At 40.6% G+C, this 72,089-nt stretch overlaps 1 long non-coding RNA gene across 2 annotated transcripts; it reads right to left on the bottom strand.

Moving 5' to 3' along the window:
* Positions 1-33,102: 33,102 nt before the first annotated feature.
* LOC138755716 (uncharacterized) lies at positions 33,103-64,941 on the bottom strand. Of its 2 annotated transcripts, none has more exons than XR_011352486.1 (3): positions 64,874-64,941; positions 59,710-59,931; positions 33,103-33,419 (listed from the first exon to the last, which is right to left on the bottom strand). It is a non-coding gene; the product is annotated as an uncharacterized lncRNA (long non-coding RNA). The 2 variants fall into 2 exon arrangements; XR_011352485.1 differs by having other exon boundaries at positions 63,168-64,934.
* Positions 64,942-72,089: the final 7,148 nt, after the last annotated feature.

Below are 72,089 nucleotides of genomic sequence, written 5' to 3'. Positions count from 1 at the left end.
AGAAAACATGCAGATGTTGTTGAAAATTTTCAATAAATATTTAGTTTGGCCCTCGACTTAGTCCAAGTTTTTAATTTTGGCCCTCTGTGAATTTGAGTTTGACACCCCGGAAATAGAGGAAACACAGCAATCTTTTACAACTAAAACTAAACAGACTCCCCCTGAAGATGGAGTTAGACACAGGTGCAGAGGTGTAAAGGAATGCTTGCTACCACGTGTCCTGGTAAAAACAATTGAAATAACCCGAATTCCCCATGCCCAAGGCAGAAGAATTGTTCCAAGCTCTAAAAGGAGGGCAAAAATTCACAAAACTAGATTTGTCACAAGCATATCAACAGATAGAATTGGACAAAAAAAATCAAGGGAATATGTGACAATCAATACCCATCTGGGACTATTCACCTACACACGGGCCTTACGGAACTTCAGCACCACCTGCGATTTTTCAAGCAACAATGGACAAATTACTACATGAACTCTCAGTTGGGTGTTACCTAGATGATATCATCAACACAGGCTGAAACAACAGTGAACACTTAAAAAACCTCGAAAACAACAGGCTAAAATATGATAATGAAAGGACAAATGTGTCTTTATGTGCCCCTCAGAAACATATCTTTTGTTTACAATCAACAACGAGGGGGTGCGAATGAATCCAGCAGGAACAGAAGCCGTTCGCAAGGCCCCTGTGGTGCACTGTTAGCTAGAATCAGACACACACAAAGTAAAGATTGTACAACAGGCTTTAGTCCACAAAGACATCCAAAGAGACAGGCTGGCTGTAGCTGCAGTAACTCTGAGTGATCTTCGGGAGGCCGGCGCAGGCTTATACCCCGGAGGGTGATTGGCACCCGACCGGGTGGGGTTTGATTCCTTCAGGCCGACTGATTGACAGCCGGTCAAGTGTTGTCCTGTCCCCTTACACTCCTGCAGGTACAAAGGTTGCCCCCTGTAGTAGGCCGGCGGTACACTCCTGCAGGTACAGATTTTGCCCCCTGCAGTAGGCCGGTGGTGTACCACCACATTCACCCCCTTCTTTAAAATCATCCCAGGTTGGGGGGGGGGTGACAGTAACAAGGAATCGTACCGACTATACAACATACAATATTTACAGGTTGAGACGATCTGGCGGCTGCCGGAGTCTCTATGACCGTTGTAGGACTGGCTCCTGGTCACCGGTCAGAGGGGAAGTGTGGGGGCTGATGGCAGGGGTCTGTGTGACTGGTGTGGTGCCGCGCGGAGGGGTGGCCGTGGGGGCCAGGGTGTTATTGGATGGGTGGGGGGCAGGTTTGTCTCCCAGGGCTGAAGCGGGCCCCTGGTTGTCAAGGAGGTCCTGCGCGCCCAAAAGCTGTCTGGGGACGGGGATGTATGCCCGGTTGGCGTCATCCTGGGCTGAAGGATGGCGTGGTGTGGTGGGTGCTCCTGCTGGTCCCAGGTCCCTGGTTGAGACGGTGTTCTCCCTGCCACTGCTGAACCTAACAGGAGTAGTTGTGGTTAGCATGTAGGAGGAAGACCTGCTCAACCAGGGCTTCGGCCTTGTGTGTCCGTATATGCCTATGCAGGAGCACCGGTCTCGAGGATGTGAGCCATGCTGGGAGGGACATCCCAGTCACCGACTTCCTGGGGAATGAGAACAGACGTTCATGAGGGGTCTCGTTGATAACCGTGCACAGCAGCGACCGAATGGCATGGAGCGCCTCGGGCAGGGCATCCTGCTAGTACTCAACGGCCCACCCTTTCGACTTGAGAGCCAGGAGGACTGCCTTCCAGACCACCCCGTTTTCGCGTTCCACTTGCCCATTGCTTCTCGGGTTATAGCTCGTCGTGCGACTGGTCACGATGCCTCTCATCATCAGGTACTGGCGCAGCTCGTCCCTCATGAAACCAGACCCCCGTCACTGTGGATGAAAGCGGGGTAGCCAAACATCATGAAGATCTGCCTCAGGGCCCTGATGATGGTGGCCGTGGAGGTGTCCGGGCAAGGGTGAAAGGGAAGCGTGAGTACTCAGCCACTTACATGAGGAAGTAGGCGTTTCGGTTCATGGAAAGCAAGGGCCCTTTGAAGTCCATGCCGAGACGCTTGAAGGGCCGAGTAGCCTTTAAAACATGGGCCTGGGATGGGCAGAAGAAACGGGGTTTACACTCTGCGCAGACCCGGCAGGCCTCAGTCATGTCCTTGACGTCCCTGATGGTATACGGCAGGTTCCAGGACTTAATGATGTGGTACAACCTGGTGGCACCCGGATGGCAGAGGGACTCATGAAATGCCTGCAGCCTGTCATCATGCATAGATGGGCAGGTACGAGAGAGGGCCTTGGGGGAGTCATTAAACATCCCGGGGCGGTACTGGATGTTGTAGCTGTAGGTTGCCAGCTCGACTCTCCAGCGCAGGATCTTGTCGTTCTTGATCTTGCTGTTGTGGGAAGTGTTAAACATGAACGCCACGGCCCACTAGTCCGTGAGGAGGGTGAATCTCCTGCTGGCCAGTTAATGGCGCCAGTGGTGGACCGCTTCCACAATTGCCTAGGCCTCCTTTTCAATGGCGAATGCCCTAGCTCGGAGCCATGGAGGGTCCTAGAGAAGAAAGCAACGGGGCGCCCCTCTTGGTTGAAGGTAGTGGCGAGGGCTACCTCAGAGGCATCGCTCTCCACCTGGAAGGGGGAGTCCTCATCCACAGCCTGCATCGTGGCATCCATGATGTTTTGCCTGATGTGGATGAAGACAGCCTGCGCCTCAGGTGGGAGGGGAAAAGTTCTAGCTTTGGACAATGGGCGGACATTGTCCGAGAAGTGAGGGACCCACTGCGAGTAATAAGAGAATAGGCCAAGGCACCTGCGGAGGGCCTTTAGCATGGGGGGAGAGGTAACTCCATTAATGGACGCATCCTTTCTGGATCTGGGCTGATGACCCCATGGGCCACGATGTACCCCAGAATGGTGAGGCGGGTGGTGCTAAATACACACTTCTTGTTGTAAGTGAGGTTCAACTCCCCGGCATTGGAATTTCTCCAGGTTAGCATCGTGGTCCTGCTGGTCATGGCCGCAGATAGTGACGTTATCCAGATATGGGAAAGTCGCCTTCAACTTCTGCCGACAGTCTACTATGCGATCTATCTCCTGGTGAAAGACAGAGACCCCGTTCGTGACCCCAAATGGAACCCGGTGGAACTGGTACAGGCGCCGGTCTGCTTCAAAGGCGGTGTCGGGCTTTTCCTTCGGGTGGATGGGGATTTGGTGATATGCCAACTTCAGGTCAATTGTGGAGAAAACTTGGTAGTGGCTGTTTAATTGACCATGTCGGCGATCCTCAGCAGGGGGTAGGCGTCCAGTTGGGTGTACTGGTTAATGGTCTGGCTGTAATCCACAATCATCCTCGGCTTACTTCCCCCTTTGACCACCAGGACTTGGGCTCTCCAAGGGCTGTTACTGGGTTTTATGACACCTTCCGCCAGGAGTCGCCGCATCTCTGTGTTGATGAAGTCTCTGTCTGCGGCGCAATAGCACCTACTTCTGGCGGCGATCAGCTTGCAGCCTAGCATAAGATGTGGGAAGAGCACCGGTGGGGTGATGCATAGTGTGGAGAGGCCGTAGGTGGCCAGGGCTGGTAGGTTGGCGTGCTGTGTAACGTGAGTCATGGTTGGGGCCCCCCGAAGGCAAGGGTGACACTCTGCAGGTGTCACTGGAAATCTAGGCCTAGGAGGACTGGGGCGCAGAGTTTAGGCATGACCAGGAGCCTGAACCCTGTGTAAGTCTCCTCCCCCACAGTTCTATCGGCTGAGCAGCGTCCGAGGGTACCAACAGTCTTATCCTTGGCGGCAAGGGTGATCGAGCAGATGGTGGGGTGGACTTTTAATTTCAGGGAGTGGGCCACGCTCGGGTGAATGAAGTTCTCGGTGCTGCCACTGTCGAACAGGCACTTTGTTACTTGCCTGTTGACTTGCACGTCTATCATAGAAAGCCCAAGGTCGTGAGGGATGTCCCTGGTCACCGTGTTGGCGGTCAGGACCATCTCAGAATCCGAGTCGGAGTCGTCGTTCTCCGGTTGTGCGCAGCGATTTATGGTGTTTGGAGGGGTGGGGAGCATCGGTAGGGTGGCCTGGTCATTGCCCGTGTTGACCACATCGATATCGGTCGTGGGGTGCGGCGTGCAGCAGCCGTTGGCAACCAGAGGCATGGGAAGCATCAGTAGAGCGGCCTGGTCATCGCCTGTGTTGACCACGTTGTTCTCATTGTCATCGGGGGTCCACTGTTTCAGCCGTTGCCTGGCCTAAGATGGCGGCAGCACGTGGGGCCCTGCTGCGTAGCTGGCCTCCTTCCCCAGCTGTGTTTGTTGCGCCGGGGGTGTGACGTCATCGCGGCCAGCGGTAGTGACGTCATCATGTCAGCCAGAAGTGACGTCACGCCGTGAGCTGGAAGTGACGTTGCTGTAGTTCTCGGCGAGTGGCGCTGGCTAGGGCGGGGGATAGTCCGGGTGCTCGGGGCACACGCTGCGACTGTCGCTGGTGGGGCCGGATGCTACACCATCGAAATCGGGGAAGGCAGAATTTGTAGCGGGGACAATGGCGCCGCTCGGCACATGCACGTGGAGGGGTCCATGGGGGTGGTGGGGAGGTCACAGTGGCCTGCTGAGGTGCCGGCTGGTTTGGAGAGGCACACTTTAGCGAAGTAGCCTTTCTTGCCCCAATGGGAACTGTACTGGTTTCTAGCCGGGCAGTTTTGGCGTGATCGTTGGTCTGACCCACACCAGGACCCACAAGACCTACAGGGGCGCTGGGCGCCTGCCGCAGTGACGGGCGCCTGCCGCAGCGACGTTCTCCTCCTCAGCTCGGTCTGGGGCTGCAGCTGCAGTGTGAGAGGGTCACGAGGGAGTCTGGGTGAACCTGGAATCGAAGGCTTCGATGTGCAGGGCTGCCGCTTCCAGGGTTTTCCACTGTCTTGATTAGGGTGTAGTATTGTCTTCCAGCAGCTTCTGCCTGATGGCCCTTGAGTGTAGCCCTCAGACGAATGCATCCTGAATCAGCCTCTCAACCTCCTCTGTGCCTACCCCGGGTTCAGCCGGACACAGTCAGGCCAACTCTCACAGGTGTCCCAGGTAAGACTCAGACGTCTCCTTGGGTTGCCTGGCTTGGGTGTTGAGGAGGTACCTTGCACAGACCACATTCATGGGAGGCTTGTACAAGTTGTCGAGACTGTCCATTGCCCTCTTGTACGTGGAGCAGCCTTTAGTAGCCCGGAAAGCGAGGGGACCCAGCTTTGACCAGAGTAGGACGAGCCGCTTCCGATCTGAGTCCAGGATGCTGTTTTTATGCGCCTCAATGATTGCCTCGATCACGTGCTGCCAGATCTCAAAGTGTGTCTGGGCTTCTGGGTGGTGTGGGTCGACTTCGAGGGTCCCTGCACTCAGGAGGTTTTCCATGGCAGCCATGGGAAAATTTTGTGGATTAAATTGTCCTGTGCTGTTAGCCAGAATCAGACACGCACAAAGTAACAGAGGTTGCTCCCTGCAGTAGGCTGGCAGTACACTCCTGCAGGTATAGAGGTTGCCCCCTGCAGTAGGCTGGTGGCACACTCCTGCAGATACAGAGGTTTCTCCCTGCATTAGGCCGGCAGTACACTCCTGCAGGTACAGATGTTGCCCCCTGCAGTGTACCACTACAGCCCCATCCCATCCAAATAATCAGAGTTAAAGTCCTTCCTAAGACTTGTTAATCACTGCCGAAAACATATCCCTAATCTGTCTACACTATGCAGCCCGCTGAACCAATTACTCAAGAAAGATCAAACATGGTATTGGAACACTGAAACTAAAAACACAGTCAGTCAACTAAAGCAAATACTAATGTCAACAAATAATGTGCTGATCCACTATGATCGAAGTAAAGAAGTTACACTAGCCGAGGATGCTTCATCAGTGGGACTAGGAGTGGTACTATCCCAAATCACAGAAAAAGGTGAGCAACCAGTAGCGTATGTTTTGCGAACATTAACCACAAGCGAACACAATTATGCCTCACTAGAAAAATAAGGATTGGCAATAATTTTTGGTGTAAAAAAATTCCACCAATATCTTTACGGAAAAAAATTCACCCTGATTACAGACAACAAACCTCTTAGTTTAATCCTGGGGCCACACAAAGGTATACCAGTATTAGTTGCAGCTGGAATTCAAAGATGGGCCATCCTACTAGCGACATATAACTATGATATTAAACATAAACCAGGAACACTCAACAGCCATTCAGATGCCTTATCACACATGCTGGTACCCGAGACAGAACGAGAAAAAATTATTAAATGGAGAGCAGAGGTAGCAGCCATCAACCGAGAACAACAACAACAACTGCCCATTACAGCTCAGATGATCACAAAGGAAACCAGAAAAGAAGCAACATTAAGCAAGATCCTATACTTCACCCTTAATGGGTGACCCGAATCTGAAGTCATTCCAGAAGATCTAAAACCTTACCACACATGTCGCCATGAACTATCAGTTGAAGAAGGATGTGGGGTACCCACACAATTGTTCCAGCCAAATGGGAATCTACAATGTTATCAGAACTACACCTCAACCATCTGGGAATGGTACGAATGAAGGCACTGTCCCAGATGCATGTCTGGTGGCCCTCCATAGACAGAGACATTGAAACAACAGTAAGAGAATGCAAAGTATGTCAATCAATGCAGCCAAACCTGCTGCAAGCTGAAGATAACCCATAGAAATGGCCATCCAAACCCTGGCATCGGATTCATGTAGACTTTGCTGGATAATTCATGGGTGAGACTTACCTAATAGCTGTGAATGCACACTCCAAATGGCCAGTAGTTTCACAGCTGAAAAACACCAAAGCAGATCCACGATTGACTGTCTACGTGCTATCTTTGCCACTTACAGATTGCCTAATTAATTAGTTATGGACAATGGGCCTCAATTTACGTCAGAATATCTTTTTAAATTTATGTGCGACAAAAATATCAAACATATTTTGTTGGCACCCAATCATCCATGTACTAATGGGGAGACAGAATTTTTTGTACAAACATTCAAAACAGCAATGAAAACCGTGACATTTCTAAATGCCTCCTGGACACACAAGATCACAGATTTCCTATTGGGATAAAGAAACACACTGCATTCTACGACAAAATGCACCCCAGCAGAACTAATGTTTGGCCACAACCTGCAGACCAGGCTGTCCACAGTTCATCCAGATCTGAGTCTCCAATTGGAAAAAACAGCATCGCAACAAACCTCATCTAGAATATTAGAAGTGGGCGAGAGAGTTCTGGTACAAGATTATAGATAATATAAAGACCCATGGGTGGTAGGAGTAATCTTACAAAAATTGAGCCCAGGCTAATACTCTATTCTAGTGGGGAGCAGATTGTGGAAACGACACTTTGACCAATTACAAGCATTGACTGGCACTAAGGTCCATGAACTACCTCATGTACTGAAGGAGGTGGAAGAAAGCCTGCCATGGCTGCCCTGACCATCCCACCCCTCAAGCTGAGTGGGGGAGGGGTGGGCAGAGACAGTTGCGGAGCCGAGCAGTCCAGTGAGGAGTTCAGTGAATGAGAAACGCAGATAGGAGGCAGTTAAGACAGGCAGTCACCACTGAAGATCAGTGAAGGCAGGCAGTTGTGCTGCATCAACCGCCAACCGGACTATCTACAGGTCCTGAATAAAGACCGGCATAGCAAACCACCCTGAGGCAGTCTAAAAGAGAAAGAAGATTACCTGAATGCTTTAAGCCCTATTTGCCCTTATTATTATTAAATACTTTCCCTTTTATAATTATAATTACTCATGAGACGTTTTCTAATTCTCACGTAGTCCTGGGTCCAGTGTAATCTTATTAGTTCAAAGGGGCCCAGTCAGCATGGGGGTGGGGGTATAAGCCCGCCCACTGCTGGACATTATGACCACCACGTCATGATGTCACCCTTCCATATCTATAACCCTGGGTGTCAGTAGCCAGGTTAGTTTAATAGAAGTAAAGGATGAGAAAGTATCACGTCTCCGAGTCTTAATTGTGTGAGTGCATATACAACAGCCTTGTTATTAATATGGCCAGACCAGTTTAATTTCTGTGACAGGATATTGATGATGGGAGACTTAGTGATAGGACTGCCATCAAATATCAAGGATAGATGATGAGAGTCTTTCTTCCTGGAAATTATCGTTGTTTAGAACTTTTGTTGCATGAATGCAACTTGCTACATACCAGCCCATGACTGAATGCTGTCCAGTTGGTGGCACATGTAAGCATGACCTGCTTCATTTTCAGAGGAGCAGTAAATGGAAATGAGTATTGGATAATTATTGGTTAACAACCTAGATCAGAGTTTATGATGGTAGAAAGCTCATTGAATTATCTGAAGAGAGTTGCACCTGGAACACTGCTTGAATGAACTTTTCCTAAGAGGCCCTGGGGCAAGATAATTGACCTCTGACCATGACATCGTTATCGTTTGAGTGAGGTATGACTCCAACCATCAACCTAACCTGGCCATCAGTGATTACCGTATAAAAGTTGATCTCATGAAAAAGTCGACCCCCTATTTTTGTCCAAAAAATCTGGAATTTTTAATATATCTCATGTAAAGGTCGATCTTAGTTCTTCTCAGATAGCAAACCAACAGTTGCAAGTACCTGTACATAAATGTTTTGATAAGGAAATGATTTTTTTATGTGTTTTGCTGTACAATTCAAATAAACATTAGGCTACAAATTACTTGTTCATTATCGACCAAGCACTCTAATTACCGGTAGTATGACTCTTATCAATTTCTTAGATAAGCTAGAGCAGGGGTGTCAAACTCAAATTCACAGAGGGCCAAAATTAAAAACTTGGACTAAGTAGTGGGCCAAACTAAATATTTATTGAAAATTTTCAACAACATCTGCATGTTTTCTCTTCTTTCAACATATGTAATGTTAAACTTTTTCTTATTAAAATAAATGTTTAATAAAGAGTTTTGGTTAAACTCTTTCCAGAAGAAGCATTAACAAATGAGAAATAAAATATTCAATAAATAATATTTCTCTATAGCCTTTAAGCTCCTTTTAAATGTATTTTTTTTCACAAGCCAACAAGTCAAAAAATAACAACTTGCTTCAATGAAAATCCAATCTTTCAACTATGAACAGTCCAAAGTGAACCAAAGAAAATATTAATCCAAGCTTAGCTTGCTACACTGTGATTTACTCTGATGCACCTGAGTCTAAACCAGATACTTGGCATCTCTTCTTAGATGCAAGTTCATCAAACTCTGGGGTCAGAGTTTGCCTCCCACCTGTCTTGAAAGGTCCTGTTTTCTGTCTTTCATTTGGCCATTTTTCATAAGGGGTTTATTACATGTGAGTTAGGCGACAGGTCACAGATGCTAATGAATATAAAGAGAGGAGGTGGGGGCGATTAGCGGGCTGACGGGCCAGCGCCAACGCATTTTGCAAAGCATTCTGGGATTTGTAGTATTAGCTGTGCATGCGCTATACTGGCGCGGCGGCCAGCGGGCCAGCTCTAATACATATTTGATATGATCTGGTGGGCCAAATTTAATTATATCACAGGCCAAATTTGGCCTGTGGGGCTGAGTTTGACATGTGTGAGCTAGACCATATGAATTTACTTCACAACAATTACTATATTCCTGAATAGGTAATAATACTATAAAATTATGCAAATCTTAACACAACACTTCATCTGCCTGCTGTTCGCCGATGTAAATGGTCATGGTAGGAATGCGGCTAGGCTGAAATTCATTAACATTATATTGCCCTATTACTGAGGTGGTACTGAGATCATTTGACCTTCTGTTACTGATGCAGTATTTTAGATTCTTGTGTGAATTTTAGCCCCTCAAAAGTAGAATCCAGGTAATAATCACTCCCATAAATTTAACATTAAAAAATGGTCTCGAAAATTCAACTTTTACATGAGTATATGCAGTACGCGATTAGTAAGTAAATGCCATTTGATAAAACTGTAGATGACAGATTCCTTCACTTTGCTGATCCACAGTAATTATTTGGATTGCAACAATCCTACTTATTTAGGCAGGGCATACCTGGACAAACCTCCACATTGTTAGCTGCATGCCAACTTGGCAAAAGATTTGACTATCTATTTGTTGGAGTTGTAAGAGGGAACTGACAGCTGTAGACAAAATGGACCCCAAAGAAGGCTGAAAGAACAGTAAAGGGGAAGATATATCTGTTGGTGGTGTTACGAGCCCAGAGGTTCCCAAAACCCAGCAGCAATATTCACCAAAACAAATGGTTACTTAAACAAAAGTTGCTTTTAATTATCTTTAAACATGAAAATAGATTCAAATTTTAACTTAACTCTAATTACCCACTTAACCTAACTTAACCCCCTTCTAATTCTAAGCACGTTCTTTAGTTCACAGTCCAATCTCACTTCTCATTCCTCCAAGTTCACAAATTTAACATGTATAAAGTTCACCAGGCTTTGGTGCTCGAAAGGTAAATGGTTACCACTCAGGAAGGTTCTTGTTGATTTTCAGAGAGAGATGTGTTGTTCCAGGACATCCACAACTGATATATTTCCTCAGTGTCTTGCTGACGAAACTTGCCCCATTAGGGTTCTTCAGATGATAACCTCTTTCTTTCAGGTCACCACAGAGTTCCTTTTTGTTTCTCATATTCCAAGTGAAACATTAGACAGCCAGACCTCTCCTCTTGCATGAACCACAAGGGCTGTGACTAGGCCATCTTCCAAACTGGGCTTCTCGCCAGCTTGTCCTGTTCACTACTGTACAAGTGATATCTGTGTGTGATATCTGTGTGTGTGTCTCTCTCTCTCTCTCTCTCTCTCTCTCACACACACTGAGATTGAGAGAAAGCCTGTTTGAATCTCTCTGCTTGCAAAACCACATGATCCTCTTACAACAGCTCCTGCAGACAATAGCAGAGCCAGCATTCTCTTTAATCTGTTGCTTTTGGGTAAACATGAATCCATTAGTGACATCTTTTGAGCACTCTTCAAAGCTCTTGCAAAAAGGTGTGAGAAGCCACAATGTTTCCAGTATTTCAAATAAGATCTGTTTTAAAGTGTTTGTATGTGACCTACTCTAACAAACCTTTCCCAATTTTTCTCTCCAAAACATTTCTATATACTCTGTCACAGTGGTGTCTCACTGAAGTTGTCAATTAACAGAAGATGATCTTGAATTCTGATGGGATGGAGGGTGAGGATAAGAAGAACACATTCCTTGCTCTATGTAAGAGGAGAGTAAGTGAGAGCAGAAATACATGTAATTGAACAGACATTGTTAAGAAGAACTCATGAGCTACTGAGGAACTCAGCAGAAATCAATTGATTTCATTTACCAAATCATGTGAATATCAATGAATACATTTGTATCTGACCATGCTCTAATTTGTCTTTGAATTTTCCTGTTTTTTCTTTTAAAAAGAGGCATTGGTGTTTTAACATAACATAACATAACATATCATAACATAACAATTACAGCACGGAAACAGGCCATTAGGCCCTTCTAGTCCGCACCGAACCAAACACCCCTCTCTAGTCCCACCTCCCTGCACAATGCCCTTAACCCTCCACCACTATTTCTCCCGGAAGCTCATTCCACATGGCTACCACTCTCTGAGTAAAGAAGTTCCCCCTCATGTTACCTCTAAACCTCTGGCCCTTAATTCTTAACTCATGTCCTCTTGTTTTAATCTTTCCTCCTCTTAACGGAAATAGTCTATCCACATCCACTCTGTCTATCCCTTTCATAATCTTAAATACTTCTATCAAATCCCCTCTCAACCTTCTACGCTCCAAAGAATAAAGACCTAATCTGTCCAATCTCTCCCTATACTCTAGATGCTTAAACCCAGGTACCTTACTCTCAATAATGATTTTTTTAAATTTTATGGAAGAGCAAATTAAGTTTTCTTTATAACAAATTCTTCCCCAATAGTTTCTAACCTAAATGTGTGGACACCATGAAAACATATTTTAGAGTGCAAATTATTTCTTATACAGCAAATATAAAGAAGAGGACTAATTAGATTTAATTAATCAGATTAAACAAGTTGATTTACAGTATGCACAAATTAAAAATCTTGATTTATATAAAAGGAGATTGAACTTAAAACTAAATTTAACATCCTTTCTATTTATCCCATTGAACAGCAACTTTTAAGGAGTAAGAGGCAGTTCTACATGCATGGTGAGAAATCTGGTAAGCTTTTAGCCAACCAATTGAAAGGAGTGGTTGCTAAGAGATTCGGGTGAAAGATGGTACTGATCATTTAAAAATAAATGATTCCTTTAGAGAATTCTATTCCAGATTATATACTTCTGAATTTAATGATGTTAATAGTTCAATAATGGACTTTTTGGACTGCCTTAATTTTCCCACATTTTCTCAGGAGTAATGTACAAATTTGAGGGACTTTTTTCAATTTCTTCTTTACAGTCTGGTAAATCTCCAGGACCTGATGGATACCCTGTGCAATTTTATAAATTCATTACTAAATTCCTTGTGCCCCAATTAAGTTCTGTGATTAATGACTGATTCAAACAAGGGAATCCTCCATCATCTTTTAATGAAGCTTGTATTTCTCATCCTGAAAATGGGAAAGGATCCACTTGAATGTGCTTCTTATAGGCCTATTTCTTTCCTTAATGTAGATATGAAGATTTTGTCTAAAGTATTGGCCCATAGACTAGAGAATATTTTACAATCAATCATTTCTGAAGATCAACTGGTTTTGTTAAAAACCATTATTCTTATTTTAATTAACATCAGTTTTATATTTACCTCCCACCTGAATGTATTCTTTCTTTAAATGCAGATAAAGCTTTCGATCAGATGGAATCTATTTGCAACCTTGGAAAAATTTAATTTTTACCATATTTTATTAAATGGATCAAATTATTATATTTATGTTTACTTCCTCAATTCTTACTCATTTACAGCAATCAAAACCTTTTAATCTTCAAAGGGGTACTCGTCAATTAAGTCCATTGCTTTTTGATTTGGTATTAGAACCTCTTGCTATTGCTCTTTTGAATGTAGAGTCTTTACATGGATTCATAGGAATGGCATTGAACACAAGGTTCTTGTTCATGTATATGCAGATGATTTTTTGCTTTTTGTATCTAATCCAGATGTTTCTTTTCCAAACATATTAGTTTTTCTATCTCATATTAATCAATTTTCAGGGTGTAAGTTACATCTGCATAAAAGAGAACATTGACCTTTGAATGGTTCTATACGAAGATATTCTAATTTTTCTTTAAAATTGTGAAGGAACAATTTACTTATCTGGGTATTATAATTACGAGGAGTTATAAAAATCTTTTTAAGGTCTCTACTTTATTTAATCAGGTTAAATTATTGTTATTGAGATGGCCCACTTTATCTATTTCCATGATTGGTCATATCAATTCTAGTAAAAATGAACATTTTACCTACATTTTTGTATCTTTTCCAATCCTGATTCACTTATATCTTCCTAGATATAACAATGAAAACACCCTGTTTCATTAATCTTCAAAGGATAAAAGGAATGGCAGATGTTTCCTAATATTAGATTGTACAATTGGGCGGTCAATATACAACATTTGATTCTTTTGTTACATTTTTATAATTGAATTGACCGCCATTTTTATGGAACTGAATTTTACTAAGAATACTTCCATGTTGGCAATTTTAGGGCCTTTTTATTCTCTTCTTCATATAAATTAATTGATAATCTGATAATTAAACATAGTTTGGGTAAATGGGCAAAATTTTGAAGTTTATTTTTGGATTTCAGAGTTTCTCTCTTGCTTGTTCTGTTATTTCTAATCACCTCTTTCAACAAGTTACTGTCTTTAAAGACTAATACGGATGGGGTATTAAATGTTTCAAAGACCTTTTTATTCATAATAATCCAGCTTCTTTTGAACAATTAGTGGTAAAATTTAATTTACTAATACTCATTTTTAACATATTTACAAATTAGACATTTTGTTCAGTCACAGAACCATGACTTTCCAGCAATCCCCAAGACGAACATCCTTGATACACTTTTTGATATACAGTTTTCTCATAGAGGTTTATTATATCTTATTTACAATAATTTGCTTGATTTAAGAAAAGCCTCATTAGTTAAAATTAAGAATGACAGAGCAGGACTTGAATCTTTCACTCTCTAATGAGGTTTGGGACTCCATTTGTAATTTGATTGATACTACCTCCCTGTTGCATGACACTGTTGTAATTTAAAGTGGTCCATAGAGTACATATCTCTAAAGTTAAATTGTCTCATTTTTATTCTGATATAAATCCTCTATGTGACAAATGTAAAATTGCTGATGCCTCTTTGATTCACATGTTCTGGATATCCCCTAGTTTAGAAAAATTTTGAAAGGTGCTTTTCAAATATTATCAGTGATTCTTATTTTCATATTCGAGTCTTGCCTTTTAATTACTCTATTCAAATTATTTCAAGATGGTGATGTTTTACTGACTCCACCTCAAAACTGAATTTTATCTTTTACTTAATGGATAGCCAGATGTGCAATTTTGATTAAATGGAAAGACACTTCCATTTACACATACTCAATGGTTAAATTATATTATATCTGTTTAAGTTTAGAAAAAAAAAGATATGCCATCAAAGATTAAAATATTAACTTCCAAAAGACATGGGGCCCATTTATGGACTATTATCATAATCTTAAGAATTAGGTTTGATTTGAACCATTGGGGCTGTGCTGTCCATTTCCAAGTAGCTGCCACTTGATTCCTTGCTTAGCGGTAGGTGGTTTCGATTAAAAAACAATTTTTGTTTGTTTTTTTTTATTTTGGGTTTTATTTTGTGTGGTTAATTCTATTCTTCAATATAATTGTGCTCTAGATTTTTTTTATCATGAAAAGCTTTTTTTGTAATAATTTATTTTTAAGTATTTACAATGTATAATATAAACACCAATAAAAATATTTTACAGGGAGAAACAGTTCCAATAAACTGAAGGGCAAGGTGGAAGTTGGCAGCAGAGTTCTACACAGGTCCAAGTGGTAGAACAAATGAAGTGGGACATGTAGAGGAGGAAGAGCTGGTTCCTGAGTAAAACATGAAAGTCTGCAGGCACCGTGATTGAAGTAAAAACACAATGCTGGAGAAACCCAGTAGGTCAAACCATGTTCTTTATGTAGCAAAGATAAAGATACTTAACAAATGATTTGAGCTTGAGCCCTTCATCAAGGTATGAGCAAAATGTGGGCAGGCACCAGAACAAAATGGTGGGGTGGGGAGGATCAGGGGAGGAACACAGTCACACAGCCAGGAGGTAACAGGTGGATAAGGGAGGGAGGGAACACCAGCAAACAAGGGGAGAGGGGGATGGCTTTGTGAATGGAGAGGGTGGAGATCTGGAGGGAAAACAGAGGGATGAGGAAGAGAGGGAGAATGAGGAGTAGGCTGTTGTTTTTGAGGATTGGAACAGAAACTTTCACGTAGCTGACAAAAAAAGATAGCCTAACGGGGGTCCATGTGTGCACCCATGACTATACTGTGGATTTGGACGAAAGGAGGAATCGAAGGAAAAGTTGTGCAGTGAACTGTCCGTGTATTGTTCAGATGGCTGGCTCCACCCTCACCTACCCCAATATAAACCCTGGTTTTCCGTCCTTGCCTCAGATTCACCTGAGGACTATTCTTTCCACTGGCCATTGATTATAACCTATTAAAAGCGTGTTTGTACTCCTCACTTGTCTCTGAGTTCATACAGTCGCGTTACAATTTTAATAGCTTAACTTTGAAACGGGATGGAAGACCTGTTGAAGCCAGGCATATTCCTGATCGACCCTCTGCCCTCTGAGGCCCCGGAGGAATTCACCTACTGGCTGGAGTGCTTCCAGTCCTACCTGATGGCCACACAGGACGTCTTCAACTTAGATGATCTCTGGAGATTGGCATTTCTCTCTCGAGTCAGCCCCAAAGGGTACGCCATCATCAGAGACTGCGCTACCTATGAGTCAGCCATAGAAGGCTTGAAGACCCACTACATGAGGCCCAGAATGACGTGCTGGCGAGGCACATCATCGTCAGCATTGTAAGGTAAAAACATCATGAGATGGGACCGGAGAAGGAGTCACCCAGTACTAAGGAGTAACAGGATGCAGGTGTGACTTTGTACGCTCAAGATAAGTTTGGCACTAACAAGCTGATGAGCAGCAGACTAACAGTGAAGGGTAGCAACAGCTTATTCATTGGTCAGTGTAATGGTATGATAATTTACTAAGTGTGTGTCCTGAGGTATAAAAAAACACCACTTGCTGATATCAGGAGAATGCGCCTTCTCCAACTAACACTGTTAGTTGCAAGTGTTACAATCCGGTAATAAAGAACCTTGATTTCGACTCAGTCTGGTGTCTGACTCACTCATTCTCGAACAAAGCAGACCTAACAATTTGGTGACCCCGACGTGATGGGTGAGTGGACACTAGACGACGGTTTCTGTTTTTCTTGACAATCATCTCAGCCGGCTGACAAAAAGGTCCAGAGAAGCCTGTTTTAACAAAATTCCCTCTCTTAAAATCTTTATGATTGTCAGTAAGAACTGGAGATCGGACAAATTAGACGATCATAATTGAAGGTCGTCACCTGCCAGGATTGTAACGTGTAAGTGTTTACAGACAAAACTATAAAAGTCCTTAAGGTGTTTTAGTGACATTTGATAAGTGCTTCGCCGACAAACTACTAGAGTTTAAAAATTCTTTATTGTGACGTTGCAAAGTTCAATAGAGTGAGAAAGTGGTCTAAGAACAATTGTGGACCTGAGTTTTCTGCCATAAACCAGTTATTAAGAGGAGAAATCTCCCACGTGAAGGTTGGGCTTTGAAAGAAAATGAAGGTTCAGGCTTATTGGTCTCAATTGTATAAGACTCGCTTATAAATGTCCGATAGGTATGATAATGTCTGTTCACTTGAAAACTTAAGAATTTATTTCCAAAATTTGCCGTGGTGGAATACCACAGCGGACATTAGAGACCTTGAGACGACAAAAAGAATACTCAGAGATGCCTGCCTGGTGAACAACGGTGATGGCCAAAGACTGCAAAAGCTGTGTCCGGATCAGGTAGGAGATATCAATGAAAAAGTTGACAGAATCTTAAGAGACACACGGTTTATTCGAAATATTTTTGACAAGTTAAATGAAGGTATTCCCAGCATCACCAAGGGGATAAAGTTACGTAAATTCATAGATTGGTACAGGGAAACTGGACAAAAATATAGCCCAAAAACTTGGTTTCCTAGTTGTAACCTAACTTTCAGACCTCTTTGGGAAAACAGAGAGTGGAAGACGAGCAATCAGAGTATACAGGACAGTCTGAGGTCCACCGGAGGACCAGACTTGGAGACTGTTTCACTAAAAAACTTTTGTCATCCGGCCTGCAAGGAGACATTTTTAAAGGCGATTTTTGTTAACATAGATCCTCTAAACGGACAAGAATCTAAATTAAGAGAGGCATTAGGAAGCGACCCCGCAGCAATGGCTGCACAGTTGCCTGCTAAGACCTTTGACCAGGTTATTAGGGAAATTAATCAGGAATTAGAGAAGCTAAATACCAGTAAAGAGGCATTGGAGAAACAAAGAATTCTCTGAAAACGTGTAGATCGCTGGAGGAAGATGGGGTGGTTACCCGGGAGCGCCGAGATGTTCCTGACAGGTGAGGGAAACAAAATTCTAAAGCATAGGGTCTTAGATAAGCTGGAAGAAACAAAACACAGAAGGGAAAGGAAAAGTGCCTGTTTCCGGTTTCCAGCCACAAAGTGTCCAGGTTTGCTCTCTCCCTCCCTCCTTTCCCCCTCCCCCCTCTCTCTTCTCTCCCCCTCTCTCTCTTCTTCCCCCCACTTCTCTCTCACCCACTCCCCCTCCCAATCCCAATCTGTGACGGTGCTGCCCTGAAATCCCTAGGTGGGGCAGGGCAGAGAAATACAATTTGGTTTTAATTTTGTGCCCACAATTCCAGCTCCGCATCAAATGGGATCCTGTTTTATCCTCTCTCCCTCCCTCTTTCCCGCACCCCCACCATTGTGGGATCAAGGCAGACGTCGTGGGCTGACGTATAGCTCACTCGAGGTGGGAGGGAAGGAAGGAGTGGTGGTTCCCAGTGGTGGGAGACCCAATCTGATCCAGACCAGTGATCACAGGATGAGAACCTTTTAAAGATGTAACCATGAAACGGAAGTGTTAATCTGAAGACTTTTCTCCCAGTGGGGCCAGTGCAAGGCATTTTCTCTCTCTATCTCTCGTGCTCTGTGTATCTGCCTCTCTATCTCTTTCTCTCGCTATGCTCTCTCTCTCTCTCTCTCTCTCTCGCTCTCTCTCACAGTCTCTGGATGTATGTGATGTCATATATGTACTCTGACAATAAATCTCTCCGACATGATCTGGTTTTACGGAGACTTGTCAGGGCAGTCATGCTTCCCCGGGCTCTAAGCCTAATTAAGGTGGCAGGCCATTCCCTACAAAACACAAAGGAAGAGAAAGGAAACACGGCAGCTGACAGAGCAACCAAACAGGTTACTGGATATCAAGAACCTATACAGGGGATGATTCTGAGGTCCCATGGCAAAAAAGAGGAATTAGAGAGAAGAGAAAATAGTAGTAAGTTGAGTGACCAAAAAGAGAAGGAGGGAGAGGGACCCCCACCAAATATTGAACACCTGATAGAAATACAGGAAAAAGCTAGCCCAAGTGAGAAAGAGGAATGGATGAAACGTGGTGCTACATGACAGGAGATCATCTATGACAATCGGACAGTACATGTCTGGCGCTCCCCAATAGGTACAATAGTGGCCCCCCGCCAATTACTTCCGCTATTATTTGAAGAAGCACATGAGCCGACTCACATTAGCGTCACCAAAACTTATAATACGCTTAAACAACATTGGTGGAATCCCCACTTACGCGAGCACATTGACAACTTTAGAGCTGAATGTACTATCTGCAATGGGCATAACCAAAGGATCACCTTACCCCACCCGCTTTTATGATTTCCAGTACTGACAGCCCCATGGAAAGAGATCTATATTGACTATACAGATATGGGTACTGACCTTAGGACAAAGGAAGGATATCGATATCTCTTAGTGGCGGTAGATAGGTTCTCACGGTGGGTGGAGGCTTTCCCAACGAAGAGGGAGGATGCGGATAGTGTAATAGGCTAGCTGACGCGAGAGTTGATACCCCGCTATGGGGTCCCCAGCAGAATATGCTCTGATAATGGGTCCCACTTTAAGAATGAGCTGATCCGACAGGTTGAAAAATACTTAGGGATCAAATACCGTTTCAGTAGTGTCTATAGGCCTGAGAGCCAGGGGCTAGTAGAAAGGGCAAACAGGATGATAAAATCCAAATTAGGAAAGGTTTTGGGTGGGACCAGGTTGAATTGGGTCGAGGCATTACCATTAGTACTGATGTCTATGCGACAAGAGAAGGCCAAAGATACCTTCCTGTCACCACACGGGATTCTAACGGGTCGACCCATGCCCGGTCCAAAGACTGATCCAGCCTGGGTAAAGAATTGGGAAGAAAGGGAAGTGGAACTAGACCATTATATGCAGATGCTGGGTAATAGGGTTGCTTTAGTTTCACAACAGGTGGCGAATGCAAATAAGGAGAACCCGGACACTGAAGGAGTTCCAGTGAAGGAGGGAGACCTGGTGTATATCCGTAAACCAGGGAAGGTACATTGGACTGAAATTAGATGGACTGGACCATACACTGTTACCGCCGTGACAGATAGGTCGGTAAGAATTGACAAACCAGGGGACAATAATTGGCATCATTTTGCCTTTTGCTCCAAGGCAAAACAACAAGTAGCGAGTATTGGAAAATATGATGAGACTCATGTGGACAATGCCGAGGGCTCTATGGGCATTCCTGCTGATGGGTTGCCAAACAAGCCAACAGAGTAGTTCGGATCCATGCTGGGCCAAAGTTATTCTGAAGATAGATAAAGACAAGGATAGCACCTTCCAGTTCGATCTATGCTGCACTTCTATCTCTAATAACACAGGGCCAGATGGGTCACTCACTAAGGGGCTGACAAAACTTAAGGCATTGGCGAAGGAATTAAAAGCCCAATCTGGAGCCTCTAACCCTGTTTTGTCCTGGTTACATGGAGTGTTTGGGAAATGGGGCACAATGTTGGGACAACTTTTCCTAGGATTGTTCATTTCTGTATCCATTTTTATCACTTGTGGCTGTTGTATTCCATGCATTCGAATGCTGGTCACGAGGACCATTGAGAGAGCCTTTTCCAACCGTGATGAGCTGCCTCCAAAATATCAAACTCTACAAGCTACGGAGCGGGACTATCTCACATCACAGGAGGCGTCAAAAAATGCTGAGATCGATCCGGAGTCTGATGGAGAATGTGACGGGGAGGAGGGATTATAAAATAGATTGTAGCACAAATGTTATCTTTTATCTTAACTAATTACAAATGCTTAGAAGGGATAGCCAGTTATTTGCTTGGGGGCAAACGGGGAGGAAACTTGTAAACGGGCAATGGGATCGGGGAAACGGATGGGGGGTATTCGCTAAAGAGGGTTGGGCGGAGCCCTCACCCACCAGCCGAAAAATCCCGTGAACAGAACCTGTAAAGAGCTTGGCAATAATAGGCAAACTAATGTAACGCGGTGGTAGCATAGTCAGAGCAAGATTGTCCTCTAAAGAGGACAAAGGAGGGATTGTAAGGTAAAAACATCATGAGATGGGACCGGAGAAGGAGTCACCCAGTACTAAGGAGTAACAGGATGCAGGTGTGACCTTGTACGCTCAAGATAAGTTTGGCACTAACAAGCTGATGAGCAGCAGACTAACAGTGAAGGGTAGCAACAGCTTATTCATTGGACAGTGTAATGGTATGATAATTTACTAAGTGTGTGTCCTGAGGTATAAAAAAAACACCACTTGCTGATATCAGGAGAATGCGCCTTCTCCAACTAACACTGTTAATTGCAAGGGTTACAATCTGGTAATAAAGAACCTTGATTTCGACTCAGTCTGGTGTCTGACTCACTCATTCTCGAACCATGCAGACCTAACAGCATCTGGGTGAGATGCTGGATGACTATATTCTAGAACAGAAAATGCCACTATGAAGTGGCCACGACCCAGGTGAGAGAGGAAGAACAACTCTGGAACACCCTTGTGGCAGGAGTGAGGTCAAGGTATGTGAGGCAGCGACTGCTGGAGCTGGGGAAGAAAGACCTGGCCAGCACCCTGGAGCTGGCGAAAGCACTTAAGCAGGACCAATTGGGAGCTACGACCTAAAGGATAAAAGAGGCACCCTTTCAGAGGACCAGGTCATTGGGGCCCCTGCACCGACTGCTGCGGCCACACGTGACCAGGGACGCTACTTCTGTGAACAGGCACAGCACCCACGAAAGTTTCTGTGTGCGCTGGATGCAGTAAGCGAGGCCACTGGGTGAAGGTATGCCAGGCTGAAGGGAACCCAAAGAGGGTGACCGTGTGTTCAACCCCCGAATCATCGCTCGACCTGTGCATGAGTCCCAAAGGACTGGCTCCCGCCTCTCCATGCTGTTTCTCGCCAGCACCTTATTGCTGCACCTTGTGGCGGGACCTGCCACTGGAAGTGAAACATTATAGGAAGCCACAGGGGCCATCTTGCCGCACCTTGAGGTTGGCGCCATCTAGTCCATCGTCAGATCAAGATGGAGGGCAGCCATCTTGCTGCACCTCGTGGTCAACAAGATCTTGTTGTCCATGGGCCAAGAGGAGAGAGTCGACATCAGCATGGGGAGCAATGGGGTTTCAGGAGTACTGGCCTCAGTCGTCCTGGATTAGCCATTACCTCACCAATTGAATAATTCGATGATAGAGGTGAGAGTAAATGGACATTTGACTGATTGCTTAGTAGACACTGTGTTTATCTGCAACAGATCTGCGATACAACTTAAGAGTGTATCTGATGGACTATCATATTTTCCTAGTTTTGCACTTTCACTCTGCAATGGTCCAGGGGTATTATATAGTACATCTAACTGTAAAGGGGGGGGGGGGAGATTTTGTAAGTTCCGATTGTATGTACTAAAGGATTTGTGTGCTCCTGTTTTGCTGGGCTTGGATTCCAATGTCACCTTAAAAGTGTGACCATGGAGTATTCCGGTCCACTCCCTCCAATCATAGTGCAGAATAGAAGATCCCAAAAGCCGGACACCACACATGGTCTTGGCACCTGTAAAACTGATCCCCTCCCCCATTGTTTCCAAACCTGACTCCCAATTGCAAACCAATAGCTACAAAGAGCAGGCGATACAGTGTGGGGGACTGGGAATTTATCAGAGCCGAGATACAGCATCTACTCAAAGAAAACATAATTGAACCTAGCTACAGCCCATGGAGAGCCCAGGTGGTAGTCATAAAAGGGGAAGAAAAGTCCAGGTTAGTGATTGACTATAGCCAGATCATTAATCGTTTCACACTCCTTAAACACCACACTTTCCAAGTTCTAGTATTTCCCAATTTCAAAACATGTCATCTTCAAGGAAACATGAGAGACGATATTCTGAATTACTATCTTATTAATTCAATTAATCAAACTTTGTAGTTGCAGCTTTAAGTAGCTTTAATTCATTGATAAAATGGATAAACATTTTGGTGAACTTCACATTAAGAATTTCATAATGATGAATAAAAAGTGTACTGTACAATGATATAACGATATTCAACATTAAACAGATATAATAAACAGACAAAAGAGGATGAATTAAGATGAATTTGAAGAAAAGTATCTTGAGCTTAGGTCCCGTTCATGGTTCTTTTATCAATCAGATGCAATGCAAGCTCTCGGTCCGCTCGGATATTACGACATAGGATGTGGTAACACTGTGGTAACACTACAAACAATAATTTTTCTTAAAGGGATAGGCACAAAATTAATTACAAATCAAAAACACAAGGTTTTAACCTTTACATTCCGGCCCCTAATTAGTATAATAGACATTAATAACTAATATATAATAATTACTATTATAGATACAAAAGTAAGAATGGTAAGTATAAGATTAGAAATCAAAACTTCCTGCTTCTTGTAAAGGACAGATTTTAGTAATAGGTCAATTTAAATAACCAGTCTTGGTTTTAATCCACACTTGCTGAACAAAACTGCTTTTGACCAGAACTGTTTCCATGATTTTCCCCAGCAACCAAGAATTTCTTGGTGCAGAATTGTCCATGATAATTACAATGTCTCCACATACAAAATTGCATTTAGCTTTAGACCACTTTTGTTTTTCTTGTAATAATGAAAGATATTCTTTAATCCATCTTTTCCAAAATAAATCCACAATAAACTGCACTTGTCTCCATCTGCGTCTTGCATAAATATCTTCTTTCTGAAATTTACCCAGAGGCATTAAAGGTTTAGATTTAAGAAGTAAGAGATGATTCGGTGTAAGTGCCTCGATGTCATTTGAATTAACAGAATTTTTTGTTATTGGATGACTATTTAAAATAGCTTTGATCTTGCATAATACTGTCAGAAGATTGTCATTCAGTATTTGACTATTCAAAATAGAATTAAAAATTTTCTTGATTGATTTAATCATTCTTTCCCACAAACCTCCATGATGTGATCCTGTGGGTGGGTTAAATATCCAATTAATTTCTTGATTTTAGCATCAATCTTGGGTAAGCAAATGTCTTTTAGATGATCCCACTGTTTGACATTATCCTGATAGGGAATATTCTCTTTATTCACAGGTATAGTCTGCTGAATATATACACTTGGAAGATCACAAAATTCATTGCTATTCAATCCAGCAATCTGTAAATGTGAAACTATATTAGTTTCAATGTTCCTTTCATCATTCATTGTCTTCAACAAGATCTGTGATCTTTTACCATGAAGATTAAGTTAATTCATTAATTAAACAGTACAAAATGATGCAGTACTTCCTGGATCAGGAAATGTGTAGGACTTCAGTATGAAGCTTCCATTTTTAGCTTTAACCTGCACAGGAACTAGAAAGACTTTGTTGAACTGAAGCTGAGGCATTCTCTTTGACTGTGTCTTTAGTTTTGAATTCAGATTGTTTGACTTCCTTCTCTACTTCGTTGAGTATGTAGTAAGCTGGGATGCTTTAACCGCATATATCACAATTAGGTCACTTATTACAAGTTTTACTGATGTGTTCTTTACACAGGCAACCAAAACATATTTTATTCTTCTTTAAAGAGGTTAATTTTTCATCATATGACTTTTCTCCAATCGTGAACATTTTTCTAAAGCATGCTTATTTTTTCAATACAGCTTTCCTGAATAATTTGATCTTCTTTTTCCTTTGTTTCCTTGTTCTTTCTTGTGCATGTATCTGACACAACAGTAACAAAGGTACTTCCCTTTGGTTTCTGTTGAGATGATGATTTAGACTTATTTACATCTTTGGGAACTATTGAAGTATCCTTAATATTTCCAAATACTGGTAAAGTATTAACATGTACATGCCATTCCAAAAATTGTACAAAGTCCACAAAAATGGTGTCCCTTTCTGGAAGAATCTTAATCTCTGCAACCTTGGTTCTCCATAAGTCCCTCTGCCTATTTATTGGCAATAATCGATAAATTAGCAAGCAAATTCAGCTCTTTCAAATATACACTACTTCCCATTGTGTTATCCTCTCAGAAAGAGTGCATCTGCTTGTAAAGCCTTTGCATCCTCTGATTTTATTACTATCCAAGAAAGAATCTTGTCTATGTAGGCCCTTGCGATTTTATGTTCATTGTCATAATTCATTTGTCCTTTTAAAACCTTGTTCTGGATTCATATATTGGCTGCTTTTGACTAATTCCTTCTCCTGTATACTGTTCCAGGTAATATAGACGATCTTTAGCATTTTTAATATTACTTTCAATGTGATGTTCAAAGGATTTCATGAACATCAGATATTGTAACGGATCTCCATTAAAAACTGGAATTTCCTTCTTAGGTAAACCATATGAACCTTGTTGTTGTGTTAACATAGCAGAAATTTCATTTTGTTTTGCCATGAGTGATAATATATTGTCTTGTCCACCATGGCTTGCAACTGGTTATCTTGTTGTGAATGGAGCATACGGAACTTTAACTGGTGCCGTAGGTGTAGGAACTTCAGTTGTAAGTGATGGTATTGATGGGGATCCTTGGTATGTAAGTGATGGCATTGTTGGAGATCCTTGACTTGTCAATAGTTCTTCAGCAACACAAAGAGACATCAATGGCTGAGTATGATCAACTCACATGGTTGAATGATTTTGAAATGCTCTCCTTTCTGGAAGATTCATATATTATGCACTCAGAAGAGATTGAATGTCTCTAGCTCTTTCCACAGGGTTGGTGATTGCCATTTGAACATTAGCACTACCACCTGTGGCTCCTTGCTTGAGTATACTCATTTCCTGTGGCTGCGGTACCCATTGATCTGCTGGAATGTTAGGTATTTCACTTTGAGAGATAGGTCTTGGAGAAGCTTGAGCTAATGTTTTACTTTGGTCATATTCGTACATATTGTTCCTCAAGCTCTAGTCTTTTCTCTCTTCAATAATCTTTTATGTTCTTTTTGCTAATTCTTCATTTAAGCTTCTTGCCTTAGTTGCTGATTCTTCATTTCAGCTTCCATATTTTCTAAAGCACATCTTTTCTCCAACCACTCACATTGTATATAGATAGTAGCCTGAGCATCCATAGCTGATATGCTTGAAGCATGTGAAATTGTACTTGCTCTAAATACCTTTGAAGACATTGAAGATCTTCCTGTGCTCATAATCTTGGAAATACTATCATTAGGATTCACATCTCGATTCAGATACTGCTGATTGAGTCTCTCTTCAGCATTTCGGACGATACAGCACCAGTGGAGCTTTGCAACGTATATTCATCTGTTTCAGTTCCACTTACCTTTAAGTCAGCTAGTGAGGCCTACAATGCCTTGCTTGGTAGTTGAAGCAGCTTCTTCAGTGATGGCTGGCTCCAATCTCCTGCCAAGCATTGTTGGTCTGCCTTGCTGGCTCAACTCACGACCAAACAATTCTTTGAGAGGAGGTGTTTGTTTGAGGTCTTTAGCCCGACGAGACTTCTTCTTCTCCGTTTTGGATTCTTCACACTGCAGCCTGCCTTTTCCTGGCTTAACCTATTTTATGGGAACTGTAAACAAATTTGTATTTTGTGTGGTCCCTTTAACAGGATTTCTCTGGCTGAATTGTCTTGGATGTGTGGTAATTCACACAAGCTGGCGAATCAAGTATTTATAGAACACATACTTCTGGGCTTCCTGCCAAATTCTAGCTGCTAGCATTGGCTTATCTTTTTCAAGGTCACAGGTGTTTGGCCAGGCCTTGTTCAATTTTAAACTGCGCAATTGGCAGACATATTCTAACAGAAAACTGCACTTCTTGTTAAAGCTTAAATACTTTTAACAAGTTGAGTTCTTTCAGACAAATTTTATGAGCCTTTCTCCCAAACAAAGTTCACACTTAAACTTTTCTTTGAATCTAAGTATAGACGACACTTTCCAAGTTCTAGTATTTCCCAATCTTTAAGGAAATGTGAGTGACAATATTCTGAATAACTATCTAATCAATCTAATAAATGAAACTTTGTAGTTGCAGCTTTAAGTAGCTTTAATTCATTGATAAAATGGATAAACATTTTGCACAATTTCACATTGAGATTTTCATAATGATGAATAAACAAAGCATACTGTATAATGATATAACAATATTCAACTTTAAACATATAAGAAGTAAAAGACAAAATAAGATGAATTCGAAGAAAAGTATCTTGAGCTTACATTCTGTTCATAATTCTTCAAAGAATGAGATGCAAGCTCTCGGTCTGCTCAGATATTACGACATTTGATGTCATAGTCACTATGGCAACACTACAAGCAATATTTTTTTTCTTAAAGGGATAGGCAAAAAAATTAATTACAAATCAAAAACACAAGGTTTTATCCTTTACACCTTCCCTCAAACTTTGGACATGGGAAATGAAGTTGCTCAGTATCAGGCTTATTCGACCATTGACCTGAAAGCTGTATACCATCAACTGATCCATTCTGATGACCACCCCTACACAGCATTTGAGGCAGACGGATGGCTCTATCAGTTCCAGAGGGTCACTTTGGTATCACCAACGGGGTCTTAGTCTTCCAGACAGATGTACAAAAATGATCGACGAGTACAGATTGAAGACGACCTTCCCTTATCTCGACAACATCACTATTTGTGGACACTCTCTGGAAGACCATGACACCAACCTCCAGAGGTTGCTCCATACGGCCAAGGCCCTGAACCTCACATACAACTCCAGTAAGTGCATGTTCCAGACAAAACATCTGGTGATCCTGGGCTATGTGGTGGAGAATGGCATCATTGTCCCTGACCCCAATTGAATGCGCCCTCTGTTAGACCTCCCGATCCTGAGGACCTTGAAAGCCTTAAGGAGGTGCCTAGGCTTCTTCTCCTACTATGCCCAGTGGGTCCCTCACTACATGGATAAGGTCCATCTCCTCTTAAAGTCCACCTCTTTCCCATTTTCAGCCTAAGGCCAGGTGGCTCTCGACTACGTTGGGAGCTTCATCATAAAGCCACCATGTATGCGGCGGACAAGAATGCACCCTTCCAGGTGGAAAGCAATGCCTCTGACATAGCTCTGGCCGCTACCCTTAACCATGTGGGCAGGCCGGTTGCCTTTTTCTCCCTCAGCCTACAAGGCTACGAGCTTCAGAACCCACCTGTGGAGAAAGAGGCTCAAGCCATTGTAGGGGCCATCAGGCACTGGAGGCATTACCTGACCAGCAGAAAAATTACACTGCTCATTGACTAGTGATCGGTGGCATTTATGCTTAATAATGCAAAAAGGGGCAAAATAAAGAATGATAAGATCGCTAGGTGAAGGATCAAACTCTCCACCTATAATTACAACATAGCATACAGGGCAGGTGCTCTCAGTAAATGTCCAGATGCCCTGTCAAGAGGAAGCTGTGATTCTGCACACACTGGCAAGTTACAGTCACACACGATGAGCTTTGCCACCCAGGCATCACCCGCTTGGCTCATTTCATCAAGACATACAACCTACCCTACCCTGTAGAGGACATCAGGGAGATGACCAGGTCCTGCCAGGTCTGCACGGAGTGCAAGCCACACTTCTACCGCCTCAACAAAGTGCACCTGATAACTCAGTGTTGATTTCAAGGGTCCCCTCCCTTCCACCAATGGAAACGTGTACTTTCTCAATGTTATCGACGAGTATCCATGTTTTCCATTTGCCATCCCCTGCCCATACATGACCACCACCAGGTCATCAGGGCCTTGCACTCTTTTTATGCCCTATTTGGGTCTCCTAGCTATATCCATAGTGACCGGGGTTTATCATTTATGAGCGAAGATCTATGCCAGTACCTGCTCATAAAGAACATCACCTCAAGCACGACGACTTGCTACAATCCCCAGGGAACAGACAAGTTGAAAAAGAGAACGTGACTGTATGGAAGGCCATGAAATTGCCTCTCCGGTCTAAAGGCCTTCCAGATTCACGTGGGAAGAAGTCCTATCCACAGCGCTCTATTCCATAAGGTTGCTCCTCTGCACGGCACCAACGCCACTCCTCATGAGCTTATGTTTACGTTCCAGAGGAAATCTATATCTGGGACTACTCTCCCAGCTTGACTGATGGCACTAGGGCCAGTCCTGGTATTATTAGCTGAGACCCTGCCAGCAGTAAACTGTTCTCCAGGGATATGTCGTCCCTTACAGACCAATACCAATGTATTATAAGCCTGACCTGTTTTATCCTTTCTAGCCATCTCTGTATCACCTGTTGTGAGAGCAGCTGCAGTACCTTGTCCTTTGAGGTTTCTTCTTTAATCAGGTTTAGTTTGTTACTGGTCACATTGACGAGGTGACGTTCCTTGATCCCCGTGTCTTTCATTTCGTGTTTTTCATTTGGAGAAAGATGTGACAAGGCATTGGCAAGCACTAATTCCTTTCCTAGCCTGTACTTCAAGGTGAAATCATAACAATAGAGCCTGAGGAGTAGCCTCTGTAATCACGCTGGTGCCTTGCTGTGGTTCTTCTGGATGTGTTCCAGCGGGCTATGATCATTCTCTTCCACAAACTGTCTCCCATAGAGGAATTTGTGGAACTTTTTGCATCCATATACGACTGCCAACAGCCCTCTTTCGATATTGGCATATCGAGTCTCTGCTGTTGTCAGGGCTTTTGAGACAATGGCTATCGGTTTTTCTTCCTGCACCAATGGTGCCCAAAGGCCTCTGATGGAAGCATCTATTTGTAATGGGACAGCTTTTTTTCTGTCTTAGTAGCTCAGTTCTACTTCCTTAAGCTTGTTGAAATTTAATTGATGCGATGGTGACCACTGAGATTCCACATCCTCTATCAGCAGCTCTCTGAGGTTGGCTGTGTGGTCTGACATACGTGGGTGAAGGAACTCATACTGGACCAGGCCAAGGAAGCTTCCTAATTCCTTTATGTCCTTTGGGTGTTCCATTTTAGCAATGGCTGCAACCTTCTCTGGGCTTGGCCTGACCCTATCAGGTGTGTACACCATTCCAAAAAATTAGCACTCCTTCTCCTTAAAGATGCATTTGTCTGCATTGAGTTTGATGCAGGCCCCTCTTGTTCTCTCCATAGCTTCATGTAGGTGAAGATCATGGGTTTTCCCATTTCCATCAAAGACCTGGATGTCATCTGTGATGTCAACAGCACCCTTGCATCCCTTGTAGATCTCATCTATCTTTTGCTGAAGACGTCTTGGCTCATCTTTAGGCCAAAAGATAGTTGCAGGAACTTGTACCAGCTGAATGAAGAATTGAATGTCATAAGTAGTGTTGATTCTTCATCCAGCTTCACGTTCCAATATCCATTCTTTGCATCTAGCTTGCTAAAGATTTTGCATCCCACTTGTTCAGAAGTGAAGTCTTCCAGCATTGGTGTTGGATAGTGACCTCTTCTGATTGCTTGGTTTAAATCTTTGGGATCCAGGTGGCCATTTGATTTTTCCTTTATTACAATGGAATTCAGCCAGTCGGTAGGCTCAACCACTTTCACTATCTCTCGTTTTTCTTCTATTCCTTTGAGTTTCTGCTCTAGCCTTTGCTTCAGCTCTATTGGCACCTTCCATGGAGTATGGATTACTGGTTTGCATTCTGCGTCTCTGGTTATGTGGTATTCTAAATTTCCAAAGCACCCGACTGTGACATCATAGCATTCAGGGTACATGCCCATGAGCCCAGCCTTGTTTGTGATCGGAGGGCATTGGTCAAGTAGGATGTCACTATTGATCCTTTTGGACATTTTCTTCTCCCTGATCTCATTGTTTACAGAGATTAGCTGTAATTCCTGACAACTATTCAGGCCTAGGATTGCTGATTCGTCGGCGTCAACCATGTGCATATGATGCTCTTTCCATTATGTCTGCGTTTCCTAATTGTTTAATCAAGGGGCCACCATAGACTGTAAGCGTGCCATTTATGGCTTCTAGTATGCCTTCCTCCAGGTACCCATTCACCATTTCTCAGGGAACATCTGACAGTAATGAGCGGGAGGCCATTGCTTTGTGATCCAGTGTCCAATTTTATTTTCAAGTTGAATATTGTCGGTTTGTTTCTGATCTTTCTTTTCACTTGGATCGTGGTGTGCAATTCACTTTTTGCTCCCTTCCCTTTCTTGGATGTCTCATGAAGGAGTATTGTTTCGATATCGAGAGGCAGTATGTAAGCGTCACTGCTGTTGCTTCCCTCGATGTGGTGTACTTTTCTTCTGTATTCTTGTTTTCTCTCTCTTTTCGTCCAGACCTACACATCTTTTCCCAGTGATTGACCTTCCCACAGGTCCTGCACTTTGAACCATATGTGGGGTATTTCTTGTTGTCACCAAACTAATACAGTTCTCAGGTGTCTGTGGCTTTCTCTGTGTGCACTTATGGTATTGACCCTTCTATCACTGTGCTGCGTGTTGGCCTGCACGGAGAGGGATTGCATTTGCCTCTTAGTGGCCTCAAAGGCCCTAGTGGCGTCTACTGCAGCTGCTAGTTTCAAACTATCTTTTCCCATGAGAGCTTTCTGCACTTCAGAATGAGCGCTTCCCTAAATTAGTTGGTCGACTATTTTCTCTTCTATTTCTTTGAGCTTGCATTTCGCAGCAATATTCTTTAGCCTTATGAGGAAATTATCTACCGACTCGTCAGGCTCTTGTTTCAATCCCTGGAACTCGTATTGCTTTATTCTATGGTTGGATCGTGATTTCAAATGAGAGGAAAATATTTCAAATATCCTTTCTGGGTTATTTTCTTCCTCTTCAGCCAACTCCTAGCTATTAAACAGACCTAGTCCTCGGTCCCGCATCCAAAGAAGGATGTAACTAACCTTTTCCTCTGGTGTAGCTCCCTTGAGGAAACTTTTGAATGCCAGGTTGCACTTCTGCTTGAACTTTTTGAAAGCCTCCATGATGTCATCGGCTTCCCAGTGCATTACTGGGAGCAATGCTGCTGCTGCCACGGCCTTTTTCTTCTCCAGCTCTGGTCATCAGATAATGGTGGTTTTCCATCTCTCCGTGTTTATTTCATTTTTTTTCTATATGGTGTGGGTTTCGATCCATCCCACCGCTGCCACCATGTTGTGTCCGGGTTGTACCATTAGAGGTCTTAATATTAACACTAGAAAGGATTGTAAATTTAACAGCAGATTTCTTTACTCACATCAGGCTACTGGATCATGCATTGATATAATGTACCTCAAGGCGCATGCACCACCCTCAAGTGTGATGTGATACTTACAGTGTTAGTGTTCATGCTCCATCTTAAAATAGCCCCAAATTTCCTCAGTATAACCATCTGAGACCATCATACTCATGGAACAATATTTATTTATGTAGACCAGGGGTTCCCAACCTTTTTGTTCCTCTGTACCCCCTTTGGCATTTTTAATCGGTTCCTGTGTACCCCTAAAAATTAAGGATTAAAAAAAACGACATTGTGCAATCTGACCGCAGATTATTGTACAGTAGTGGTTATTCTCTCAGACCCAATGCACCCCCTAAAAGGTGCAAATGTACCACTGGGGGTACATGTACCCCAGGTTGGGAACCCCTGATGCAGACTATATACCTGTCCTGCATATGTATTGCTTGTCTGTAGGTGTGTTATGTCTGGTTGTGTGTCTGCATGTTTTGCACCAAGAATCAGAGGACAGAGTTTGGCGCTGCTCTGGTCGAATCAGCTGACAATAAACTTGATTTGATGTGTCATTGAAGCTATATGGTGAAGCCTGAGAAACTGGGAGACGTGGGAGCGCACGGCTCTCTCTCTCCCGCCCGCCCGTGACTCATCGCACGCAAGGCAACCGCTCGACGTCGCCTGGCGCACCGCCCGCGGGCTGAGGTCATCGCCTCGCAGCCGTGACATTGATGGGCGTCCAACAGTCCAATGGAAGCCGGGGAAGGGAAGGGGCGGGAGCAGCCGGCGTCAAATGAGCGCCGGGAGAAGGCGGTGGCACCTTTGCGTCTGGTCGGGAGGCATGGTAACTGGGCTGCTGCAAAGTTTGGGGATTGGGAGGACTTGAGTCGGCGATCGAAGGGAGAGAAGTGGGAGCGCCAGGCCTGCGGCCTTTTCTTCAGCCCGGAGAGGAAGGGAAATAGAGGCCGGGCCGCGTATTTAGGGTAAACATAAATAGACGGTGTGCGGGGAAGCTCAGACGCTGTCGGGCCCTTCACCGCGACCATGTCCGAGGACCCCAGCTCCCTGCCCTGGTCAATCCAGAGGGAGGATTATGAGCTCAAGGAGGTCATTGGTAAGTTATTTTATTAGGTGGCTTGCTTTTTATTTGTCCATTTAAATGTGACGACTTTGACTGGGCGGGCTGTCTGAATGGGTGTAGTTGGAGACACCGAGAGCAGGCCTGCAGAAATAATGGACTCGATTCATGGGCAGGTTGGAAGTTCCAGCAGGTTTTCCTATTGTATGACTTGATGTTGAGGTGTTTTTGAAACCGCAAGCTGGATGAAATTAATAGGTGCTCAGGGCGAGGGCCTACTCTAGCTGCCCTCTTTCTCATTGTTTAATTATTCACTTGTTCGAAGGAAGGGAGACTGTTGGGAACGTGATTTTGCTTTCGTGGTTCAGTGTGCAGTGCATGCACCGTCCGTGGAATAAGCCTGTCAAGACTCCAGCGTGACAAAGGAAGAATGAAGTTCATCGTCTTCAAATCTGTAACTCGTCTTTCACCAGGCGCTTGATAATGCCACGTTTTTAAATCAGCTGACTAACCCTGAACAGCAAATATCTGCAAGTGAAGGACCAGGCCATTTTGTGAAGGAATGACGTACATATTCGGTTGCAATCATTCAGCTGACCTGTAAAAAAAATGTTCAAAATGTCACTTGCATCATTTTTTAAACCCGTGTAACAAAGTTACTCTCCCTAAGATTGCAGCCTTTTTAAAAAAAAAATGAATGCATGGAGTAATTGGAGTGACTTCCATCTTTGAATCGAGAATGAAAGTAATTTATAGCACTACAAGTTGAGGAGGTAGGGTGTGCATTCTGGACACAGACTTCATTCCCCAAAGTTAATTTGACAATAACGAGGAAGGGATGAATCCTGAAATGATCCCTGAATGGCCTGAAGTCATTTGGGGTCACGTTTGGCACTTTGTGTTGGTCCTGTCTCGTCCATAGGATAGTAGATTGGGCTGAATTCGTGTCTGACTTGAAGACCCCAGTTTGGGGGCCATGGAAGTGTATCAAGAAACATTTGTTTTTGTTTACCATTTTGGGATCTTTGGTTTTGATCCTCAGTTGTGATGCAAGTGCCTGGAGACTTGTGCAGCTCCATGTTTATAAATGAAATAACAAGGTGATCAATAGTGGAGAGAAAGGTCACATGGTTACTCTTGACAGAACTGGTCATCGAGCTGGGTATTTGCTCGTTCTGAAATCATTTACATCTAAAATTGCAATTCCTCTACGTGACCTAAAAGTAATTGGTAAAAATATTTTGCTCAATGTAGTAACAATTCTGTTTATATACTTATTTTTATCATTATTAAAGTGGTTGACAAAGTTAATTGTATATTAATTTTAACATCATATGCCTTTGTTTACATTTTCTTCCACCATGACCTTGCACCAAAATACAACTCTCTCCCATTTTATCATGAATCATTTTTGGATCCTGAAGGTGACAAAATTCAATGTGCAAGGAAAAGAATTGGAGGAGAAAGTTTCTCATTCCTATGAAAAGTGGGGATACACGACTGTACTTTTGACTTTTTGAATATTGAGTTCCTGTGCCCTAAAGTTATTCAACGAAATCACCTTTGCTGACGAGATTTAAATGATAAATATTCAACGTAATTGGTGGGTCCCTGTGGCTTGTGGGGTTACTAATATTGCAGACGTATACGTGTCAAAACTGTTTGCATCACTCGCTGCTTTGTCCGATGACTGCACAATTTAACATATCAATTTATGTTAATGCTAATTAAGGTCTATCATTTTTTAATATAAATTACTGAAAAATGAGTCATTTCAAGGCAATAGCCTCATTTTGAGCTTCAATTTGTATTGTTACAGAGAAAATTAATACTGAATTTATGGCTATAATTTCAAGCAAGACCAACTTGTCATTCAGAAATCAAACCAGTTCATATTACAATTAATTGTATTTTAAGTGTAGTGACTGTTATGTAATACCATGCAATGACATTTCATTTGATATGTTAAATAGAGGCTACTTTTATCTATTCCAACCCTAAAGGTGGATTGTGAATGCATTGGCATTATTTGAAGATGAGCAATGAAATCTACAGATTTAATAGCCAACTATCTCCTGCTCTTAGAAGATTTATCCGATCATTCATTTTTATTTTTGCAGATTTCACTTTGATATATCCTTCATCATTTTTCCTTCCTCTGTCTGACAAAATTGGCTGCACAATTCTCCTTTTAACACCTCTATTGTAGTCCACCTGTTTCTTCTTGGAACATTACAGCACAGTGCAGGTTCTTCAGCCCACAATGTTATGCTGACATATACAAAACTAATCCTCAACAATTGAATCCTTCCTTACCTCACACCCATAACCCTTTCATTTTTCTTGCAACCATGTGCCTTTTTAAATGTCCCTGTTGTACCAGACTCCACCACCACCCCTGGTAATGTATTCCAGGCACCCACTACTCTGTACACAAAAAAAAGCCTCTGACATCTTCCCTAAAATTTCCTCCACTTGCCTTGAGCAGATGTTCTCTTATATTTGGTTTGTTACACTTGGAAAAAGGTGCAGGGGTCCACCCTATCTTTGCCTATCATTATTATGCATATATTTTTAAGTAATCTCTCATCCTTTTTCACTCGAAAGAGAAAAGCTTCAGCTCAGTCAATCATGATACTTAAGACAAGTTTTCCAATCCAGACAACTTCCTAGTAAATCTATGCATCTTTTGTAAAACTTCTGCATCCTTCCTGTAATAAGGCAACTAGAATTGAATGCAATATTCTAAGTGGCCTAATCAGAGTTTTGGAGAGCTGCCACAGTACCTCATGGCTCTTGAATTCAATCCCCTGATGAAGGCCAGCACAGTATATACTTTTTTCACTGCTCTATCAACTTGTGTGGCAATCTTGAAGGATCGCTGGTCAAGGACCCCCTCCCCCCCCAAAAAAAAATGCATCACTTCTCCACCCAACTCTGCACCCTGCCTATAGCCTGTTGTAACCTAAGACAACCATCTGCACTGTCCACAACACAACCAAACTTTGAGGCATTTGCAAACTTACTGATGTACCACTCCACCTCTTCATCCAAGTTATTTATATTTTAAAAAAATCGCAAAGAGCAGGGTTCCCTGAATGGATCCCTGCAGAACACCACTAGTCACTGATCTCCATGCAGAATGTGTTCCATCTACCACGCCCTCTGCCTTCTGTAGACAAGTCAATTCCAAATTCACACAGCCAAGGATCCATGGGTCTCTTTACTTTCTGAATGAGCCTCCCAGAGGGGACCTTGTCAGATGCCTTGCCTAAAATCCAAATATACCAAATCCACTCTCCTACCTTCAATTTCTTTTTTTCACCTCCTCGTAAAATTTAAGCTGACTGTCACTGAGAAGTCTATGCTTCTCTAAATGCTCATGAATCCTTGCTGATAGTTTGCAAACCATTGATGTCTAGGATTCTCCCTCTTGCCTCCATTTACCATTCTCCAATCCTCTGGTGCCCCTCCTGTTGCCTGGGAGGATGCAAAGATCATTTCCAACACCTTAAAAATCTCTTTCTTTGCTTCGTATCACAACCTTTGATAATTTGTGTCTGGTCCCAGGAACCTGTCGATCCAAATCTTTTAAATCTTTTTAATAAGATCCAGCACTTCATTGTTCTTAACCCTGTCACGCCCAATGCAGTGCGTGTTGTACATAGATTCTCCAAGGCCCCACTCCCTGTCATTTAGAACTCCCCTACCTCCTCTGCCTTGAGCATGTTTTCCCCTTTTGTTCCTAAGTAGCCCTCTCCTCACTTTAGTCATTCTTAAGTTGTTCACATGCATGTAGAACATCCTAGGGTTTTCTTTAATCCTACTTTCCAAGGCCTTCTCATGTCCCATTCTAGCTCCCCATTGCCCTTTCTGAAGTTCCGTCCTGACTATCGTATAATTCTCATGAGGCCTTCCTAACTTTCTTCCTCAATCTTGTGTATTCTTTTTCCTCTTCACTAGCTCTTGCACTATGGTTTCTTTGCCTTACCATCTTTTCCCTGTCTCTGTGGGACAAACCTCTCCAAAACCCTGCACAAGTGGTGCATTTCCCTGACAACATTTATTCCCAATTTGCTCCCCCTGGATCTTGCTTAATCCCATCATAATTATCTCTGTCTGTCATAATCTTTTCCATTTTGTCTACTATCACTGCTCGTATATATGCTTAACATCTGGGAGTTAAGGTCACTGACAAGCTTGTGTCCTTATCCATCTAGTCACTGCTAGATCAGGATCCTACATAGGCTTTGATTCCTGCTCCAGAATTGTTGCATTTAAAGATTGTATTCTTTCACTTCTCCATTCTATTTACTATCCACCTGCTGCTCCAAAGATGTATGATGCTATGTTGGTTCCTAGCTCTCACTTGTGTGTCATTCTCTTGGTCCTTGTAACTAATTCTAAAATTCTTGATATGCTTGTCTGCCATGCAGACTAATTGTACGCAACTTTCATCCTATTGAATTATGTGAAGACTCAAGCCATTATCTTTGTTTCTTCCAATATCAGAAACAGTCACGTTGCTCATAAATAAATCCGTCATATTTGACCCCAAGTTGAGCTTCAGGCAACATATCCATGCAGTTACTCAGTCTGCTTCTTTCCATCACTGTTACATCACCAAATCTGTGTGTTTTTTCTAGATTAACTGGTCTGCAATCCTGAATCGTAACTTTGTTACCTCCTAGATTTGGCCAATTCAGTGTTTTACTGAGTGCCTTTTCTATTCTACCTTGCATAACCTTGAGAAACCAAAATCAACTAAAGGTATCCTGACTTGGACCAGATTCTGTTCACTTAATGATGGCTGTTTTTAGGGAAAGTACTTCCTTTTAATGTATGCACTTCTTTAAAAAATGTCTTGATGCCCCAATCTCTTCCTGGCTCTGTAATCTCCAGCCTCAAGTCTGAGATAGCTTCCACCAACTCCCAGTTCTAATTTTTAACATTCTTAATTTTGTTTGCTCTGGTATTGCATTCAGTCTTTTCCAGACTTGGAGTTGCTTCCCTACTTTAGTTTACTGTTATCCAAAACCTTGGTTAGGTATTATCAATCCAACATCTCGTGGCTTGTTGACAAAACTTTATGCATCGTCCTGTTTACTGCAATTTTCTACTTTTAATATTGTTGGTGCAGAATTTCTGCTGTCTGCCTACTGACAATTATTACATTTCAAAAGCAATATGAATACCTTTGAGGTATTGCAATATAGCAGGCTTTTAATTGTCTTGTAATTCCTTTTGTTAATCTTTGTTAAAAGTAATGATTGTTCCCGATTTGCTTGTTGGTGTACATTAATGATTCCATTTATGTTGTTCTGTTTTGCCCTAATGAAGTGTTCCAAAAGCTTTTTTTTAAATCTAAATTATCCTCTTGAGAAACTAACAGTTTCATCTTTCCATTGAACCAAGAATTGACCTTCATCTTCTTTCCAATTCTATTGAAAGTTAAAACTAAACATGTATATCTGTTTTTTTTTAAATTGTCATAGAACAATTGAGGCAGAAACCACTGCAGCTTAAAGAAACGGTTCAAGTTGTGAGTAGGTGAACTTTGGATTGTAGCAATAATCTCTTATGAATAGTCCAAGCAGGAATCTGATGTCTTCTAAACTTCATTGTTTCCACCTACAATAATGAGATAGTGATTTGACCATTCATCTGCACTTACCAATTGAATCATACACTGTTGTCCACTGCTTGCTGCCCACCAAATGATTGAATATCTCATTGTGGAAATATTTATAAATTCTCTGCAGCCCAAGTATATACATGGCTTGCCTCTGAGCCATCCTTGGGTTTCACTGAGTAATATTAGTCTCATGATTGCATTCCTTGTCAATACTGAATGCCCTTTTGAAGCTCTGATGTAGGCCTGCATTTCCTGAGTACTATTTCCGAACAACTTACAATGCTGAACATTTATTTGGTGTTAGTGATGTATGCAGCTATTGTTCAGATTTTAAACTACAGGTTTTACTGTTGGGATTTGGACTTTCTGTATTAGATTAAGAGATCAAATGAGAAGGATTTTACAATTTGCTGCAGGTACTTTACCTGTTTTTGTTTCTAACCAAAAGGACTGTGGTAGTGGGCCACTAATGATTGCTTATCTGAATAATTAAGTATCTGTTTTGGATAGTTCTAGTCATAAGTTTGTACAGTATGGAAACCAACTCATCCATTCTGATCAAGATGCTTGCCCGCTCTATTCCTGTTAAGTGTGCATTTGGCCCATATACCTATCCAGATGCATTTTAAATGCTGTAGTTATACCTGCCTCTACCAGTTCACCTGGTAGCTCATTCCACATACCCAATACTCTCTGTATGGGGTGGGGGGGGGGGGGGGAATTTTGTGTAGTTGGTTCTTCTCAGAGCTCTGAGTATGGAGGGAGGTGGGTCAGGTATGGGGAGCAGTTTTGTTCCCTTAAAGTCCTCCCTCTTACTCCTACCTGGGGGGGGGGGGGGGGAAAGGACTGTGACCATTCATCTTATCAATGCCCCTCATTTTATGGTTCTCTATAAGGACTCCCTCCATCTATTCTAATTTTATTGCTAAATTAGTTAAGAGTACTGCAGTGTGGCTTAATTTATTGAAGCAGTGGACTCGAAGACATGCAGAAAATCTTGTTCCTTGGCACTATTCAATAATGTAATACTGTGTCCACCGAACTTGCTGCAGTGGCCTATCATCACCTCGTTTTAAAAATATTTTTATTGATTTTTTTTACAATATAAACAATTGAAAAGTACAATTGTACAATACACTACAAGATTCAAGAAATTAATAAATTAAAACATGATACAATATTATCATAATAAGGAAATCCAGAGCTCAATCATAACAATTAAAAATTTAACATAAAGGTTTACAATTGTCTTTCCTTCTCCTATAATAATTTTATCAAATGTTTACATTATTTGCAATGAAACAAAACTGTTATCTAATCTAATAACAAAATCAAAAGTGTAAAAAAAACCTACCACTAAGTGAAGTTTAAAAAAAAAAAATTACATGGGAATCCAGTGACATCAACTAGGAACCAGACAGCACAGCACCAAAAGCATCTAAAAATAATATTCTATAAATGGGCCCCACATCTTTTGGAAGTTGCTATTTGAATCTTTAATAGCTATCTAATTTTTTTCTAGTCTTAGATAAGACATGATATCACCTAACCATTTTGTGTGTGTGTGTAGGTGGATATTGTATTTCCATTTAATCAAAATACTGGATATCAATGAAATGAAAGATAAAATTCAGTTTTGAGGTGAAATAATCCGAATAAGGTAATTAAAGGGCAAAGTTCTAATTTGACCTTGTGAATCACTGATAACATTTGAAATATGTCTTTTCAAATTTTTTCTAGATTAGGAAGTTTAGAACACTTGAATCAATGAAGCATTAAAAAATTTGCATTTGTCACATTTATATTTGAATAAAAATGAGATTTAATTTTAGACATCTATACTCTGGACCATTTTAAATTGCAACAAACAATGTCGTGCACAAAAGGAGGTAGTATTAATCAGATTACAAATAGAGTCCCAAATCTCATCTGAAAATGATAAATTTAAATCCTTGATCTTAATTTATGAGGCTATACTTTAGTCCAGCAAATTGTTATAAATAATTGATATTGAATCTTTATGAGAAAGCTGTAAATCTAAAATGTATGCATCAGGATTTTGCAGCAAGTCAGGGGTCTTTGAACAAAATGTCTAATTCGTAAATATTTTTTATATATAAAAAAAAGAAGATTGGTAATTTAAAATTTTTACCACCAGTTGTTCTAAGGCAGCAAATTTTTTTTTTTAATAAGAAGCACTTTAAAACATTTGATACCTAATCTATGCCACTCTGAATACAGTATCTCGTAAAGATGGTTGAAAAAGTTGGTTGGATGTAATCTGGCAAGACAAAATACTCTGAAATAAAAAAAAACTTTCTAAATTGTGCCCATATTCTCAAACTATGTCTCATTATTGGATTTTCAATTAGTTTATATAAAGAAGATGATAAAAAAAAACCTAGAATTGCTAATGTAGATGTGCGTTTAATAAAATTCAGTTCCATTTCTATTTATTGAAAGGCAGTCAACTAATTTATTGAAAGGTAACAAAAGAAGCAAATTATGTATATTGACTGCCCAATAATAACAACTAAAATTAAGAAATGCCAATCTACCATTCCTTTTAGCTTTTGAAAATGAGCTTTATTTAAGCGAGCGTGTTTTTCTTGCCATATATAGGAGGATTTGGGGATTAAAAATTGGTATTGATTGAAAGAGATAAAATGTTCATTTTAATATAATTAATATGTCCAATCATGGGAATAGATAAAGGTGACTATTTCATTAACAATAATTTAACCTGATTAGGTTAAAAAAAATTGTATTATTTAAAAAGGTGTTTATAAACTCCTAGTAATTGTAATATCAAGATATATAAATTGATCTTTCACAATATTATAAGGGAAATTAGAATATTTTGATTATAGAACCATTTAAAGGAATAAGATTTTCTGCATGTCTTTTAGTCCACTGCTTCAATAAATTAAGCCACACTGCAGTACTCTTAACTTAACTAATTTATGCAGATTCAATTTATACCCAGGGAATTGACTAATATGAGAAAATAAAGCTAATAGATTTGGTAAAGAAACATCTGGATTCGATATAAAAAAAACATAAGATCCTCTGTATATAAGGAAACCTTGTGTTTGATACTATTCCTGTGTATCCCTATGAAATGTTTACTTTCACGAAAAGTAATTGCTAGAGGTTCTAATTCCAAGTCAAAAAGCAAAGGACTTGAAGGACAACCTTGGCGAGTACCCTGGTGAAGATTGAAAGGTTTTGATTGCTGTGAATTAGTAAGAATTGTGGCAGTAGGACATAAGTATAATAATTTAATCCATTTAATAAAACATGGTCCAAAATTAAATTTTTCCAAAGTGTCAAATAAATAACCCCATTCCACCTGATCAAAAGCCTTCTCTGCATCCAAAGAAAGAACAAATTCAGTGGGAGGAGTAGAAGGTAAATATAAAATATTCAATAAGCAGTGTATATTAAAAGAAGAATAATGATTCTTAATAAAACCAATTTGATCTTCAGAAATGATGAATGGTAAAATATTCTCCAATCTATGGACCAATATTTTGGACAAAATCTTCATATCTAGATTGTAACAAAATAGACCTATCAGAAGCAAGTAAGAGAGAGAGTAAGCTTCATTAATAGATAATGGAAGATTCCAATGTTTAAATGATTCACTAAACACAGTTAAAATGAGGCACAAACAATTTGGAAAAAGGATTTATAAAATTCCAGGACCTGATGGATACTCCATTGCCAGACTGTAAATAGGAAATTGCAGAGTATTTCCTCTTGAGAAATGGATGCCTCCAGACTTGTACATTTATTCTGAGAGAGTGTAGACAGATTAAAGCGGTCCAGAAAAACCAACATTGGTGTACAATCGTTAGATTCAGAAGTGTACAATCTAGAATAGAATTCTCTAAAGCAGTGGTTCTCAACATTTTTTTTCCCCTTCACACACCATCTTACGTAATCTCTGTGCCGTAGGCGCTCTGTGATTAGTAAGGAATTGCTTAAGGTGGTATGTGGGTGCAAAGAAAAAGGATGAAAACCACTGTTTTAATTGTACCTAATTGACTTGTTTGGTGCACAGTTTCATAAGTCCAAAGAAAATGGGCCAATAATAATTTTTCTCAAGTAAGATACTTCAGTAACAATTGGGTCTCAAGCAGTGATTCACAACCTTCCTTTTCCACTCACATATAACCTTAAACAATCTTCCATCCGAATCTTATTAGTCTTTTAGCAGCCATTCCTTTCAGTTGGCTAGCCAAAGGTTTATTGTACTTTTCACCATGCATGTAGAACTACCTCTTGCTTTTCAAGAGTTGCTGTTCAATGGGATAAATAGAAAGAAGATCAAATTTAGTTTTAAGTTTAACTCTCCTTTTGTATAAATCAGAATTTTTTTCTTTTTTCATTCTTTTTACTGTTTTTTTTTTAAAAATAGATACACTGATAACATAATTTATAATGTTCAGGTAATAGTAAATTAAAATTACATATAGTAAGCAGCGGTAAACACGATGCGTATGATCCATGTTATTGATTTTTTTAAAAGAAAAGAAGAAAAATGTCTAACGGATCTAATTTCTAACCCCAACCTATAATAGGATTTTATTAGTCTTTATATGAGTTGTATAAGAAAATAATTTGCCCCTTCAGATATGCTTTCATAGTATCCCAGACTAATCAGATTAGAAATAGTTGAAAAATTTGTAGTGAAGAAAAACTATATTTGTTCTTCCATAAATTAAAAAAAATTATGAGAGCAAGGTAGAATTAAAACGCATATGCCATTTTGTAAAAGAAATATCGGGAAAATTCAAAGACAAGATAACAGGAGCGTGATCACATATTACTCTATTCCTTGATATTCACATGATTTGGTCAATTAAATCAATTGTCTATCTATTAGAAAATAATCAACCCTAGAATAGGAATGATGCACATAAGAAAACAAAAAGAATATTCTCTGTAATTAGGATATTAAAACAATGCCAAACATCTGAAATACTCAAATTTGGTTTTTTTTTTAAAGAATGGATTGCAACTGCAGATTTACTTAGAATAGGCGATGTAGAGGAAGAATCATTTAGATCAATATGTAGCCAACAATTAAAGTCCCCTCCCAAAATCAGTGAGTATTTAAATCAGGTAGGGCTAGAAAAATATCTTTCAAAAATTCTGGCTTGTCAGTGTTTGGAGAATGTACATTGGCATTTGTTTGGCCTGGAAGTCAGCCTGAAGAAAACTGAGGTCCTCCATCAGCCAGCTCCCCACCATGACTACCAGCCCCCCCACATCTCCATCGGGCACACAAAACTCAAAACAGTCCACCAGTTTACCTATCTCGGCTGCACCATTTCATCAGATGCAAGGATCGACAATGAGATAGACAACAGACTCGCCAAGGCAAATAGCGCCTTTGGAAGACTACACAAAAGAGTCTGGAAAAACAACCAACTGAAAAACCTCACAAAGATAAGCGTATACCGAGCCGTTGTCATACCCACACTCCTGTTCGGCTCCGAATCATGGGTCCTCTACCGGCACCACCTACGGCTCCTAGAACGCTTCCACCAGCGTTGTCTCCGCTCCATCCTCAACATCCATTGGAGCGCTTTCATCCCTAATGTCGAAGTACTCGAGATGGCAGAGGTCGACAGCATCGAGTCCACGCTGCTGAAGATCCAGCTACGCTGGATGGGTCACGTCTCCAGAATGGAGGACCATCGCCTTCCCAAGATCGTGTTATATGACGAGCTCTCCACTGGCCACCGTGACAGAGGTGCACCAAAGAAAAGGTACAAGGACTGCCTAAAGAAATCTCTTGGTGCCTGCCACATTGACCACCGCCAGTGGGCTGATATCGCCTCAAACCGTGCATCTTGGCACCTCACAGTTTGGCGGGCAGCAACCTCCTTTGAAGAAGACCGCAGAGCCCACCTCACTGACAAAAGACAAAGGAGGAAAAACCCAACACCCAACCCCAACCAACCAATTTTCCTCTGCAACCGCTGCAACCGTGTCTGCCTGTCCCGCATCGGACTTGTCAGCCACAAACGAGCCTGCAGCTGACGTGGACTTTTTACCCCCTCCATAAATCTTCGTCCGCGAAGCCAAGCCAAAGAATAGAATAATATAACTACCTTGTTTGTCTTGAATAGGAAACTTCCCTGATTTTAGCATCATTACGAATGAAAACATTGTCCCTTCCATTTGAACATGATCAAAATTCTTAATGAGTTTCTTGAAGAAAAACAATATCAGCCTTTAAATACCTAATATGGGCATTTAATAATAATTAAATTATTGTTATTGAAATGGTCACCTCATGTTATTCTCCCACATTCTCAATAGCCCTCAGATTTTTACTATTCAACAGCACACTAGCATAGAGAAATATTATTTATTGAATATTTTATTTCTCATTTGTTAATGCTTCTGGAAAGAGTTTATCCAAAACTATTATTAAACACTTATTTTAATAAGAAAAAGTTTAACATTACATATGTTGAAAGAAGAGAAAACGTGCAGATGTTGTTGAAAATTTTCAATAAATATTTAGTTCGGCCCTTGACTTAGTCCAAGTTTTTAATTTTGGCCCTCCGTGAATTTGAGTTTGACACCCCTGCCCTACGACGTTTAATTTCCCATTTATACCTTTAATACTCCACGATTTAAACCTAATGGGGTTAATCATGAATCTTTTATTAAAGTTGTGAAAATGGAGTCGTGTCTCCTTTCATGAAAAGAACATGTGCATTAAACCTTAAACTTTTGTAATAATCTTTTCATTAATAATTAAAAAGAAGGCTCCTTAAACTATAAAAATCCACATTTAATTTTCCAAACTCCGTAACTTAAACACTAAACCTTGTATTTGATTATTTCATCACCTTCTCAAGGGCAATTAGGGATGGGCAATAAATGGTGTTTTGCTGCATCTACTCAGATCCTGAAAAAAAAGCATCTACTTTCTGAACTGAGCTTTAACCTGAGTATTATATTGCAAAACCCTACTCTAATGTTTTAATGGTCTCATTTCCTTTCGAGAGCAGAATGCTCAGAGGATTAGGATGGAAGCTTAACCAAATGCTTTTAAATATTCACTGAGAATTTGTTGGTTATTTGGTCAATAATGGGGGTTATAAAGATGAGATTCAGATGCTTTCTTCTTGGGCTATTAAATTAGCCTCTCTTTTGAAAATTTTGAGCTGTACCCTCAGACCTTTGCTCTTGCAACCAATCAAAAATGTCATTTTGATTGAACTATTGGTGCATTAATTACATCTCTCAATTCTGCCCACTTTGGTGTATTATGTTGGTGTTCTCTTGAATTTGGTAACTATGCTCCATATTATTCTCTATATAGATAGTAAATATTTAAATTGAACTACAATACCTGCCTAGGCTATCTCTTAAATAAGCCACAGAATTACAAATAATGCTAGATTTTGGGTAAATTTCACAACACCTATGTCTCCACTCTCAAAACCTCTATCACCAGGATGGATCTTTTCTTTAATCTCATCTGTTGTATGCTGCTTTATTCAATGTCATTTTAAACCCTTTGCGTCCAATTACGCAACCTTGATCAACCTTTGTTTCATCAAGGAATTCAGTTAAATTGGTGGGTCATTTCCAGAGGCAGGTATTGGGGCAAAAGTGAGTGAGAGCAGGGAATTAAAAAAAAATACACTAGCAAGGTGAGTGCTGAGCTTGACTAATTAACCAGAGCCAATAAAAGGAAGGGAAGCTCAAGAAGACCCACCACTGTGGAGTGTGACTTGGAGGCCTTGTCTCGAGGCTTCAGAGGGAATTAGGTAAGACACTTTACTCTCTTTATTCACTTTGACAAACTATTTGTCAAGAGGGCTTGTCTGCCTGGGTAGGCAGCAATACCTCAAGCCCTATCACACTGAGCCCTGGAACACCTCAGGGCTGTGTGCTCAGTCAACTATTGTTCACTCTGCTGACTCATTACTATCCTGCCAGTTTCATTTCCAAAAGAAACATCAAATTTGTGGATGATACGATAGTAGTTGGGGCTCATCAGCAAAAATGACAAGTCACATTACAGAGAGAATGTTGAAAGGCTTGTAAAATGCTGAAAGAGCAACAACCTGAGTCTCAACGTTGTTAAGACAAAGGAGATGATTGTGGACTTCGAGGACAATGGGCGACTATTCTCCAAAACACATCAATGGTTAAGTTGTGAAGGGCATAAAGATCCTTGGCATGCATACAAGGGACGGTCTATCCAGGAGTCGCAACACCACCTCATTAGACAGGAAAGCACAGTAGCACCTACACTTCCTGAGGAGGGGAAGACCACAAGCCCCCATCTTGACAACCTTTTACAGGAGCACAATTGAGAATATCCTGTCTGGCTGCAAAGTATCAGATTGGAAGTTTATACAGGATCATTAAAGCAGCTGAGAGGATCACTGGAGTTTCCCTTTCCTCTATTGACTATATTTACTGAGTGTTCTGTAAATAGGGCTCAAGGAAATGTAAAGACCTTACAATAGAAGGCACAATATCTTCAACCCATGACAATTAAGAAGGTGGTACAGGAGCATCAAAATGAGGATTACCAGGCTGGGGAATAGCTTCTTCCCATAGGCTGTGAAACTGATGAACAGTACCTTGTAACTGTGAAAGTAATCCCAATATTTTGATTACACTGGTCAATGAAGAATTTGTTTGCTGAACACCTTTGGGTATATTTTACAGATTTGGGGCTGCTGATCATGAAAAAACACCTTAAAAGTTTTCAATCATGTACAGTTTTTTTAGATATTACCTAATTTTGTGATTTAAAAAAAAAAAAAAAAAAAAAAAAATTTCCCCCCGCCCTTTCATATTTTCAGTCTACAAAGAAAGTGTTTTGGTTAGCCCAAGCATACTTGCATATATCCAGGTGCTGTGCAAATGTCTTGACTCTGTGCATGCTTAGTCAGGATAAAGGCAGTCGGCTATAGAAGCTGCTCACATATACAGATGGTGTGCATTGCACTGATACTGATATAGATTGAATGCATGTTGATGCACATGTTCTTCAAGCAATAGCATGGTGAGTTTACTTAACAATAGCATTTATTGTCTTCAGGAATATTCGATGCAGCAGAAATGTCTCAACAGTTGTGATACATTGATACGTGTATGACGAGTATACACTTAAGGCTCAAAGATGCAGCATGACTGCACTTATTAAGAAAGCCTATGAGCTCTATTTTGGTTGTAAAATTGGTGACCAAAATGAACTCTAGGCTCTCTACATTTATTGTGCAACAAGTGCAGTCACCCTGAAAGCTTGGCTCAGAGGTACTCTGAAATTGATGCCACTTTGCAGTAACCAATGATGTAGTAAGAGCAGAAGGATTGTGTTACGGACTGCTACTTCTGTTTGATCGATGCATTTTGCTTCTCTGCTAAAAATAAGAAATCTATTGAATACCCCAATCTGCCTTCAACCATGAGCGCTGCATGACAACAATTTGCCAGTTCCAAAGCCTCCAGAGAAGCTAATGGATTTTGCTATTTGAGACAGGTGTTTCTAAGAATAATTGATGCCAAGATTAAAAGAAGTAATTTTTGTTGGACCACAAATCACACATTATCAATAACAGTTCGATGATCTGCCAGTCAGGCAGGAGAAAATAGCATGGAAGGCATTTAAAGATGCTGTTGAGAATTTGGCAAATACAGAGCACCAAATTAATCCATCTGACTGACAACATGCTTCAAGCTACAAAACCATTAAGTGCAACATGTCATTGAAAATTCATTTCCTGCATTCACACTTGATCTTCCCTGCTGATCTTGGTGCAGTCAGTGATGAAAGGTTTCACCAGGACATTGTGACCATGGAAGATCGGTATCAGTGAATTCATCAATGCCAGCTGACTATATTGTTGGACACTGACGTGAGAGGTATCAGATGTTGAGTACAAATGACAATCGGCGCAAAATGTTTTTAGGTCAGTTGATCTAACGCATCGTGTCATCGTCACGATGTGATCAAACATGCTAAATTCAACAAAGGTTACAGGTAATTTAATGTTTCTCCAACTTCCTATTTGATACAGCAAATCTGAAATTATCTTTGTGTTCATCTTGAAGTTGTCTATCATAGACCCATTTATTTTCAGGGAGCAAACCTATTGAAAAATGTATTTTCTAGTTTATGACGTGATCTTTATTATTTTTAATGTGATTTATCAGGTTGAATATGTAAAATCAGATGATAAACTAAATGAGGTTTCTGGCAACATAGCAATTAAATAAACAACACCAGATTAAAACTAAATGGGGATGCATGGTCAGGAGATATGCTGTAGCTACATGAAATGGGCTGGTGGCCTTGGTGGAGAGGTGGTGGTTAAAACATGAAAGTGCAGACACTATGCTTGAAATAAAAGCACAATGTTGGAGAAACTCAGCAGGTCAAACAGTGTCCTTTATGCAGCAAAACGATACATAACCAGCATTTTGGGCTTGAGTCCTTCATCAAGGGATGAAAAATGTTGGGGAAGGGAAGGAGGAGCACAGTCCCAAATACAGGAGGTAATAGATGGATAAGGGAAGGAGGGCACATCAGAAAGCAAAGGAGGGATGGCTCTGAATGGAGAGGGAAGGGGTCTGAGAACTGGAGGAAAGAGGAGTAAGGATGAGGTATGGGAGTTACAACAGAGTAGACTAGCAGAAACTGGAGAAGTTGATGGCTTGCAGTTGGTGAGTGCCCAGATGGAAAATCAGGTTTTGCTCCTTCAATTTACAATAGTCTTGGTGAGACAGACATCTCAGAATGAGAGTGGGGTGCGGAATTGAAGTGGTTGGCCACAGGGAGATCCCTTTCACTGGTGCGGACAGAGAAGGTGTTCAGTGAGGCACTCTCCCAGTCTGTGTCCAGTCTCTTCAATGTAGAGAAGGCTACAGTGGGACTACTGGATGCAGGAGATAACTCCTACGTGTTGCTATACTTGAAAGGACTGTTTGATGCCCCAAATGGTGGTGAGAGGAGTGTGGGTGCAGGTATGGCATTTTTTGCAGTCACAGGAGAAGGTGCCAAATGGGGTGATTGGAGGGAAGGGATGAGTGGACAAGGGAGTTATGGAGGGAGGCAGAGAGAGAAAGATTTGTCTGGTGGTGGGATACAGTACGTGGAAGAAATTACAGGGATAATATGTTGGATGCAGAGGCTAATAGGCACTGTTGCAGTTCCAGGTAACACATCTTCAGTACCATGTGTTGAGGAACTCGGGGTCACATTTGATGATCTGGAAACTGAGCTTCAAATGCACATCAGCAAGGGGGAAGAGTTCTGGACACTGTTTCAGGAGGTAGTTAAGCTCATTAGATTAATTGCTTTAAATACCATATGCAATCATTTAAGAGGGTGTGACTGATAGTGAGGTAGGTAGAGGGATCCAAGAAATAATGTTGGAGGAGACTCAGCTTTGCAGTTCAGGGGATCATTCAGTAGAGATAGAGAAGAGAAATTAAATGGCAATTGGGAATAGCATAGAAGAATAGAAATTATTTTCTGTGGCGAGGATCAACATTCTGAACGTGCCTTGGTTCCGTTGTCTTGCCTGCAGTGTAATTTAGAGTGGAGGAGAAAGATCCAGCTGTTATGGTCCATGTAGATACAGTGCCATAGGTAATACTTGGAAAGGGGTTTTGCTAAAGGAATTTGAGTACCAAGGGACTAAATATAAAAAGCACAACAAAAAATAATCTCTGGATTGCTACTTGAGGCAAATTGGCATCAGGTTGATAAGATTAGGAAGTAGAATGCATGCTCAAAGATTGGTGTAGAAATGGGTGTGGATTTGTGGGACGTTGGCACTAGTAATGGGGGAGCTGTTTTGATGGGACAGGCTCCACCTGAAGGGTACTGGGTCCAGTGACCTAGTGATCTGCATAACTAGGGATGTAGATAAATTTATAGTTTATAGTCATGGGTGCAAATATTAGACTAGTGTGGATAAAACTAAATGGAAGGAGAGCATGGATAAGTTATTGAAGACTCCAGAATAAAAATTAGGACAAAGTTTAGAAAAGGATAAAAATATAAACTTTGGCAACACAGACAAATGTGAAAGGGATATTGGACTTGAGAGTGAAAATGTTGTGTACGCTGCATGCATTCAAATACAGCAAGGTAGTTGAGTTTAAAGCACAGTTAGAAATTGGTAGTGAGGAAAAAACAGACTTGGCTCAAGGAGTAACATGGCTGGGGGCTAAACATCCAAGGATTCACATCCTATTAAAAAGATGGACAAATGGGTAGAATGGGTGAGGTTTTGGTTTTTTTAAAAAAAAAAATGAAATCAAATCCTTGGCAAGAAAACATAGATCAGAGATGTGTAGAATATTGTTGGTAGACCTGAGAAATTGCAAGGGTAAAAAGATCCTGGTGGGAGTCACATAGAAGTCTCCAAATAGCAGCCAGGATATGCAGTACAAATTTACAACTAGAGTTGGAGAAGGTAGTAAGAAAGCCAATGTTACAGTCGTCATGAGGACTTCACAATGCAGGTAGACTGGGCAAAATCAGGTTGCCGATCGATCCCAAGAAAATAAATTTGTGGAATGCCTACGAGATCTCTTTTAGAGCAGATTGTGGTAGAGCCCATGATGGAAAAAGTCAATTCTGGAGTTGGTGTTGTGTAATGAACTAGATTTGATTGGATTCCCTTAAAGCAAAAAAGATCAATTTAGAGGCAGTGATCATGTGATAGAATTTATTCCTCAGTTTGAAACTGGATGATGGTCCAATGTGTTGGTGCCACAAATGAGTAAAGGTAACTTCTGTGGCATGAGAGAGGAGCTGGCCAAAGTTTGGGAGGAGGAATAATTCTCAAGGGAGGGTGTTAGAAGATTTATTGCACTGGCAGCTCTGCTTCTATTCACTCCTCGCTGCTGATGTCAGGAGTGATTTCACAGTAGTGCTGATCTCCAAATGGGCGGCATTCCTGCTATTGCTTGCTGTTTACCACCTTGCGGGTGGTCACCTGGGAGGAAGGTCAGTGTCTGAGCAGTTGCCGTGTTCGCCAGCCATTCTGTGTACTGGGTCGCATTCCGGTTAGTGGGCCGCTACAAGGATCAGGTAACGAGCTGACGATAAGTCAAAGACTGGACAAAAGGAGTCCTAAAGAATACCATTGTGGAAAAATTAGTGGGGCACTGTAGGATTGGATAGCTTTTGAAAACTGACAAGACTCTGGTCTGCTCATGGAATGCCTGGCAGCATCAGCACTGAGGCAAGCTTGGTGTTGTTCCTCAGTTTCCTGGCTCCCTGCTCCTTGTGTGTCCTAAGGCATGAGCACTGAGGCGGGTCTGGTTTTAACCTCTTGCACACTTGCATCCCATTAAATTGGCTGTTCAATATTCTGGGATAGGAATGAGCGTTTGGCTTTTCACACTTGATCTCTCCTAACTGGGATACTGAACACTTTTACACTTACAATGAGCCATCCCCGGGGTTAGGACTGTTCTACCTTCCATTAGTGATGTCATGACGCATTGAGTGGTGGTGGACCTGCCCTAAATCCTGATCAATGTATTATGATCTAGTATTTGAACAAAATTAATCATGCCTAATTATAAAATAAATAAATAAAATAAAATAAAGCACAGTATGAACCCTTCAGCCCCTGTTGTTGTTATAAGGGATCGTGGGAAAGTTCAAGCAATAAATAGCAATAATGGACTATTTTTAAACAGGGTGGGAAAGTTGGTAGTGCTTTAGTGCACAATTTAAACCGCATGGTTTGTAGCGCTATTGCATACAATTTAAATAGTGAGGGAAAGTTGGTAGCTCTATCACGTACAGTTTATAAATATAGTGGGGGTGGGGGGGGGGGGGAAGCAATGGTGTACCTGCCCTCCGCGAATGCCATGTGGCAGAGAAAGGGCTGTATGACTGATTGTATACATGTACCATTCATAAAGGGGTTTCTCTGCCACATGGCATTCTCTGAAGTCGAGTCCGCCATTGCTTTTTCCCCTTGGTCTGTATAAATTGTGTGCAATAGTGCTACCAATTTTCCCATGTTGTTTAAAAATAGTCCATTATTGCTATTTATTTCCTCTCTCTCACTCTCTCCCCCACTGTGACTTTCCTATGCCAAAATTTTATACCTTCATTTTAATCTTCCTGCACTCGCGCAAAAACTTGGGTCATCTCAATCCCACCTGTTTCACACTTGCCTGATTGCAACGCAGAGGTCTGCAGATGCCAGGGATTGTACTAGGTGACAAGTCAGTCAATCCCCAACCTGAGATGATGTCATCTGACGCCGGCATTAAACTGATATTGCTTTCACACTTGCCACTTTAAAGGCCGATTGGTGTTTGATTCCTGGGATCACTTGCAAGTGTGAAAGGGGCTATTGCAGTTTTGTTTCCTGCTGCCTCCCCTTTGCCTGTCTGGAAGCATGAGCATTCAGATGGGTATATCACTGCTCTTCTGCTTCTTGCTCCTTGTTTGTCTGGGGGCCTGGTGTTGCTGCACTGTTTCCTGCTCCTTGCGCCTTGCCTGTCTGGAAGCATTAACAGTGAGGTAAGACTGATGTTCCTCTGCAGTCTCTTGCTTTATCTCTTATCTAAATCTATCGGCTGGTAAAGAGCTTCTGCCAATGTTGGTTTGCCTTTTTGGGCCCATATTGAACTGGGTTTGACCACTTGTGTTATTTTTATAATTTTTCACGCAGGCCAATAGAGAGAGAGATACACAAGCCCGCGTCGTTGCCCAACCCCCTTCCTCCACCCATAAAACTAAAAGTTTCGTTCATACTACAATGTCATTAACAATAACACACATTAACATTAAGGAAATTAATGAGTACAAATAATTAAAAAGAAATGGACTATTACAGCTCAATGGACGGCTTCTGGGTCACTGCTCATTCTTGACTTGATTGGGATCAGTGCGGGAGAGAGGAAGTAGCAGCAGGGGGTGGTAGAACAATCACCTCCATGCACCTATGTAGTGCATGAATGGCTATCAAATCTTCCGAAAGATACTGTATTTGTTTCTCAGATTGTAAGTTAGTTTCTCCAGGGAAAAGCAACTTTGCATTTCTTTGTTCCATCGCTCGATGCTAAGAATAGAGTCAGACTTCCAAGTCACCGCATTGCAATTCCAGTTCACTGCCAATGCAATGAACACAAATTGGATTTGAAATTTGGACAGCTTCATTGTAAGCCTTATGTCCATTATATTCCCCAATAGGAAAACCTCTGGGTCCTGGGGGAATCGTTTACCTATAATTTTTTCCAGGACTTGGCCTAGATCCACCCAAAAGGGCCTCACCTTGGCACATGACCAGGTTGCATGTACAAACGTCCTAGCTGCAACACCGCACCTAAAGCATTGATCTGGGAGTTCTGGTTTTTATTTGTTGATTTTTCTGCGGCGTTATGTACAACTGGTGCAAAAAGTTATACTGGACCAGCCTGTAACTTGCATTAATGACCGTGGTCATACTTTCCCAGCACAGGTTGCACCAGCACCTCTCACCAATTGTAATGCCCAAGTCCGACTCCCATCTTTCTCTTTTGACCTATGAAGGCCCGGTTTGGGTCCCTCTGACTGGAACAGGTAATACATTGCTGAAATAAATTTCTTGCTGATTCCCCTTCGAATCAGGACCTCTATGCTACTGCAACGAGTTAGGACCATACCTGGATCTAATACATCCTTATTTGAAGATAACAGTGGAATGTTTTATTCAGTAAATCATACTTATTTTTAAGCGTTCAAATGACATGACCACTTGTTTTTATTCTGAATGTACATTGATACACAGCACTGCAACTAAGGTTAAATTCAATATGGTCATGACATTCAATGTCAAATGTTACCTCTAGAGAGCTCCAAATTGATTTCTATGGAAAACAGATTAACATGCACAAATATATATTAGATATCAGTGATTGGTGATAATTGTTGGAGAGATATTTTAAATCACATTTTACAAGGAGATGGGAGGGGGTAAAATGGCTTGTTCGCTCTCTCTGCATCATGAATAGACACCACAGATTTGTGCTCAGTGCTATCTGAATCCATGTCTACTAAGAAACTGCATTGCTTCTGGTCCAGCAGCTTTTCAGTTTAATTATGAAGTTTGGTAGAATGTTATGGCATGAAAACTGAGAAAGACGAAAGTATAAGCAGACAAATAAAATTGTTGTTCTTGATGTTTCGTGTGGGGAAATGCAGAGTTGGGGCCCGTTTCTGTGGGTGTTCAGAACAGCGAAACAATGGAGCAGAAAACTCTTATGGAGCTCATAATTTAAAAGATTGAGTTAAAAGGCTACAGTTGTTAATTTATATAGAACTGCGATCTCCCAGCGACCTGGATCCATGCTAACGCCCGGCACACAAAGAATGGGATCCCTGGGGCACTCTAGTTTCATGCACAATCTTCGTTCTGGTTATAAGATGAATCGGCCATTAGAATATGTATGTGCATGGGAGGGTTTTGGGAAATGTGATAGGTTGTGGTGATATAGACCAGCTTATTGAACATTACGATCACCTTTAATGTTTTTTAACTGTTCTATGCAGAGGTCCCTTGATGTGTCTGAACGGAGCAGACCCGTGCCAGTACAGCATGAAATCCCAAAACGTCTCACCCCTACCACCAATTAATGCAGCAGAAGGGATCAATTTTATTTGGCTTCCTGTACAGGACATACATTATTGTTCAAGAGGCCTGTTCGTGTACTGTATTATTTGAGGCTTGAAGTTCACAGTCCCGCAAATGCACTTCCCAAGATTCAACCACTTCCTGGCTTGGTGCACAGCGGAACTAAAGAGCGATTATCTGGATTGAACCCAGATCATGGGAGCTGTGAGGCAGTGGTTCTACCCGAGCATGTTTTGCATCACACTTGACGCTGACGCTGCTGTGCTACACATCCTGCCTCTTTTGTTCCAGGAAGCCGCTTGCTCTGTAAAAGATCTCACTGTCCTGGGATTTTTTCTGTTCTGTGTGAACAAACAAGCTGGCTTCCAGAGACTGGTCGTATATACAGCAATAATGTGGGTTTTTAGTGTTTTTTTTAAATGTATGAGAATTAGATGGGTCAGCTGTTTGTAATTAGTCTCTTAACTCTTTTTTAAATCCTTGCACTTCTAACTTTGGAACTAATTTCAACTACAACACAATTTGTCTTTTGCTTAAATTTATTTTAAACATTTAGACTTGCAGCATAGTAACGAGCCATTTCAGCCCTCGGGTCAATGTCGTCCAATTTACACCCAATTAACCTACCCCCCACCCCCCAGTATTTTTTTTTAATGGTGGGACGAAACCGGAACCTCCAGGGAAAATCCACGCAGACATGGGCAGAACGAATAAACTCCTTACAGACAGCACAGGATTCAAACTCCTGTCCTGATCGCTGGCGCTGTAAAGGCATTGCGTTAACTACTATGCCAATAGTGTATGGGGAGACCATGCAAACTCCTTACAGCGCAGGATTCAAACCCCAGTCCTGATCGGTGGTGCTGCAAAGGCATTGCACTAACCGTGCCACCCTTTGCTGCCAGTTTTGAAGATTGAGACAAAATTCTATGCTTTTCTTTGAGGAAAAATGGAATCTTAGATAATAGCTTGAGGTCAAAGATAATCACTCTCCCCTAACTTTTGGAATTGAGCTCTTTGATTGGCATTTGGTCCAAGTGTAATGAGGTCTGCAACCAAGTTCTCCAGTTGCAACCGAAGCTAAATATTGGTAATTAGGTTATTAGTATAATTAAAAATGGGTGCAGGCATCAGCTGTTCAGCTCTTCTGAGCCTTCACCATTATTAAATAGAATCATGGCAGATCATGTGACTTCAGTACCCTATTCTTCTTTCTCTCTATATCCCTTAATTCCTTTTATCTATTGGGCCACAGCCAACTCCTGCGGGCGGGCGTGCGGGTGTGCGAACTGGACACAACAACTTTCTGTGGCAGGAGTTTACACATGTTCCCAACTCTTGAGTGAAGAAGTTTCTCGTCATTTCAGCACTTTGGACTCTGATCCCAATGATGGGAACATTCTTCCTGCATCGAACCTATTGTTGGTCAGTCGGTCTGGACTCTAGAGAATTTGGTTCTTGTATTCAGCACTTTCATGATTCACGATGGTGATCGGAGGGTTAATTAGAATAAACTTGTCCTGCTTTTTATGAATTGGACCCAAGTATGGAATTTTTCATGATCCCTAGCAGATGCCAAGAGGAGTTGTAAAATGACTTGGCTAAAAGTATGAATAATTCTGAAGAGCTGATCAAGTACACCATATTTTCATTTGACCACATTGTCTTTTCCATATTCTGTGACTTGCACATGTTTTTGAAAATTACATTTTTCATTTTTCAAAGCATGCATCTCTTCTGAAAAGTCACTTTTAACATTTGCACATTCTTGAAGCAAATTGCTTCTGAGTTTCAGACATGTGGACAGAATAGGCTGAAGGCCTCCTTTTCATGATGGCATATCTGAGGAGAATTCTGAGGTGGAGCAGAGATGAATCGTCTACTCAGTAATTTTGATTGGATGTGATTGAAATTGCACCAGCCTTGACTTTAACACTTAGGCTAGACATTATCATCTTGAAGATTTGGATGGTCTTGGAACCAACTATTTCCCCATAGTATTAGATTTTTATTTGGCTATTAGTATTGGGATTCTATACGACAGGACTCTAGCTTCATTCTGGTCAGTTGGATGTAGGATCTTTTACTTCTGCCTATTTCATGCTGTTTAACATTCATACGGGATCAGAGCAGCCCACGGTAAGTATAACAAGGAGTCCAAGGGCTGATAGTTATTAGAAAGTAACTGTTCTTGAACTTAGAGATGCTGGTCTTCAGATTTCTATACCTTCTAATCTACCAGAAGGTATCAGTGAGAAAAGGGTGTGATCACGTTGATAGGGTTCCTTTATGCCGTTGGACGACACCTTCTCAGTTACCCACATTCTTTCTTAAGCAGTTTTGTTTGTATTTCAGATGTATTTAATTTGAAATTTCCCAACTGTCATACTTTGATTATGTTAGCCAGTTCTTTCTTCATAGATATTTGAAAAATTTGATCAGTTTTTTAATATTTCATCTAAAGTATTAAACCATGATACATACAATCATAAAACAAATAATACATATGGTCAATGAAAAATACATGGTATATAAAACACCCTATTCCCCCTATACCCAATCTCTCCTAACCAACTAACCTAAACCCCAAAGAAATAAATAAGATATAGACCACAATAACATTAATTACAATGGATTAGAGTAACACCACTACAGCGTGGCTGGAGAATTCAACATTTTAAACCCATATAATCCAAATAAAGGCTCCCAATTTAAAAAAAAAAGATCATGTAAATTGTTTTTTTTTCCAATGTAATCCAAGATCTCAATTCCATATGCTGTATATGTATACTCAATCACTAAACATTTTCTGGCTACATCCAATGCTAATCTCAAAAATGCAATTTGAAATCTAGTTAGTCTCAATTCCAAACTCAACATTTTAATATTACCTAACAAAAGTAATAATGGATCCAATGAGAATTTAACTTTAAAAATAACTCCTAAAGTTCTTTAAGTCACTTCCAAAAATGTTTTTACCATATCACATAACCAGGTAGAATGTAAAAAAAAAAGCCTACTTCCTTTTGACATCTAAAGCATAAATCTGAAGAAATTAAATTATATCTCCTTAATTTTTCTGGAGTTAAATATAACTGATGTATAAAATTATATTGAACTAATCTTTATCTCACATTAACAATTTTAGTCATACTATCATACATAAATTTCTCCGATCATCCTGATTAATCTTTTTTCCCATTTTAACATAGAGTTTTGTAAATCTAATTTGGGCATTTTATTCTGTAATGATGAATACATTTCAGATATAAATCCTTTCTTCCTGCCTTCTGCAAGTAAAATTTCAAATTGAGATCGTCTTGGTTACAAAAAAGAGTATTTGATGATGTTTCATATTTTTATTTCATTCTTTGAAAATAAATAAAATAACCTGCTTCATAACAATCTTGTACAAATTTAATTCCCTTTTGATCCCAAAATTGCAAAAACTGATTAAGGGTAAAAGGAAAAAGTTTATTCTGATATAAAGGTGTCTTATTTGAAATTTTCCCTTGTGTATCTATTGCTTCATTTATCATATTTCCATAATTCCATTAAATGTTAATTCACCAAAATTGGTGAATTAAAATTATGTAATAACTTGGACAATTTATTTATAAATGGAATTCTATCTTCTCACCAATTCGAGACAATTCAATATTTGCCCTTACCAATGATTTTTTTTTTTTTACAAATCTAACATTCTACTAATACATTTTAATTGTGCTGCATTATAATTTGAAAATTCAGAAGCTGTAAACCACCTAATTCATATTTCCAAGTTAATTTTTGTAAAGATACCCTTACCATTTTATCCCTTCATTTAAAAAAGAAACTTCCTTACAAATAGAATTCAAATCTTTAAAAAATTTTGATGAACTTTACAAGGAAAGGATTGAAAGAGATTGTATTCCAGGAAAAATATTCATCTTAATACAATTAACTCTACCTATTAATGTTATCAGTAAATCTTTCCATTGATTCAAATCCATTTTAATTTTATAAAACAAAGACAAGTAATTTAATTCATACAAATGATTAAAATGACTATCTACTTTAATACCAAAGTATTTAATTTGGTCTGATCATTTAAATTTAACAATATTTTTACAAAAAGTATAATCCACTACAACCAATGACATAATTGCACTTTTTTCTGCAATTAATTTTATAACCAAATATTTCTCCATCCTGTTCCAACCTATCATGTAACCATTTTAAAGAATTCTGAGTTTCTGTTAAGTATATCAAAACGTCATCTGCAAATAAGTTAATCTTAAATTCATCAAATTTCACTTTCATATCCTTAATATAATCTTGCCTTATCAATTGAGCCAAAGGTTCAATAACTAATACAAAGGACAGCCTTGTCTAGTAGATCTTTTCAATGGCATTCATGGTGTGATGGCGTAGGTGGGAGATGTGAAAGGATGCCCCCCCCCCCGACAGAACTATTTAAAAACCCGATCTTAAAATTTTTCTGTAAACTTTAAGAACACTTAATGTTTTTAAAGTATTACCAACAGCAATAATGAGAAAGATAAAGGAACAGACTTTTTTTAAAATAAAATTCAGAACCAACTATCAAGCACTGAAGAACATGGGCCTACCTTTGAGATGGAGCCCAGGGACTTGACTTCACCTGTGTCCACGGCGACAATCTACGGTGAAGGTACAGTTGACATGGAAGAGGGCACCGGAGCCCAAAGATGGCTTCCTCCTGACTGAGGAACTCGCACATGCATGTTGCATCAAGTTCTGCTCATGCTGAGGGGGTGACCGATCCCTCACGGTCCAGTGATGCTGGACCGTTGGTGGAAGAGGACGAAGACCTGCGGACAGGTGGAGATGCTGTCAGTTTCAATGGAGGAGGAGGAAGGGGATATCATTGGTGGAGTTGAAGAGGAGGACATTTACCCAGACACAGAAGAAGAAACAGTGATATACAAGGGTAGAGCCTTGTGTTTTTCATTATGTAGATCCTGCAATTCAATTTGCTATTTTGTCAAAAAAAATTTGAAACTATGTCAAATCAGATGAATCAAGGTTTTTTTTAATCTATGAAAGATCAATTTACTGGGATGAAGGAGGAAATCTTAATAAGACTGATGTGGCAAAATGTGTGAATCTGGTGGATAAAGTACAATATAAAATTAAGAAGATTGAAGAGAAATTTCATGATGTCATGATGTAGAGCAATGTAAAGAAATAATGGGACAGATGGAGGATTCTTTTACTGGATGGGAAATCCAATGAAATGATTTATTAAAGAGGATTGATGCTCTGGAGAATCAGTCTAAGAAATGTTATCATTGTTGGGTTGCCGGAAGATTTTGAAGGTGCACATCCACTGCAATGTTTGCAGAAATGGATCCCTGATGTTTTGGGAAAGGATTGTTTTCCAAATGGTTTTGAATTGGACAGAGCTCAAAGCGATTAGGAAAAAGCCTCTTCTTGGACATCCGCCACATTCTATATTAATTAGCTATTTGTGCTATCAGGATAGAGAATTGATCTTGCATGTAACAGTTCAAAATGCAAGAAAACGTCAGGGTCCTTTGGATGTTAAGAATAATAGTCTTTTTCTACACAGATTTGAGTCAAGCTCTTATTAAACATCATAAAGAGTTTAATTCTGCCAAAGCTGTATTGTGGAAGAAAGGATATAAATTTGCTTTTAAATATCCAGGTATTCTTGTGAATCCCAATATTTTTTGATGAATTTGAAGCTCTTACCTTTGCTAACTCTTTGCCTAATAATAAACAGAAGAGAAGTCAAGAACATCTTTTTCAATAATTGAGGCCAGTTCAAGAAGGGAAGAAGAATGGTGCACAGGGAAGGAAATGCCATCAATTGGTTGAAATTGACATTGATGATGATTAAGTTAATAGAGACTTGGAGAAAGTTTACCATACTTGAAATGTTTAATTATTTTTTAATTGTGCTGTTCAGGGGTGGTGGTTTTGTTTGCTTCTCCTTCCGAAGTTGGCTACTTTGTGGCATTGGTCACTTCCCGTACAGTAGAGGGAGGTAGTACAGTGGATAAGAAATTATCATTTTAAGTTGGAATCAGTAAATGAATCAGTAGGTAGACTTTTGGTTGTAAATTGTAAAATTTATTTGGAATCTTGGACGTTGATGAATATTTATGCCCTTAATGTAGATGATGAGAAATTTGTATTAGATTCTTAATTTGATGCAGGCATATGAAAAAGTTATGATTGGAGGTGATTTTAATTGTTGCTTGGATCCATTATTAGATAAATCTCCAGAAACAGTAACTTGGACTAAAATGGCAAACTGTTATTAATGTTAATGAAAGAAATGAATTTATTTGATATTTGGAGGAGATTAAATCCTTATGAGAAAGACTTCATTTTATTCATTTTGATATGATTCTTATTCTAGAATAGATTCATTTTTAATATTGGTGCAATTGCAAGGTCATGTTATATCTGCTGAATATAAAAGTAGAATATTACCAGATTGTTCTCTTTCATTAATAACATGTACAGGTTCAGAAAAGATAGATTCTACATATCAATGGAGATTTAATTCTTTATTGTTAAAAATGTTGAATTTTGTAATTTTATAAGATATAAAATACAGCAATTTTTGAAAATAAATAGATTCAGTTAATAGGAAGTTCATTTTATGGGATGCTTTGAAAGCATACCTAATAGGATGAAATATTAATTTTACATCTAAATTTAAGAAACAGCATTTTTTTTTTTTGAAGTTAATAAATTGGAAAGGTTGATAGAAATTTTAGAAAAGCATTTACAACAGAATTCAACGGAAACTAGAAAGGTACATTTGATTAATATGAAATTGCAGTGTAATTCATTGCAAATGTACAAGTTTGAGAAGTGATTACAATGAACTAAACAAAAGATATTATGAATTAGGGGAAAGGGCCCACAAGGTTTTAGCTTGGCAATTAAAGATGGAATAGGTTTCAAGAACTATAAATGCTATTAGAAAGGATTAAATGATTACATATAAACCTCAAGAGATAAATGATAGATTTAGGGAATTTTATGTGAAATTATATACTTCTGAATCAGATAAAGATGAAGTTAAAATTGATAATTTTTTTAATCCGACCTTCATTTACTTTCTTTAACTTATCAGGATATTATTTAATTGGAAGCTTCTTTGACTTGTAGAGAGATTATAGAAGCACTTCAATCTATGCCTAATGGGAAGTTTCCAGGTGAAGATGGATTTACATCTGAGTTTTATAAAAAAAATTCAAGATTTATTAATACCTTTATTAATGCAAGTATTGGAAGAAGTGACAGGTTAATTCTTTTCTGGATTCTTTTCTCAGGCAAGTATTACAGTTGTTCCTAAGAAAGAGAGATCCTTTGAAAACTGGATCTTGTACACCTACTTTATTGTTACATGTTGATTTATAAAATTGTAACAAAGGTTCTAGCAAATAGACTGGCAAAATATTTACCAGCTTTGATTCATTTACACCAAGCTGGATTTATTAAAAATCATTATTCTGCAGATAACATTGTGAAATTGATTTCTTTGATCCATATTTTTCAGGAGGAATCCAACCTGCCAATGCTAAAAAGGCATTTGATAGAGTAGAATGGATTTTTTTATATTTAAAAAAAGTATTGGAAAAATTTAAAGCCTTATATAAAAATCCCATTGCTAGAAAAAATTTGAGTTATTAATTTTTTATTCATTATCTCCAGATCAACTGTGTCTCTGGATTAGTCCTCTATTAACTGATTAATACACTATTGTATTCAGCATTAATATGGTAATAGCCTTTCTTATCTGCAATAACATTATTGTCTAAAGTTCACTGGACCATCCAGGGAGTTTTCAGTGTGTCCTACAAAATGATGAAAGTTTTCAAAATCATGTACTTTTTTTAGTATCCAAATTAATCAGTTGTTGAAAGGCACATTTTAAAATCAGGAAGTGATTTCCTTTCCATGTACCCTTGATGCCATAAGACTTCATAAGGTCTGAAGTTAACATTGAGAATTCTAAATTTCTCCCTCTATGTATTTGTTCCAATGCAAGTGCATTTCTACCAACCATATCTACTATATGTGGTTCTTCCAGTCGAGCCTCCTCTACATTGGTGAGATCAGTTGCAGCCTTGGGGAAGGTATTGCAGAGCAAACCCACTCTGTTCGCAATGGCCATCCTAAGCTTCTGATTTCATGCCATTTCATCTAATTCCCATTCCCACACCAATTGTCCATCGATGGCCATCTCAGCTGTCGGAATGAGGCCAGCCATAAACAATAGGAACAACATCTCGTGTTCTGCATTTCCAATGTTAGGGAATTAATCTCCTTTCTCTACTTCTGGATGTGTTTTTCTCACTTTCCTTCCCCCATCCCTCTCTGGTTCCATCCACCTGATTGTAAACTTCTAAAGAATCTCTTTCACTGGATTAAACTGTTCTTCTATCCACCACCATCTTACTCAAATAAGCATAAAAGAAAATTTTATTTCCATCAATAATCATGGGTCCCATATTTTGTCTTGCCTTTTGGACTGCAACTTTTATTTTTTTTTTATTTTGATACTGTAAGTATTTAACTAATACAGCTCTAGGTGGTTGAGTGGGCAGTGGCTTCTTCCTTGAGGCTCTGTGAGCTCTCTCCATTTCAATTCCATTAGGAACATTTTCTTCACCCAGAACTTTAGGAATCCACTACTGAAAAAATTCCACAGGATTTTCACTTCTTTCAAAATCTTCTCGAAGATCAACAATGACATTGTTATGGCTACTATGATTTTCCAATGTCAATCTTTTCCAACAATTTATTCCTGTTTTTCCCAGATATTTCTAGAAGTTTCAACTCTCTCAATTTTGTCAATACAAATGTTCACATCATTTTTAACAAACTGCGCATCCATTTCCACTTTCTGCACTTTTAAAAAATTTAACTTTATTAACTTCTGCAGCATGCTTCATCATGTCGGTTCTAGTATTCTGTCTGTCTTTTAAAATCTGAAATTGCCCCATCATTAATGAAGAAATATCCTTTATAGTTGAACTTGACTTTCTTCAAGCTCTTCACCTGATTCTTCTTGGTCTCCCTTTTCTTCTGTATCGCAACCTGTCTCAAAAAAAAAGGTGTTTCTGACTGCACGGTTCCAAATTGTAGTTCCTCAATTCTGACAGTGCTAGATGTGGTGCTGTCGAGTCTCCATTTAGAAGCTGGTCGTACCTTTTTGAGCATGCATGGGGATAAACCTTCACGCATGCGCACAACGTTTTGGTATTCCTCTGGAGACTTCTGAACAGCTCCAGCACCATCTTCCTCAGCTCCCTGGGGAGGTGGGACTGTGACCAGCTTCAGGAAGGCTGTCATTGTCCGGGTTGTCCATGGAAGCATCAGAACCTGCGCCCTAGGCTCCAGTGTTAAAATAGGCTGTTCATTCTCCATTTTCATCATTTCTTTATTCTCTGTTAACTTGGTTTTTGCTCTCTTTACCAGCATGTTACAGATAAGTTCCAAGGATTTTTAACAACTGTAGATTATTTTAAAAGTTCTTATTTTCAGGCTTTAAAATTATTCCTTGGGAGAGTCTTCGATCCACCTCCATCCATCATGCTCCTCTCCGCTCCCCCCCCCCTCCACCCCCACATCTGCATAGCCATTTTGAATTTTATAATTGTTTTGAAGTTTCAGCTAAATGTAGGCCAGAGTGAATTCATTGATATCAAAAATGATTGCAGGATAATACTGTTTTGACATTTGGATGAAATTATTTCATTGACTTACTTTCTACAAGTTAATTCTGAACTATTGATGGCAAACTCTCAATGAGGCAATGAAACACTGAAGTGTGAAATGGCGTGTAATTGTTATGTTGATGTTTGTAATGAGTATAGTCATTGCTTTATGACATAATACAGCAGGACTGACACTTTTTAAGCAGGTCTAAAATGTCCATTTGTACAATTTTGACATTATTCAATTGTCAGTACTAGAGATGCTGGTAAAGTATTCTTCAATGTTTGAGCTAAAAAAAGGTATAAAATTAGAGGAGAAAATGGCTGTGGACAATTGTTATTCTTTATTTTGATTCAGTTTTGAATCTTCAAGTTAACAACTGCAGAATAATAATCTCCCCATTTGAGCCCTGAATTATGATGTACTGTAATAGATCTGGAATCCATTTCATTGAATAGCTCTTTCAAAGAGCAGGTATCTGCATGTTGGGTTGAACAGCATTCTGAATTGTCATTTAAATCAGTGTACCTATTGGGTTTTAGAGAGTATGGCTTTAATATTGAAATAAATTGCTTGATCAGCTATAATCATACATTGAGCATGCTCCCACTTGAGGTTTCTTTTCCCCATCTCATTATCATTATTGCTCAAGAAAGCAGAATGTATAATATTTTAATTGAAAGTTGATTCTACAACTGGCGTTTTAGGCTGGGTTTGCTTAGTTGACCTTTAGGAAAATGTAAAAATAATACTTTTGTTAAAAAAGTTGGGAGGGTAAACCAGCTCATCAAAGTAAGTGCTACCATTTTTGATGAATGAAGTAGTTTATTTTTTTAATCCCCAGTGAGACCACTCGAGTTTGCTTTGGAGGTGACTCGGCTGTGCTTAAAATTCAGTTTTGTTGAACTTTTGAAACCATATCTGCACACTGAGGGGGATTTTCTTTTGTAAGCAAGTTGGAACCACACTCATTTGAAATGCTCACCCATTTTTCCTCACAGATATTTGATGGCATACAAGACCCACTCTTTTTCCTGGCTCAAAAATATCACCTCGGGTCTTGTATGTGATGTTGAAATTAGGATGATAATGGTGACGGTGATTATTGTCGCTGTGTGGTTCACTAGCATCATTGGCATCTATCGTTGGGGGCTAGTGGCAGGCGTTGTGGGGGAGTGGGGCCGTGCGATCAGTGTGGGGGCTGGTGGTGGGCTGTTGGGAGACTCTCCTTGTGGTCTTCTGTTGGGCTCTGCTCTCTCCTGGCAGCCCACTGTTGGTCCCCAAACTGATCCCACCGCCCTGTTTCTCCCCCCCCTCATCCCCAACAACACCCTACTAGTGCACACACTGATCCCGCTCCCCCACTAGGAGAGAACGGGGCAGTGGGTCCAGCATGGGGACCAATAGTGGGCTGCTGGGAGAGAGTGGGGCAGCGGGACCAGTGAGGGGACTGACAGCGGGCTGCCAGGAGAGAGAAAGTGGGTCAGTGAGACCAGTGCAGGGACCAACAGCGGGCCTCCTGGAGAGATCAGGACCGTGGCAGTTTGTTTTTAATAAAATGTTTTCTGCTATAGGTAAGCTGCTTTTTTTTCTCTTGTAAATTACAGCAGTATTATTATAAAAAGATTTTTCCAGTTCTCCTAGTTACATGTTTTGTCCATTTTTTTCTGCTCTACTGTAGCCACATTTTCAATAATATTAAATGCTTACCTGTAAATACACTGAAAAACAATTCTTCATATTTCCTGCTAAAATGAGGAGGATGGGATCCTTGTATGCCATCACATATGGTACTTTTCAGGGAAAGTTTAATAAAGCTTTACATATTATTCTGTATGGGCAAACACTGAGGGGGGGGGGGTCTTTGCAGAAAGTTTGCAATGATTCTCTGAAAGATTATCTGCTGCAGAAACCTTCTCTGCAATGACCATGTGTTCTGCTATTCCACCAGATAAAACAATTAAAAAAAATATATATAATTATAGCTATTAATGCTGAAATTGAAATAATGATTCCCACTGAATGAAATGGCATGAATGGTTATTCTGCTCGGAATAGTTAAAACATGTATATTGGAAAAAAAATTGGATGAGATATAGTTTTAATAGTAGATGCAAGTTGGAAGGCTCAGAAGTTCCATCTTTAGTAGGGTGCAGTGGCAGAATTAGAATTGTTTTTGATTCTGAGTCCTAGAGTTATACAACATGAAAGCAGACTCTGTAGCCTAACTTGGTCACGTTGACCAAGTTTCCAATCTGAGCTAGTCCTGTTAAGCCCATATCCCTCAAACTTTCCTATCCAACTATAATTGTACTGGACTCTTGCACTTCCTCTGGCAACTTCTTCTGTCTGCCCACCATCCTCAATTTGTTAAAACTTGCCTCTTTGGTCCTCTAGAAATCTTTCCATTTCTCCTTAAATACACAAAAGTGCTGGAGAAACTGAGCAGATCTCACAGCCTCCACAGGAAGCAAAGATGTATAATGTTTTAGGCCAAGGTATGAGAAAATAGCTGGCACATAGAATTTAAAAAAAAAGTTAGGAGAGGAGGGAAGAAAGGACATGGGGAGGTGCCTATTCTCAATCACTTTTGTGTATTTACTACAATCAGTGTCTATAGATGACACTTTCTAGGTTCTAATATATCCTAATTTCAAAACCTGTCATCTTCAAGGAAATGCAAGGACGATATTCTGAATTACTATCTTATTAATCCAATAAACCAAACTTGTAGATGCGGCTTTATGTAGCTTTAATTTGTTGATAAAAGGGATAAACATTTTGCATAACTTGCATTAAGATTTTCTTAGTGATAAACAAACAAAGCATTCAGCTATATTTAAAGACCTAATGATATTCAACTTTAAAAAGATACAAAAAGAAATAAGATGAATAAGGCAAATTCAAAGAAAATTATCTCGAGCTTGTCTCCTTCATGGTTCGTCGAAGAAAGAGATGCAAGCTCTTAGTTTGCCCGGATATTATGACATATTACATCATAGTCGCTATGGTAACTAAAAACAATACTACTTCTTATAGAGATGGGCACAAAATGAACTAAGAATCAAAAACACAAGGTTTTAACCTTTACAGTGTTTGTGGACATTTTTTTCACCCTTTTCACCTTAAACCCAGTTAATGTATATACTGGTGTAATAGTTGAGTTTTTTGGACCAATTTTTTGGATCAAATTTAGATGGGCTGTTCGACTTTTTGCATGGGTTGTACTTTGACTGCGGTAAGTACTTGCATCCTTTAAGGCATTGGGAGCTTGGAAGGCTAGGACCAGGTGGCAAGTCTGTGTTCAGGATGTCAGGAGGTCCGGTAGGTGGGTGGCCAGATGAGGGTACGTGGGTGAGGCATCGGGTGCTTTGATGGGCGGGTGGCCAAGGGGAGGGTTCATTATAGGGGTGTTGGGACCTCAGTCAGGCGGTTGGGGCCAAAAATAGTGGGGTTGACTTTTGCACAGATCATACGTAAAACATGTGATTTTGGGCCAAGGGGGATTGACTGTTACATAAGTATATACAGTTGGTCCCCTATAAAACTTTTCTCTCTCACCTTAAATCTATGCCCTCTAATGTTTAGAACATTGGGAAAAAGACTGTTATAATCTACCTTATCTTTGCCCCTCGTTATTTAATAATCTTTTTTAAAGCACTCCTCCCCTTCCAAATCACCAAGTTAGTCAGGTAGCTGTTAATGTGAAGAGAATGGAAAATAATCATAATGAATCTTTTAAAATTGAGGGGGGATTGACATGAATGCTGAGGATGGTTCAAGTTTCTTATCCGATTGTACAACTATCACCCGACGATATATCCTCTACAAAAACATGGAAACGCACATCCAGGTAACACTCATACAAACCAATAATAAATATGTAGTACATAAATACATGTATTAAAATAAATACTGTTTAATAAATAGTCTCCATTATTAAGAGCAGTAAATTCAGTCATTCAGCTGTCTTGCTGCCTGTGGGAAGAAGTTATTTCTCAGCCTGGTGTTTCTGGCTCTGATACTGATCTTTCCTGATGGGAGTAGCTGAAAGATGCTGTGTGTGGGGTTGTAGGGGTCCTTAACAATTTTGTGTGCCCTGTTCAAATAATGATACCAAAAGATCACTTTGATGGGAAGGGGAACCCCAGTAATCCCCTCTGCTTCACTTGTGGTCCTGTGGATTAACCTTCGATCGGATGCTCCACAGCAACCTTACCATACTATGATGCAGCTGGCCAGGATGCTCTTGATAGAGCTCCTGTAGAAAGTTGACGGAATGGTGTCCCATAGGCTCTCCCACCTCAGTCTCCTCAGGAAGTGCAGTCACTGTTGTGCCTTCATGACAAGTGAGATGTTTGTCCAGGATGTATCAATTGTTAAGTGGACTGTAAGGAAGTTGGTGCTCACTGCTCTGTCCACTATAGAGTTATTAATGTATAGTGGAGGGTGGTCATTCCTGGTCCACGATCATCTCCTTTGTCTTAACCACATTGAGGCTCAAGTTGTTATTCTCACACCATGAGATTTTCCACCTCTTCTTTGTAGTACGACATTGTTGTTGCTGATGAGGACAAATATAGTTGTCATCTATAAACTTGATGACTCTTTTGGATCTGGATCTGGTCTTGCAATTGTGTTTCAGTAGTGTGAACAGGAATGGGCTGAGCACACAACCCTGAGGTATTCTAGGGCTCAGTGTGATGATGCTCAATATTCTGCTGGCGACCTGGATAGACTGTGGTTTTTCTGTTTGGAAGTCCAGAATCCAATTACAGAGAAGAATGCGAATACAGCTTTTCCACCAGTCTCTTGGGAATGATTGTATAAAATGCCGACCTGAAGTCATAGAACAGCAGCCTGGCGTATGAGGTGTTGTTCTCCAGGTGGGTCAGGATGTAGTGGAGGCATGAGGCTATAGCACCTTCAGTGGAATGGTTTTGTCTATTGGTGAATGGGCCCAAGTCCTCTGGGATGTGCGCTTTGATGCGTTCCATCACCAGATACTCATAATTGTGGAGGTCACAATTATTTACCTGTAAATACATTGAAAAACAATTCTTCATATTTCCTGCTGAAATGAGGAGGATGGGATCCTTGTATGCCATCACATATGGTACTTTACTGTTACTGTCACCCTCTTTGCTACCAGGATGATGGTGGCTGTCTTAAAACCCACAGAGTTAATGAACTGCTGCGGAGATGTATTGAGGATGTCCATAAGGACCTCCATCAGTTGGTAGGCACAGTCCTTCAGAATCACACTAGATATGTTGTCTGATTACACTGTCTTGTTTGCGTTCACCTTGGATAGGGTCCTCCTCACCTTGGCTGCGGTCATCAGGGGGCCACAGCTTTCTTCAGGTTCAGCCTATTGTTCGAGTTGTTCATAGAAGATGTTTAGTCTGTCCAGAATGGTGTGTTATTGCAACCTGCAAGGTTGTCTTGTGATCTTTATGGTCTTGATCCCTTGCTACGCCTCGTGCTGCACTGCTGTCTATTGGTCTTCTGTGCATACCCATGCTTTCCCTTTCAGATTGCACGGGAGAATTCAGCCCTGGGTGATTTTGGCATCATCTTTTCTCCTGTTCTGAAGGCAGCATCACAAGATCTGAGAAGTGACTAGACCTCTCCATCCAACCATCTTTTTCTTTCATCCTGGTTGTAAAGCATTTGATCTCGATGACATCCTCAATGCACTTGCTGATGTAGGCAGTCACTCAGCTTGTGTATTCATCAATGTTTTCCTGACCATTGTAGGTGGCCACCTCCCTGAAACAGCTCCAGTTTGTGGTCTGAAAGCAGTCCTGTAACAATGATTAAAGCAATGACTTGATCTTCTGCATGGGATATAGTATACTACTTAATAACTTTTAAAATGGAATTAAGGGGATTGAAATTGTTAATGAACTTCTTTTAACATTTACTTTTTTCACAATGATGTCAAGTTTTTGTGAGCAGCTGAGTCTTTGTATGCCATGAGGAAAAAGTTTGAACTTTGTGTTGCATTATTGAATATGCACAAAAATGTTGGAGATAGATTCATTTATGCTGGGGAGAACTGATTTTTGTGATCATAGCTTATTAAAAATTTCTATAATTTATTTTCACATGGAAAACGTTGCAGTGTAGGTGTCTACTGGAGATAAAGTTTAGCATTAAAATTGATGCTAAAATGGCTGAGATCTGATAAATCAATATCATAAAGCCTCATAGCGCAAATACACCTGAGATTGCCTGATCTCAGAAGCTAAGCAGGCTCAGGCCTGGTCAGTACTTGGAGGAGAGACTACCTAGGAACACTAGGTGCTGGAGGTTTCTGTGAGGGGTGCTGGATAAAGTGGTGACTCTCTGCCTGACGGTAATGTAATGGGCCCAGATAGCCCAAAAACCCAGCAGCAATAGAAATTCACCAAGACAAATGGTCACTAAAACAAAAGTTGCTTTTAATTGTTGTTAAACATGAAAACAAGATCAAACTTAAACTTTTTACTATTAACTTGCTTAACATAACTTAACCCCCTTCTAATTCTAAGCACACATTTATGTAATGTGTATATAAGTTCAGAAAAGTTATTTGATTCACAGTCCAATCTCATTTCTCACTCCTCCAAGTTTACTAGTATCAGGCAATTCATATACTGTGCACATAATTTAACATTTATGAATTTCACCAGGATATGGTGCTTGAAACGAAAATGGTTATCGCATAGGAAGGTTCTTGTCAATTTTCAGAGAGAAATTGGTTGCTCGTTGGACACCCACAACTGATCCCATTCAATCAGCCACTTCAGTGTCTTGCTGAAACAACTTGCCCCATCAAGGTTTCCCAGATGATAACCTTTCAGGTCACCCCTCTCCTTCTTCCCCTCTCTCTCTCGCTCCCCCTCTCTCTCGCTCCCCTCTCTCTCGCTCCCCCTCTCTCTCGCTCCCCCTCTCTCTCGCTCCCCCTCTCTCTCGCTCCCCCTCTCTCTCGCTCCCCCTCTCTCTCGCTCCCCCTCTCTCTCGCTCCCCCTCTCTCTCGCTCCCCCTCTCTCTCGCTCCCCCTCTCTCTCGCTCCCCCTCTCTCTCGCTCCCCCTCTCTCTCGCTCCCCCTCTCTCTCGCTCCCCCTCTCTCTCGCTCCCCCTCTCTCTCGCTCCCCCTCTCTCTCGCTCCCCCTCTCTCTCGCTCCCCCTCTCTCTCGCTCCCCCTCTCTCTCGCTCCCCCTCTCTCTCGCTCCCCCTCTCTCTCGCTCCCCCTCTCTCTCGCTCCCCCTCTCTCTCG

The sequence above is a fragment of the Narcine bancroftii genome, chromosome 2, assembly GCF_036971445.1.
Source record: "Narcine bancroftii isolate sNarBan1 chromosome 2, sNarBan1.hap1, whole genome shotgun sequence".
NCBI classification, from domain to species: domain Eukaryota; kingdom Metazoa; phylum Chordata; class Chondrichthyes; order Torpediniformes; family Narcinidae; genus Narcine; species Narcine bancroftii.
This window is presented reverse-complemented; position numbering and strand designations above follow the sequence as displayed.